Source organism: Pituophis catenifer, unplaced genomic scaffold (genome assembly GCF_029215685.1).
Source record: "Pituophis catenifer annectens isolate HBS135680 unplaced genomic scaffold, rPitCat1.0.hap2 SCAF_2, whole genome shotgun sequence".
NCBI lineage: Eukaryota > Metazoa > Chordata > Lepidosauria > Squamata > Colubridae > Pituophis > Pituophis catenifer.
Genome location: NW_027256882.1, coordinates 195939652 through 196000599, shown reverse-complemented (window position 1 = coordinate 196000599; position 60948 = coordinate 195939652). Strand labels below are relative to the sequence as shown.

Below are 60948 nucleotides of genomic sequence, written 5' to 3'. Positions count from 1 at the left end.
GTGGGAAATAAAATTTAAAAATGCCTAAAATCAACCTTCAGTGGGCCTGCAGGCTACAAAAATAGTTAGAACCTACTTAAATTCTCTGCAAGGTATCATTCAAAAGCATGTGTTTTGATATCCCATTTTAAATAAGGAAAAAAATATCTCCCGATACTAGGAAGTCCGCTTTGAATGCAAAAGTAATGCATGAAGTCCCCGATTTACGAGCACAATGGAGCGCAAAATTTCTGTTGCTAGAGCAAGACAGTTAAGTGAGTTTTGCCCCATTTTAAGACCTTTCTTGCCACTATTGTTAAGTCAGTCACTCCAATTAAGTTAGTAACAGTTAAATGAACCTGGCTTCCTCATTGTCAGGAGGTCACATGATGACATGACTCTGGGACACTGCAACCATTGTAAGTACACAAAAAAGAATGAGCCTTTTAATTTTCATTATGAAAGGTAACCACAGCTGAAAATTTATTTCAACTAATTATCAAGCAATAAATTAAACATGGTCACAATCTAAAAAAAACACACATGCAATTTAGACATTCTATATAAAATATACACAATTGGGCTGGGTGTGGTATCAAAAACTTTGACTGAAGGGTAGGCCAAGTCGTGTTCGAAGGGGTGTGCAAACTTCCCATATTGTGCCCACAGGAGGCAGAACCTACAAGATCCTGCCTGTGAAAACACTTATCATCCATAGGCACCTGACGTGCTACAGTAAAAATAAGCTAATCTTTAAGGAAGTCAAATATGTCTTCAGAGTAAACTCTCCCAAGCTATATAATCATCAAGGAGCAAAACATGAAACATGAAACCATTCTATTCTGAAAGACTAGCTTAAGTGTAGAAGATTCATGTGACTATCTTTGGCATAACGTGATGGGTCCAATTTGGGGTGGGGAGAGCAATGTGGGACTAGAGAAAGACCAGGAGTCTAGCTCAATTTTACAGTGAGGATATACCTCAAAAAGAAATGAGGGCTAAATCCCAGTAGGAATTGTATGTTTTACTCAAAAGTCCTACTTAAAATTGGCTTCAGTAATAAATTGGAGGAGTTTGATCTGAATAAAAGGGTATATCCTTGCTATCTAGAAATCTTACAGGCTGGCATCTCTCTTGAAGAAAAAATATCTCCCTACATGCCCTTTCTCTTAAGGTTGCTGTATAGAACTTAGTTTCCATGTTACGTAGGATTCCTGGGGAGGGAGAGTGCAACACTTGCATCCTCTTTGAGGAGGATTATTTTATAAAGCAGTGTTGCTCAACCATAGTAAATTTATGAAGTGTGGACTTCAATTCCCAGAATTCCCAAGCCAGCATGCCTGGGGAAGATTCAGCCTTTCTTAATCGGATTCTCACCAAATATTCTGATAGCTACTATTATCCTTAAAACTTGGCTATACCGACTGGAGCTTATGAGACTTGAATATCTTGTCACATCACCCTCAGAGGCAAAAGCTGGGAGGACAAGCAAGCATTTCCAGGTTTGCTGGCATTTCCCAAGTTGTCTCAAAAAATAGTATCTTCCCTATGTTCGTAAATCTGAATCCATTATTTTTTTTCATTTTAAATTACTTTCAGACACATGGAAGGAATCTGAAAGTCACTTCACAATGAGCCTTCAATTCTTTTCTCTTTCTTTATGCAAAACCTCAGCTTAGCAAAACGGATGACATTAGGATATGTTATAAACTCCAATCAAGAACTCCAAAAACCAGGCACTTTAATAAAATACGTCTACCCTAGGGGTTGCTGCTGATACAAGGTGATCAGGTGCAGGCACTAGGAGAATGCACATTTCAAAACCAGATTGGACACCTTGTCTAAACCCAAGACTTCTTGCGTGTTTGTTAAAGCAGCCCTTGATTCTGGCTTCAAGCAAGCCTGATCAAAAGATGCAGCTACTTTTAATAGCTGCTTTATTTAATGCAACTATTGCTTATGCAGAAGCCTGAAAAAGACAAGGTGTTTCAATAAAAAAAAGCAGAGAGGGGCTCTGCTCACATAAGAACCAAAACTTTCCTTCCCAATCATTTTTGAAGTGTGCCCTGCCCTAGCAGGCTCTTCACACATACGCAGATACTCCAGCCTGCTCGCCTTCACATAGTTGGAGACTCTAGGTTCATGCTGGCTGAAAATTCTGGAATCTGTAGTCCAAAATATTGGGAGCACTGGCTCAGATTAACACAACTCAGCCTGATGTTCAACCACATTCGAGCCTTTGACTTTCTTTTGTCTTCTCCCTCCCCAACACCCAAAAACATTATCAGGACTTTGAAACTTCAAGCTTTTTATATTTTATATAGTTTTAGAAAATGAGGTAAAACATCTTGCCAAGAAAGGACATGCCGGAACCCACTGCCCCACTAGGTTCCGTTCTAGCTGCAACGTTGACCATAATTGCTCTGTCTTTGGTGCATTCCATTTGGCTGTAGGGGAGGGAGGGGCAGAGTTTTTTTTATTGCCGATAGTGATTGCCAACGGGGCGGTAGGATTGTGTCCTTCGACGTCCCTAGGTGTGACCCCCCAAAGGCTTACTCTAGCAGGTGGGAGAGGTGGTGATAGGGCTATGCAGATAAGGAAGGCTGCTCGAAGTGGAATGCACTGCCACAGAGACGGGGAAACTGAAAACGAACTGGGACGTAGGTGTGGAGGAGCTCTTCCCCCTTTCTCTTAGTGTTCCTGAGGGGCTCACAGCCTCAGCAGCACACGATGTGGTCAGCACTTGGGATTCAAACTGAAGCAGTTGACCCATGAAGCTGAAGTTTGGAGAGATGATGCTCCGACGTTGCTTGACAAACTCAAAGGCCTCCTCAAGCTTGACTCGCTTCTTCATGATTAGATAAGCCAAACAGATGGTAGCTGATCGGGAGATGCCAGCTTGGCAGTGCACAAGCACCCGTCCGTGACAAACCTTAACAGCATCTAGGGGAGCAGAGCAGAAGCATTAGCACATTTCAATCCTTAAAATGCAACTCTGACCCAACTGCATTGCTGTAAGACACAATTCCTCCCAGGCCCTTGGAAATCTCGCCTGCGCCCACTTTATTTATTGGATTACTTTATTCCAAGTGGCCGGCCAATTAGGCGGCTCTGTAAATCGTCTAATAAATAAAAAGAGTATAATTTAATAATGTCTTTTACAGCATGTGAAAGGTGCTCTTCAAAGGAAATATTAATTACACTGTCAATCCTTTCAAAATATGTGAAAAAAATGTCTGGAAGCAGGGAAGACGCCACATATGCCTACCAGTAGTTAAGGATGTACAAATATCCAAAGCCACAGGAATCAGCTTTTCTTATGTGGAAAGGTTTTTTTTTTAAAGGGCAAGGTACATTTAAATCGCATCTCTCTAACTCTCTATCTCGCTATATCTCTATCTAGTCTCCAATATTACAATCTTTAATACCCTTCGGTTGAATGCAAGCAAAACATCCCTCAAAAAGTATTTGTGCAGTTAGGCCAAATATCTACCCGGGACTCCCTCCACGGGAGGTAAGCTGTTTCTAAATGTAGTTCTAGATATCAAGGTGTGATATACGGTATGCACAAAGCAACCTAAATTATGTTGCAATTTTGTGTGGATTATTCATATCACAAGAATGGAAGAATGAATAGTGACTAGGAAGATCTCCCTCATTTGTTTCAAAAAGGAGATCTTTCCAAGAAACTTGGAGAATAGCTTTCTTTATTCAAGCTCAGTTCTGAATTTCCTGCAGAAGTTAAATCTTGGCCTCAAGTGAGGCTCCTGGTAATATGCAAGAATTCTGCTGCGCTTATCAAGTTAACTCCCCCCTGAGTCAATTGGATTGAGATGGGTGGATATTCAAAAATATCTCTCCCCCCTCATAAAGCATATTGTTACAATTGGAAAAAACTCAAAAAACTCTGGAGGGGTGTGTCTAGTAGTCCTATTATCTGATGTTAGAAAGTTGGGGAAACAGCTTTTAGTGCTACTGAAACTCTGTAGCTTCTTCCCTCCTGCCGTGCCCAGAAACAGCACTCTGGGGCTTTTGTTCTGTTTGATACAGCAAAGGAGCAGATGTAATAGGAAGGCAGAAAGACTAGGCTCAAAGAGATCTAACTAACATGCGATAGTAAAAGCTGTTGAGAACATTGCTTTTAAAAAAAGAGCGTCTTCTGTGGTACACAAAGAAAGTGTCACATCCACAAAAAGACACGGCATGGTGTGAGCCAAAATTCTGCATCCTGAACTAGAAAAAGGACAGTCAAATCAGGGATGAAATGTTCCCGGTTCAGACCGGATCGCCCGATCCGGTAGTGATGGCGGCAGGTGGTTTGGAGAACCGGTAGCAAAAATCCCTGCCTCCCCCCCCCCCCAGCTGAGCCGCGTGATCATCAGAGGCTTTTTTTTTTTTTTTACTTTTAAAAGGATTTTTTCTACAACCTCTTCTGACGAAAAAATGCTTTTAAAAGTAAAAAAAAAGCCTCTGATGATCACGCGGCTCAGCTGGGATTGTCAGAGGCTTTTAAAAGCATTTTTTCTACAACCTCTTCGGCCAAAGAGGTTGTAGAAAAATGCTTTTAACAGGTAAAAAAAAGCCTCTGACGATCCCAGCTGAGTTGCCTGATCATCAGAGGCTTTTAGAAGCATTTTTTTCTGTAACCTCTTCAGCCAAAGAGGTTGTAGAAAAAATGCTTTTAAAAGTAAAAAAAAAAAAAAAAAGTTGGCTACGCCCACTGTCACATTACACACACACACACACACACACACACGACCAACCTACGCTGACAGAACCGGTAGTAACAAATTTTACATTTCACCACTGAGTCAAATGCTTTCTGAAGAATACAGTTCTAGGATTAGAAACTTGGGCCCTACAACTTGCATCCAATTGTGGCAGTCCTCATTCAAGTAGAGAGCTTTTTTCCTGCGGCAACACCCCCATTTATCGAATTGCTCCCCAGCAAGACTTGATTGGTGCACACATTAGCACCATTCAGGCAGCAGGTGAGAACCTATTTTCCCAGACTTCTTAATTTGGCTTTTCATTTGTAGGTTTTTAGGTGCAGAAAGAACTGCCTTGCAGCTGCCTAGTTTATTGATGGTTTCTTTGGCTTTGTGTGTTTGTGTGCACATGGACTAACCCATGAGTCAGTCTTGACTCCTGATGACCGCCTGCTCAAGTAGCCCCCGTGTTCTTGGCAAGGTTTTTCAGAAGTTGTTTGCCATTGTATGCTTCCCAAGGCTGAGGGAAAGGGAACAGCCCAAGGGCACCCAGCTGTCTTTGTGTTTAAGTTAAGGCTAGAACTCACAGTCTCCCACTTCTAACCTGATGCCTTAATCACTACTCCAAACATTTTACTTGCTTTTATTGTTTATGTTTTTATTCAATTTTTTAGTATGCTTTGCTGTAAATTGCCCAGGACATTAGCGATTCGGTGGCTTAAATTTAATAAATAAAATAAAATCCAATCATCTCCACCAACATTCCATACTTCACCATTATCTTACCTATGTATTCAATGGCTTCCATGAACCAGGAGCTGATGTCAGTTTTGTGATTATCTTCTACTGGAATGCACTTATATTGAAAGTGTCCTTCGAAGTGGTTGGGGCAGTCCGATGAAACATTTAATAAAGCCGTGATTCCCAAGGCCTCCAACATGTCCCTCCGAGCTGCATGATGAGCACTGCCAAGGAAAAGGAAAGGCAAGATTTCCACTGGGCCACCCTACGTCAGAGGGAAGAAATGAAAAAGAGGGAACAGTGTAAGAAACAAGAAAAGCACTGGACCTCATGAACAAAAAAACAATACACCGGCAGTGGTCTACATCTCGCCAATTCTTTCAAAAAGGACATCACCTGAACTTCTATAGGCTCCTGTCTAGATGCACATCGAGTGTTCTCCACTGGGAAATGTTCTCATCTTGCTAATCTAATTTTTTTAACATTCAATTATGATTTGCTGGTCACACCTGCTCATCTATTTCATATAGTTTTAGCTCTTCATTATTTCATAATTTAATTTAAATAGATTAAATCTGAAATTTGGCAATAAAGGAACTTGCCCACCCTGCTAAGAAAAGATGGAGTCATGAGTCCTGATGCTCTCTGACAACTCAGAAAATATTGTCCCAAACAGCCAACAGTGTTCACCCACTTTATGGCTTCTTTTCACTAACCTCAAGATACTGAATATTACTCCCATAACTACATTGTGCTTTAACTGTACAGGTTGCAACTTGTTCTTTCCACACCTACATTTCAGTCCAAAAACCAGAGACTGTCACCACACAGTCTCTGCTGTTTGCAGTTAAATTACATTTATAGATTGCCAACCATGAACTACAGAAATTTGTCCACGGTTTTGATATTACCCACCATTTTTAATATTCAAAATCCCCCCCTCCTAAACCCAAACTGGGGAATCAATGTTTATATTCTGCACTTTGTACTTAAAATGACAGAACAAAAATGGGTGCTAGCAAAAATGCCTCCCTAAATTTTATTTAGAAGTGCCAGCATGCTGAGTCACCGTGAACATGTAACTCCTAATAGGTTTTTTGAACAGACCCGCTGTGAAACATATACCCAAGGCTCCATATCAGTTGCTGACAGCAAAGGAAAAAAAAAAGCACATTTACTGCCCTTCTCCAAATAAACTTGCGTATCTGCTAGCAAATAACTTTGGAATGCACTTTATCACTTCCTTAATGACAGTACTGTTGTTCTTTGTACGTAACTCTGCACTGCAGGTTTGGTTCAGTGTGCTAAGCTCAGACTAAGCCAATACAGTGGCCTGCTTGCTGTACTAGCAGCTAGAAAGGGTTTCATCAATCATCTCTGGCTTCATCCACTTGAAGTATTTCAGGACTGAGATTGGCAGAAGATAGCAATAGCACTTAGACTTATATACCACTTCACAGTGCTTTACAGCCTTCTCTAAGCGGTTTACAGAGTCAGCATATTGCCCCCAAACAATCTGGGTCCTCATTTTACCAACCTCAGAAGGATGGAAGGCTAAGTCAACCCTGAGTCACTCAGATTCGAACTCCTGGAGTGAGCAGTGAGTTAGCCTGCAATACTGCATTCTAACCACAACGCCACCACGGCTCTTTATCACAAATGAGGGCAAGTCTACTCCACTACAGTATTATCTCTGGATAACCTGGGACCTGACTGCTTCAGCCTATATGCATTCCAAGGAATAAGCTGTTCTTATTGCTTAATTTCTGCTACATATGCAATCACATGACTTGAGGAGTTGTTTCATCGCCTCTTTGTCAGTGTGTGGATTTGTACATTCCTTGATTATAAGCGTATTAATCTCTTCTTGAGGGAAACATATGTGCAACAAACTTAGTGGCAGAGAGTTAACGTTAAAATAATTTTATCTCAAAATATATGGATTTTGGAAATAAATTACCTCCCTTTCCTGTCCCTGAACATGATACGTTACTCAATACATTTTCTTTTTTGGAAAGTATGCAGGTTTATGGCACCTGAACCTTAAAGTACTTGTGGGCTAGAATTTCTAATATTAGGCAGAGAAAGCTCACTAAGTTCCAATTAACCACAAAGATCATTCACCCTAGAAATTACACAAGGAACTCTGTTAGTGAACCAGGGTTTGCCAGAATTAAAGCCATCTTAATCAAAGCAACCTGGTCTTTGTTTTTGTTGATGCTGTTGTAATTAAGATACTTTATGATTAACAGTTAGTACATCTGCATAAATGCACTACATATACACACAAACACACTTTGATGTAAAATAACATACATCTGCTGTATGTGATTTTTGGGTTGCAAGTTATTTTATCTCAGTTTCACAACTGAATGAAATCAGTTGTACCTTTTTCTTTTCAGGTCTTAGCTTCTTTGTATAAATCTCTGGATCTAATTTGACAAGCCAAAAGGCAGTTTGCAACACAACATGAAGAAGAGTCTAGAAGAGGTTAAGGAAAGAGTATCACATAACTTTATAAAATACCCTGCTCAGGAGGCCATGTCTTAATTTTATTGATTCAATCGCTATCCACTGCAGGACAAAACTCTCATACAATCCTTGCTTAATATCCAGCTGCTTATCAACCATTCAAAGTTATCATGAAATCCCCATCCTTCCAAAGTTACAACCCATTCTCAAAGTAAGTGTATCACATACCCCCTGCAGTCAAGTGATGTTCCATAGGGCAGGGTCCACAGCACAAAAGGCCTGCTGCCTACGTCCCACCAGATATATAACTGCTTAGTAGATGAGACCAGTAGCATACCTCTGCTGCTCAACCTGATGAAACGGATAGATGTAACTAGGAAGTGGTACATCCTCAAATAACTTTGTCTCAGGGCATGTAGGGCATTAAAGGTCAAATCCAGCACCTTGGATTGTACCCAGATTGCAAACTGACAACTGGCTGAGCTCATGGAAAAGAGATGTAATTTATACCATACAAAGGCAGACACAACCGTGCAGCCGCATTCTGCACTAGGTAAAGCCTCTAAATACTTTTTAAAGGTATTACAGCGTATCACAATCATTCATTCTAGAGAGGACCATGGCATGAGTAAATGCAACTAGAGCCTCAGGGTGCAAGGAAGGTTGCATCTGGAACACAACAAGAAGTTATGCAGTACAAAGGCCCTGCTAGCTATGACTGCCATCTGCTCCTCCAGCAGGAGTCATGATTCTAGAAGGAACCCCAGATGGCAAACCAGGTCTGTTTGGCCAATACCATCCAACACCAAAGATGGTAAAATACCAGATCCAGAAGGCTTCAAACCCTGTAAACCTCGGAGTCCTTCTTTCTGGGGAGGGCTCTGGTCATCTTAAACAAGACCACTGGGTGACTGCCTGCAGATGCAATAAGGGCAGAGAAATCTCCCAGAACCATTAGTTCGGTTGACTGAATCAAGAACCTCAGGCAGGGAGGTTACTGCTAGGTTCCTGCTACTCGGCAGGAAGGCCTGGGACAGTAGCAATAATCCCAACTGATTCCCAACTTCAAGAACAGGGTCTCACATCATACCCCTTAATCTTGTCTTAATCTGGCTCTAACTCTAGAGCCAACAGCGCTTCCCCAAATAAACCATATCTAGCCTACACATCTTTATTAGGGGGCCAAGACACAAAACATGGGTCCAATCAAGAACATCAATGCATGATACGCAGGTCCTACCCATTTTCTTTGTTGGGCTAAAAAGCACATACAGAGACTTACAGATTTGCATCACTGTGCACCCATCAGAAGCACATCTGAATCTATCTTTTCAAAAAGCAGAAGCAAAGAAAAGAAAAAGTGCAATAAAAACTTTGCCCTGTTTCTCAATTAGATAGATTTGTCTTCCCATTTCACTTCAATTGACAACAAATTACCGAGAGCTTTCTGGTCAACAATGCTGTGCAGAGGGAAAAGAAACTTATGTTGTTTGTGACCACACATCAAGCAAGTTGCTTTGATTTCCCTCTAGTGCTTCACTATACTACTAAATTTATATTGCCCAATATGAACAAAGTCATGATTAAATTTTGGAACAGATGAGAAAACCTAGAGTTACATCCCCACATGACCACGGGACTCACTGCATGGCTTAGGACCAATCTACATCTCAGGTCAATCTATCTCACAAGGTGAGATACAAAAAAAGAGGAGACTCCCCCACCATACTAGAGAAAAGTATAACAACTTGCCTGTATAGATTTGGAGAACCTGAAATTCCAGCCCATGTGTTCCTTCAGTGTCCTTTCTACAGCTACTTGTGCTCAACTCTCATAACTTTATTTGCCAACAGAAGTTCCATCAGTGATTTTGTTTGCTTTGTATTACCAGATCAGAACCTTAACATCTCCGGAAGGATTGCAAAACTTCCTACAGCTGCCATTGCTTTACGCAGAAAAATACTGTCTTGATTTTAGCATTTTATAACTATAAAAAACACATTTTACCTTGGATGCTGCTCTGCATCATATATGACTCACCATCAAGCATGATTAAATTAAACTCAAGAGGAGAACCCCCATGTATATCACCAGAGGGATATGGATGCCATCAATAAATAAAAGGAAGCTTTTTGCCTCAGACAGCAGAGAGTTTTGAAGCATAGAGAAGTCAGCCTACCTGATCATGCTGTGGTGTCCCACAGGAACTGCAACTATGGTCCAGATGCTCCACGGGTGCCAAAGTAGAGGCTGATGTAAGAGATTTTGTCTTTGTGCAGAATTCTGGATATTCTGACTGGAATCTTTCGTAGCCACCTGAAAGTAAAAAAGAAAACATACCAAGTGGTGGTCATCATTTACAAGATGCTACAGATTTATTCAAATATTACCAATGCACAAGTAGACACAGAGGCCGGCCCACCTCCAACATATGCACAACATGCATAAATGTGTATTCAGACTTACATACTAATGTCCATCGCCACAGATGTTTGCTTAAAAGCAGAGGAAGGGATGGTGCCACATGATGGCAATGATATGATTCGTTTTAACAAAAGGGATAGCAAAGGCAAGGATGTTTTGAAGTTTTTAATGACATTGTGTAAAACTGTTTATGAAGTTTTCTTGGCAATAGTATGAAATCTTCTTTTGGAACTTTGACTTTCCACAACTTAGGATTTCCTTGGTGATGACCCATGCCAATTAATCAAGCCTAATCAGGTTCAACCGTGCATGGCTTCCTAGACTGACTAAAACTAGCCAGTTTTAGCAGAAGACTGGAATTGCACTCAAGACTTGGCACAGGTGTTTTCAAAAGATCTCCTGCAAGGTATGTTACTGATACAGATCCCCAATTCCCCTGCCCATTTCTCCTGCTCGTTTCCCATCTGTTATATCAGTGCCTTACAGGAAAAACAAGCTGCTGTTTGTATTTATACAAAGCTGGCTTTGACTTCAAAAATAATTAGCTGATCTTATGGCTGTAGAGACAAATCAAATATCAAATGAAGACATGGGTCACACCACACTGGATGAAATAGAGGACAAAGAAAAAAGGCTGAGATCAACACGCGCTACTTTGTTCGAAACCTTCTGACTGCTGGCTATGGTTAATTGTGGTTTCTATTCAATGAAAGGAATCCTTGGTTAATCTACAGAGGCATTTATGTATAAAGGAAATATTGAAGAGCTGTCAAAGCATAACAGCCAAAGAAATCAAAAGGACCAGAGTCCAAGAGGGCTATCATGAAAGCAATAGCAATCAACTGGCACACCAGGATAGTACAGGATGTAATAAAGTGATATATGGTACCACTATTGGTAATCAAATACAATTTCTAAAAATGTACTTTCAAAAAACTAAGCATCTGAGAGAGTAATAAAAAACTCAGTGCAGAGGAATGAAATGTGATTTACTGTTGACTAAAATTAAAGGTAGAGCTTTATCGAATTATCAAAGATAATTCTTGGTTAGCATCTGGATATGTCCATGTTTGCTTGGCACTATTGCAAATAAGGCTGGCCTCTACATTCTTTCAAATTACTCTCTAACATCACTGACAATCTTAATAAGGGTTCCCAAATGAAGCTTTTAGGTGACCAGTGGCAATTAGTACCAACCTTTGGGAAATTGACTTATAGTACAGGAAATGTGAGAGGAAGGTGCCCACTTTCCCAATTTAATTTTTTAAATTGTTTTTAATAATCTGCCTAATTAATGAATGGTTTTTTGGGAGGACAACAAAAACCACAGCAAAATGTAATCATGTGACATCACGATTCTATAACCTTTTGTAAATGCAAGCCAATTTCCTGCAATGCAATCACATGACTGTGCAGCAGTTAACTTCAAAGATGAGTCATAAGTAACTTTGAGTTTGTCATAATTTTGAATGGTCATTAATCAACCGTTTCTACGTTAAGTACTACCTGTACTCTAAAAATACAATAAAACTGAGTATGTGATCATGAATGTTTGGTTACCAAGGAATTGGTACCGTGTTTCCCTGAAAATAAGACCCTTATATTTTTTTGAACCCTGAAATAAGCGCTTGGCCTTATTGCCATGCGCTCAAAAGCCCAATTGGGCTTATTATCAGGGGATGCCTTATTTTGGGGAAAACAGGGTAATTTCATGAATGTTGGAAGGTTACCAAGGAACCTACCATGACTTACTTTACATCTTCAAGCTTCATTTGAACCATGCCTACTTTTTTGGTGTCTACTTTTCACTACTCACTGCTTTCCCTCCCACTATATGCATATAGCTGTAGCTAAGAATATTATTCATTTATCTGTCAATATTAAGCACCTCCCCCCTCCCCCATTGTTAGTTTCTAAGGTGTCAAAAGTTTTTGTTTTAGCTACCATATAAATTAACATGATTATACTTCTGGAAAGTTTACAGCAAATTTGTTAACACACAGTCCTCTTAGTGCAAAGTCCATTTTTTACTTCTGGAGTCACTCAATAGTGAAATAGGCAGCATATAAATTTAATATATACTTTACAACCATCAAAAATTGCCAAACTAGTAGAACTCCCAACTTCTGGGTCAATTTTATTTATACAATTTAGAGATTGCCTGATCCAGGTAGCAACAAAATAGAAAACCAGGTCATGCATATCCTGTAGCAAATTGGCTCCAGGAGACATGATTACCAAAAATGATGAGTACCAAACAAATTTTTCCCATATGGAATAATGTAGGCAGCCAACATTGACAAGTCCTAGCTTGTATGTTGACTACCAAATGAATGATGAGTACCAGACCAGGACAAAATTTTCGTGTCAAAATGATTAGAGTACCAAATTTGATGAGTTTCAAAGCAGTTGAGTACCAAGACACTACTGTGTATATATAGAGTAAAATAAGGAGCCTACAGCAGCTCAACAAACACCCTTCTCAAGGCCTTGCACAGACAAACCTACATGGGCTGCAAAAGAACACCTGCCATGTTAGGAGCTGGGGCTGGTCAGTAGTATGTCTTTCAAGGTGATGGTGAATTTATTACTTTCTTAAAAACTCTGACAGACGTTTTTTTTTAAAAAAAAAAACCTTCACAAGGATGCTGCTTAGCTGGCTGGCCACACATCAGGCAGCCTTGTCATAGACTTTCAGAAGATTAGGATAGAAGCCATTCTGGGAGCGCCCAGTTCAAGAGGGCAGATCCTGCAATAGAGCAGCCATGCTTCCTAGACTCTAATAGATCATCTTGTTTGATCAGGGGAATTTATTTTTTATTTACTTTATTTTATTTCGAATTTATATACCGCACCTTCTCCCGAGGGACTCAGGGCGGTGTACAGCCAGCTAAAAACATACAATACAAACATTAAAAACAATTAAAAGGATATATATTAATTTGGCCCCAATTTAAAATGACAAACCAGTTAAAAATGTTTTTTTAAAAAATGTTATGTTAAGCCAGCCCGGCTTGCTGGAAAAAGAAAGTTTTAAGAGCACGGCGGAAGGCACCAAGGTCTTGAATTCTCCTTATCTCTGGAGGCAGCTGATTCCAGAGGGTAGGTGCCCCCACAGAGAAGGCCCTCCCCCTGGGGGTCACCAGCCTACATTGTTTGGCTGATGGCACCCCGAGGAGGCCCTCTCTGTGGGAGCGCACGGGTCGGTGGGAGGTCATCGGTAGCAGCAGGCGGTCTCGAAGATAACTAGGTCCTATGCCATGGAGCGCTTTAAAGGTGGTGACCAACACCTTGAAGCGCACCCGGAAGACCACTGGGAGCCAGTGCAGCTCACGCAGGAGCGGTGTTATGTGGGAGCGCCAGGCAGCTCCCGTAATTACCCGCGCGGCCGCATTCTCGACCAGTTGGAGCCTCCGGGTGCTCCTCAAGGGGAGCCCCATGTAGAGAGCGTTGCAGTAGTCCAGGCGCGAGGTGACGAGGGCATGAGTGACTGTGCACAGGGAATCCCGATCAAGAAAGGGCCGCAACTGGCGGATCAGGCGAACTTGACAAAACGTCCCCCTGGCTACCGCCGTCAGATGTTCCTCTAAAGGCAGCTGCGTATCCAGGAGGACATCCAAATTGCGCGCCCTCTCCGCGGGGGCCAAAGACTCGCCCCCAATAGTCAGTGATGGAGTCAACTGACTATATCGGGATGCCGGGAACCACAGCCACTCAGTCTTGGAAGGATTGAGCCTGAGCCTGTTCCTCCCCAGCCAGATCCGCACAGCCTCCAGGCACTGGGACATCACTTCAAGGGCAGCATTGGGGTGCCTGGGGTGGAGATGTACAGCTGGGTGTCTGGTGGGCCGAAACCATCAGAGAAGGATAGTCCCTCTAATAACCAGGCTCTATGTCAGGAAAGGATTTATAGGTGATAGCCAAGACTTCATAATGCACTTGGAAGTCAACACGCAACCAGTGCTATTTGCAAAGCAGTGGTACCCTATGGGCATGATATGGCATGCCATCGCTGCTCACACCTCCGCATTCTGGACCAGGTGTAACTTTTGGGTGGTATTCAAGGGCAGTCCAATATAGACTGCACTGCAAGTGTCCATCTTTGGAGTGGTTACGGCATGAATGACCATAAGGCATCCTGAATTAGAAATGGGCACTACAGACACACTAAATCGGTGATGGCTAACCTTTTTGCCATTGCGTGCCAAAAGCGGGGGGGGGGGCGCGGGAGGAGACGCACGCGTGTGTGCCAACACCTATAATTCAATGCGCCCTAACCCCGCACATGCATGTGCAACTCCCCTGCGTGACCCCCGCTTTTGGCACGCGATGGCACAGTCGGCCTACCAATGGTAGGCCCGTTTTTCATCCTCCCCAGGCTCCAGAGGCTTTCTTGGGGCGGGACTGGAAGTTAGGAAACAAGTTAAGCTAGGGCAACGCTCGCATGCCCACTAATATGGCTCCACGTGCTACCTGTGGCATGTGTGCCATAGGTTCGCCATCCCTAGATGAATCTTTTCAAAGGCCTTCTTGGGTAAAGTTGCCTCCTGGTTCCAAAGTACACACCAGTGTCAAATGGGAAAGTCCTACTCCATCCAAAACTAAAGATGGAAAATTCTGGGAACTGAGGAACCCAAGTATCCACAAGTACTAGGTCTTATAAGGATTGAGACCAAGTCTGATTTGAACAACCTCTCCTCCAGACAGGACATGGACCATATCACATGCATGGCTCTGTATCAAGACATATCATTAGGTATCATTACCATGCTGGTCATATTGAACTCCCAAATGATAGATGACCTCACCCAGAAGTATCATGCAGATGTTAAATACAAAAGTGACTTTCAAACCCTGAGACATTCTGCAAATGACAGGCTGTGCTTATGACCTCTTCCTTCCATCAATACCCATTGCAACCAACAAATCAGGAAGAACCATCATAATATGGTGCCCATCATTCCCAGCTGGACCATGATTAATGCTAGTGAAAGCTGCTGAGAAATCATGGAGCACTACACATCACCCTCATTTGAGTTCAGCCAAATGTCATTAACAAACACCCCCCAAATTGTGATTTTATCTTCCCAGGGACAGCAAGTTCTACCATTCATACAGAAATGCAATGCTCTTCTCCACCACATTAATTTTTAGTGTGAGTAATTTCACCTTGTCCTACAGAAATGCCCACACTGAGAAGGCTTTTAAGTACAAGGCCGTCATCCTTCCCCTTCCTCCATTATTTTATTTATTGATTTATTAAATTATATCAACTAACCCAAGGATCGTAATGGATCAAGGTTTCTTGGTCCATAAGCCACAGGAGGAGATGTTATAATAAAAGTGGCTAAAATGCACATAACACTAGGGTATTCTATGAAGAAGGCTGATCCAGCAAAATACCTTGCATTCTCTAGGTCAGATCTCAATTACAACAAGCAAGTTTTTCCCCCAAAAACCTATTGGAGGAAGCTAGAAAAGTAACAGGAAAGAGACCCCTCCTCCCCAGTTCTGAAGTGTCTGTAAAAGTATGGTAAGATAAATGTAGCAATTCCTCTAAAAATTTTGAAAGATTAAGCATTAGCAAATATTTTCTATCAACCTCAGAGTTTGTAGGAACTCTGCCACTGACAAGATCTTTGAACAGTACTATTGCAAAAATGCTCTATTCCCAGAGCAGTAAGCTAAAAATAAATTGCATTTAATTGTTCAATAGAATTGACTCCCAGTATAAAAAAAATCTTGAATTTAATTGGATAAATAAAAACAGGACTGTATACATTACAAGGCTACATGCAAAATGATCTTTCCAGTAAGGTTCATATTCTACATATACCCAATCCAAACATGGAACACCAAGTTAGGTAAATTAGTCAAATGTTCATAATTAATTCTAGCTTTGTTTAGCATGGCCCAGGAGAAACCAAGGCCATCATGAAAAAACTAAATTCTAAAGAGAATTCAATTTTTGATCCTCTAAAATTGGCTGAGGTTTGTCCCTATAAAGAGCCTAAGGAGAGCCCTCCACTTTCCAAGGCCTTCCCCAACCAGTTCCAACTTTAGCAGACATTTTTTTCAGCAAAACTGCATTGCAACATCAAGCATTTCCTGGAATCAGAAGGACAGGAGGTTTCTATAAAGGTTGGGAATTAGCTACAAGAATTCCAACAATGGCAATTGGGTAATTAGATAACAAAGGTTACAACTTAAAGCCCCAATCTTGCTAATCATCCACGATTTCAACTGAAGTGAAACACAAAGGAAGCAAAGATGCAAAAAGAACTAATCAGTTGTCAAATGAGTACAAATGCCTTTTGAAATTGATCAATGGAATTGGTTTATTTTGACTTTTTGTCTGCTATAAACATGGCATTAAAAGCCATAGAGAATTGTTCCGTGAATCATTTCTATTTTAAAGAGAGCCTCCCTTATATTAGAGATTATAACCACTTATCTCAAGACTCAAGTTTCATTTTTTTTCATCATCACTGTTAGTTTCAGTAATTAGCAAATCTATTGATTAAAGTGTAGGCCGTAGGGCTTTCTGTTCATCTATAACACAAGGTTTTGAAAATGTTTAAATTATATTTGAGGGGACTTATGACCACTGTCTTTCCAATGTCCCTTAGAAGAAGGAAACCATAAAATAAATCCTATTCTGAGCTGGAAAATTTTGGCTAGGGCTATTTAAGGACTCAGCGTTGCAAAGAGGGGAGGGACTTTTCCACAGAAGCTCATAAGAACTTCCTTCCAGAGGACACAAATACAATCCCTGGAGACATGGCACTACCCCTACAGATAGAACTGTAGGGCTACTTCCCACCACTACCACCCTTATTCTCATGCATTCCTAAGGGGAGAGGCCATTAGGGGAACAATAAAACAGGATCTCTCACCCTTTTCCCTTCCACCCACCCAAAGCTTTTGTAATTCAAAAGGTCACCAGCTGCCTTCATGCACACAACCAGCTAATAAGTCAGATGGGCAGGAAATACCCCCCTCCCCTCCAATACTGCCTGGTTTCCTTGGGCCACACCCAAGCAAGAAATGGGAACTAGCTGAGGGGCAAAGATTACAAGGGAAACCATTATTAATCAAAGCATGGATTTTTGCTAACTCCCCCCCCCAACACCTTAGATAACCCAATTCCACAACTGAATGGTTTTTCTCGCTCTGGTCAGTTTCCCAGCAGCTTTTCTCACATACAGCTGTATAAAGGCCACATCCTGTTGACTGCTGGACTATTTACTTTATTTTGAGGGCAATTTGACTGCCTGGCAAGCTCTGAGTTGATAAACAGTGGGACCCTCCCAAGCCATTTTCTTCCAAAAGTTGATCAAATGCCTTTTAGAAAAGGCTCCCTTTGGGGATTAGGAACACAATCCTACCCTTCTTTCCAGAAGTCTTTCCTGACTTCTTTGCCAAACCAGGGGGCAGAGAGAAAAATCTGAGAAATTAGGTTGAAAACCTCTAAGTGAAATGAGTCTGCAGGAACCTGCACTCGGTCCTTCCTTTTTTGGTCGGTCTGAGAAATTCTCTCTAGGAGCCGAAGGAAGGTTTCCTATCGTCCTGATTTCTGCTGCTGGTTTTCTAATAACGGGCGTCTTACACTTTGCCCCGAAGCCCGAGTCAGGTGGCGGACGGAGGGGCGCAAAGCCAAGCGAGAGAACAGCCGCGGGGCCCCTTGGCGTCATCGCTGCTCAAACCACGCCAGAGCAGAGCGCTCCCCCACCGTCCCCCGCCCGCCAGACGGAAGTGAAGAAGGGCGTGAGAGGGGACTGACACGCGGCTCACACGTTGTGCCCTTCGAATGGGTGGGATTTAGACCTCCTCCTCCTCCTCCTCCCTTCATTCCGCCCCCGGTAGCGCTCACTGCCGAGTCCCCACATCCTTTGCAAGAGAGCAGATAAGACAAACGGCGACTTAGCAGGGACGGATAGGAGAAGGGCCCGACTCGAAGACTTGTCTCCGAATCGGGCCCTTTTCTCTCTCCGACCCGGCTAAGTCGCCCTTTCAATCCTCCTCCTTCAGTCCGACCACGCTAAGTCGACTTGTCTCCGTCCAACTCCAGCAAAGCAGGCACGGCGGGGTCCTTCCAGAGGAACCTGAATTATAAACCTCCAGCCTTTGAGAGTCCCGCGTCTTCCAAATCGCGAGGGGCGAGAGGCACAAGCTTCAGCGGCATTGTCCTTCCCAGGCTGTACTAGGGATTTAAACCCCGGGGGCTCCGCTCATTCCAACCGGCCCTTTTAAACCCATAATCCGCTGGATGGTCTGGCTCAAACCGGGTCCAGCGGACGGGAAGTGAGTCTTAAGGGCCACAGTGCAAACGCCTGACCCCACTTCCCAGCTAACACCGGTATTCGTGCGCACCCCCCACTCCCTTACCTTTCAGCAAGCAGATGTTGGTGTGCTCCGTGTCCTTGCGCAGCGCCCGCACCACCAGCGACACGGTGCTATCCTCCCGCAGAGACTCAGCCCGCGGGCTCCGCTCGTCGTACACGACCACGGCCGAGTAGAGACCCGAACGCAGGCGGGAGCGCACCTCGTCTTCCGCCGGGAGGATTTGCTCCAGGCTGATCGACCCTTTGGTCCGCCGTCGGACGATGGTGTTGCACCTCACGTTGAGAGCGCCGCGGATGTAGCCGGCGCTGTGAGCGAGGAAGGGCCTGCAGTCCAAGAGGAGACACTTCCCGCCAGCGGGAGGAGAGGAGGAACTGGTGGTGGTGGTGCCGCCGCCGTTTTGGTTGTAGCTCCCGCCGTTGCGGTCCCCCCGATGCAGGAGGTGCCGAAGCACGTTGCAGTCCATCTCCCGTAGCTCCACCATGGCTGCGGGCTCTGCGCAGGCTCCTTCCTGGCCCGGGAAACGGCTAAGGCCTTAGAACATTTTGCTTCCGCGCCGTATCAGGCTCAAGTCATTAATAACGGAGCTGCTGGTAGTGGCAATGCTCCCCGCACGCTGGCTCGAGTGCGGGGGAGGATTCCTTTTACTACCTCGCTCCGCCCCCCACATCCTCTCCTCTCTCCTTTCCCTTCTCTCCGGCCTCGAGCCTCATTCTTGCTTCGGTCGCTGTGAATGGAACGCAGCCGGGTCTGCCGACGTCACAATGAGAGGGGGAAAGAAAAAGTAAACGGCGCTTCGGTTCGCCTTCATTCATTAGAAAGCTTACGGCAGGGCGGGGTTTATGGCCGTTTCTTCCTCAGAGGGAACGTTATTTACTTTAGGCAGCCGCCGGCTTTAAAGGAAAACGCGGAGAGTTGGATTGGGTCACTGGTGAAAGGAGGAACGGTTCATCGACAAGCATGCGAGGTTCGTGGCGGCCCCGAACCTCTCCCAACAGGCTATTGACTAGCATTGTGTATGCTGGCGTGTGACGGTAATAAACATTGGTTTGCAGATTTTCATAAACCATTATATAATTCTAGTAAAAAAAAAATCAAAACAAGCCCCTGGAATAATAATTTTACAGGGACTCGCTATAATATATATAAAACTTGCAGCCACTTCTCTTGCTTTCCCTCAGTCTTTTTTTTTTTCTTTTCTTTCAGTTGCCAGGTTTGGTGATTAAATGAACCTGAGTAATCTGGTTTCTGTAAAAAAAAATTTTAAAAAAACGGGGGAAAAAATCCTCAGGGGTGCATGGATTTAGCTCACCATTACTAATTTAACTGATCTTCCTGGGACCCTTTCTGGATACCTTTCGTTTGATTTCAAACGCACCAGCATTTGTAGAGTGGACCTCTTGTGAATCACATAAGATTGAATCACATAATTCACATTCAGTACTGGGAGGAAAGGAGGGTGACGGAGGAAAATAGTGACCTTGTCATCTTGACCGGCTGTGGTTTCCTGTTGTACTTCTGATTTGTCATCTCTTTTTGTAGCAATATTTTATCATGGGTGTAACTATTATAAGGGCATCATTAAAATAGGAAATCTCTCAATTAAAATCAGTGGGCCATCAAAGGTCTTAAGAGCCGAGTTGGATTTTCTCCCAGGTTGAGTTCAGTAACAAAATGATTTAGGCTTCTCTATTTTTTTTTTTAATCTATTGTAATTGAAACTAATTTTATGTGTGTGGGGGGGTAGTGGTCCAGGGCAATATTCTCTTCTGTCCCTGTCCAAGGCTCTGAATTCTAAAAAGACATATCTGACCATTTATTTAATGATCTCCTATTTCTACTCAAAAAGTGTTGAACAAAACTAGAGGATCCCAGATCTTCCAAAATAGCTAAGAAAGGTGTTCTTTGATTAAATCTTTCTAATGGCCAGCACCAAGAATATAAGGGTGCTTTCAACACCAGTTTCATAACATCTGTCAGATTCTCTCTCTCTCTCTCTCTCTCTCTCTCTCTCTCTCTCTTTCTCTCAGAGAGAGAACACGTATGTGTGTTTCCTGAGGGTGTAACTTTAACTCTGTTGAGGCAATTGAAAAGTTCATGTGGATATGTAATAGTTGCATATTAGGAAGTCATATGAATTGCCAAAGCAATATGTTACTCTCTCTCTTATACAACATAAATAGTAATTACCTTGGGGATTTGTATTGCCTTTTCAAAGTGAGGAGTTTCCATTCCACACCTAGTAATTATAATGTGTAAGGCACTCTCAGCAGTCTCTCAGGGAAAGTAAGAAAGGTGTGTGTGGGAAAGGAGGTGAACTTCTCTCTCAAACATGAAAATGAACTTATTTCAGTTGCCAATTTGAACTAGTTTTCCTTTTTTTAATGTGTCTGGTTAACACACACGTGATGGGATGTGCCTTCCTATTACACCTGGGTCATCCAGTGAACCTTAACTCCCCTAATTTTAAAAGAGGAAATAAGTGTGCATCTAATTGAAGTAAAGATATATTCATGTTTCTTTGGCTAAATTAGCTTAACCCTGATCTGGTGGCTTCCAAATATGTTGAACAACATAGACATTATAAATGATTAATGGAAGCACCAGATTGAAAAAGATTGGTTTAGGAAGCCCCCAGATTTCTACTATACAATATATGTCTTTATTTTTTAAAGCTTATTTTTGAATTTCAGTCTGCTGTTTTCTGCAGCCATCTTCCAGAGATAATCCTTCATGCTATGCAAGATGAGATCCAATAATATGCATTTCAGCATTCACAATTTAACTACACAGATGAATGCGTTCAGCTTGATCCAGCTAGTTATATATTAATATTCCAGGTATAGTACGATAGGTCTGCTCTTAATTCTATGCATATTGGGGTGAAAGTAAATCCAGCTGAATTAAATAAGAGTTCACTATATGAAATCAGTGTCTGAATCATGTCCATTGTCTAGCACTTGATATTAATTTGTCATTGTTCTTCCTAAAATGTGGTTTTCATAATGGGATTCAGTATTCTAGGTGTTGTCTGAGAAATGCAAAATATAAGAAAAGGATGATTTGTCTAGATTTTGATTTTTGTTTATGTAGGCTAGGATTGTATTTGCTTTTTGTAGCAGCAGCATCTTGTTGGCTCATGTTCAACAAAGGATCCACCAGGTCCTTTTTTTGCACTTCTCTTGTTTCTGTCTCTGACCAAGAAGGGTGCCACCACACATTATTTTTATCATACAACCAGAAAAAATATATGTTCTGGCAATTATCAATTCATTGGGATCCTGAGACTCATAGACTTGAGAGCAAATCCTATTCTGAAGTCAAAGGCTCATGTGATCCTCTGAACTACAGCCATAATCCATGCAGTCTGACCTCCTTTCATTTTTGGGCTGGCCATGTGTTTTGACCTTGCCCTTTGCATATCTCTCAACTCCCAGCAATTGGGTCAATCTTTTTGAAAATCAAATGTTTATCTTAGAGGGCATTCTGAGACTTGTACCCACATGAGTTTGAGTCCCAGGATGTCACACCAAGGAAAGAAAAAAAGCTATTTTACTAAGTCATGGGAACCATGATTTCAGCTTGACATTTTTTAAAATGTAAGGATATATTCAGTGCTCATTAACTAAGGAATCCTTAAAGGATTTGGAAGTTACCACAGCATCCTAATCACATTGACCGAAGTTCCTAATACTTGAGCATTGGGAAAAATGACTTTGTTTGCAGCAGAAACTAGTTCTGCACATTATTACAGTGATGAAATATAGTTTGGAATAGTATTAAAAAGAATAACAGCAGCAGTAACATCAAATATTTCAAAGCTGTTTTTAAGAAATAAGGCCAGGCAAGAAGAACATTTGGAGTGTTTGAATAGATAAAGTATTTTAAAAGTATTTTAATAATATAAATGTTAGAATGAATATTTCTGAGCAATTTCCTTTTCCAATAGATTTTGACTCCACTGTGCCATCACCTTGTCACATTGTCCTTGTGCTGGCTTATCCAAAGGCTGGTTTTGTTTTTTTTTTGGACTGTCAAGAACCTTGCTTTGAGCAGTTCATTCTGTCTCAAGCCAAGTAAATAGCTAACCAACCATGACTGATCTAAACAAGCTTAGCACATTTGAGCCTGTTTGTGGTTGTATGAGAATCCCAGGACTGTAGGCTAGTCTGAATAGCTGAAAAATCCTTATGGTTGCCAAGAAAACAATATGAAGTACAATGAAGTCACAAAGAATTGGCTTCATTTGAAAGGGTTGTTGCAAACCAAGCAACAAAATCGAACTTGATAAGTTTCAGGTTCTGATAGATCTTTGCAAATGATCAGTTTTGTGAAGAACAGATTCATCTATATGGATGAGTCTGAGCTCAAGCTGCTATTCCTCTCCTCCATTCTTGAAGCATTTACCAAGGCTGGCCTTTTTATCTTGGTATCTAATCATGATGACCCATAGAAACCCCAGTTGATTAAATAGGTCTGCTTCTTTTTTTAATCTGCTTAACTGATTTGATGGAGAATCCAGAATGGCATGTTATTTAATATGCCAATTGCAGTAACTGCTGCCTGTCCAAGTTGCAAGTATTTCCCAAGTGTTTCCTAATATGGTTGGAAATATTGCTATAATTTCTTGGGTAATCTGGAGCTTGGGTGATCAAGAAGAAAAGGCATGAAGATGACAACTTGCTGAATACTAAAGGAGCAAATCAGGACATCTCTTTACCCTGCCAAACTATATATCATCAATTCTCACAAGATTTGTGAATTCTCACTTGCCAGGTTTAGGAGAATTCAAATGAGAACGACAAAATCTTGCATGATTTCACAGTGCCAAGATTCGGGCCAATTTCATTTTTTTTCTCAAATGACACTGCTCATGGCTCGAATCACCTACAATCTTCTCAGGGACCACCAATACTCTCCAATCTACACAAAAATGATTTTATGCCAATGTTGTTTTACAGTGGTGTATATTTTATATTTGCCACTAGAAATAGTCTAATAAAACTTCTACAGCAGGCATAAATCAATAAAATGTTGAAGTGCTACGAATTCTTGATTGATTCTCACCAGAACATGTTTCAAGTATCCTCTTAAATATTCACCAGTTTGCTGCCTCTGACCTTGGGAACCATATTTAAATTGTTACCACCACTGTTGACCTTCCATCAATCTCAGCAATTCAATTTCTCCTCACATCAACCCATTCTTACTTTTAACTATTTGTTCCACAAAAACTCATGCTGATACAATCACTTTTAATCAATTCTCCATTAGTTGGGTTGCCCTGGAACTTGCAAATACACATATGGATGTGTGTGAGACTTCAAAGTTCCATCTTGCAAATACTGTACTATAACTCTTACGATGCTATGTGAATGCCTGCAAAACGGAATGCTCCCTTCAGACACATTGCATCATGAATTGCACCGTACTCATAAATGATTTATTTGTGTTTATACAACTTGGTACCAGAGCTGATCAATCTGAAATACGTTTACACATTCCTGAGTAATAGTCCTATGACGTCAGCAGAACTCAGTCACAAATTCTTCTAAAAGGATATCAACCAGAGCTCATGTAATTCTTGGGCAAGTACTTAATAAGTTTGAGAGAAGCCACTCCAGAAAAACTCTCAATTGTGTCTTTACCTTAAGTCCCTCAAGAATTTCTATCCAGAAAAAAAAAACCCAGCTTGATTCTTCAATGCAGGAAAGACTTTCAAAGAATCATCCGCTTCATAAGGCTGTAAAAGCCTGAAAAGTAACAGAAACAGAAAGTTGATTGGTTCCTTTCTTCTCTTCTCCAGAGTCCGGCTGGCCATTACAATGGTGGAAGTGGTCTGCAAAACGCTTTGGCTGAAGATCCAGGAGGAATTTGAGCAATAGAAAGTGTTGAACTGCCCTACTGGCCCCTCCCTAAATAGTCTTCCTGAGTTTCTCTGTCCTTTATTTGCCCAAAGGGGAAGATTTTAGTCCTGAAAAGCAATTCTAAAGCACCATTCATTTCCTTTGCTGCAAACCTAAAGGCCTGGCTTTTATCCTGCAGCTGCCAGGAAGGAAATCAAGGAAGGAATCCAGGGGAAATGAATTGTTACTGGCAACAAAGTTATATGATGGAATCTCAATAGATCTCTTGAATTAAAGCAGGAAGATGTATGCAGTTGGGAACTGTCAAACTGACACATCTTCAAGGACTCGGTATTGCAAATTGGCACTCTCAGCCTCATCACATTTACTTGGATTCAGGCAACCTTGATTTTAGTACTATTTATTTCTAAGTATTAGAAATGCAGTTTCAGTTTTAGTGCCAAGGGATAAATCAAACTCTAGTTGTAAATTTTAGAACTGCTTTAAAATTGAGAGCCATCTTCCTTTCCCCTCAATGCTAAATTTGAAGTGAGATCTAATGTGATATTAGCATGCCTAGTTGGAAAGCCCTAACACAACCTTGGCAAACTCTAGTTGCAATGTGAAAAGTAAGATCGGCATATCTAAGGAGGCTGTTGTACTGTAAGGCCATCTAACAAATGCTCAGATTCACATATCATTCTTACTCCTTTTTTGGAGGATGGGTAATCACAGGACCATGCTGAAGAAAATACTAGATTATGAAGTCACAAAATGTGTGAATACATCTACAGCAATAGGAAATTGTTTAAAATATACCATAGCAGAACCTCTTCACCTACAGCAATATTAGAAGTATATGTAAAAATGTGGATGAGATTACCTGAAAGTATGGGAATCTTGTTTATCAAAGGGAAGTAGGTCATGGCTTCCTGTGAGCAAACTTGAGTTTGTTGCTATGTGAAATGGTCTCAAACATCCCAGAGCTTTGGTCCAAGAGCACAAAATGGGTTTTTAACACCTTGGCATTTGCGCTCACAGGCAAATGCAAAAAGTCAGCTGTTGAATATTCACAGGAATTGTGGATAGTTTACTTGTTCGCATGTTATGGGTCATCCGTATAGAGCAAAAAGCAAGGATCACACAATATGGAAGGAAGTTTTACAGCTGCTTATACTACAGAAAGACATCCTGAATTGGTTTCATTCTGACATTACCTTGCTTCCCTTCCAGAATTTTACAAAAGGGTCCAGATTTTACTAGCCTCTTCTGGAAAGCAGGCTGTTTCCCTACAAGACATTGAATTGTCTTTTTAAAATAAATTGATATAGACTGTTTGCAGTGGTGGATTTCAAATTTTTTTACTACCGGTTCTGTGGATGTGGCTTGGTGGGTGTGGCATGGCTTGGTGGGCGTGGCAGGGGAAGGATACTGTAAAATCTCCATTCCCACCCCACTCCAGGGGAAGGAAACTGCAAAATCGTCATTTCCTCCGGATCAACTGGGGCTTGAGAGGCAGAGAATAGATGGGGGTGGGGCCAGTCAGAGGGGGTATTTACTGGTTCTCCGAACTACTCAAAATTTCTGCTACCGGTTCTCCAGAACTGGTCAGAACCTGCTGAAACCCACCTCGGACTATTTGAGTTTAGATCTTTTTATTGGAATATGTGTTTTTGTACACTTTTTCTTAGTTTTGCTCTTCAATTTTCCTTTAGAAAACATGAACAATTAACATTTTTACTCTTATGAGCCTCTTTTAAATTTGCCACTTTTTCAGATTTTTTTCGTTATTTTTTCCAAGAAAATATGGTTCCCATATGGTAGTGGTTCATTTGAATGTTCCCCAGCTCAGGAAGAAAGTCATCCTATCAGGGAGATGGTTGGCATATACATCCAATCATTCATTCAATCAATCCATCCATCCATATATACATACATACATACATATAAATTCAACTCTTGCCATTGGTATTATTCTGACAACAATTACACTGGTAATACGGTGCTTCGAAATGCAGATGTAGCCTGAAACAAACACAAGCACACCTAAAGCACCACAGGAAAGGGAAAGGGAGGACAAAGATAACAAGCGGAAGGACTTTGTAAACATCAACCGAAGAAGGAACCTGTTAGTAAGTGTTAAATTCAGGGAAAATGAAACAGATCCTCTCTTTAAAGGATATCTTCTTGCATGGAAAAATATGCGCTCCTCTTGCCAGACTGACCTTCTCCGTTAAGAGAAGTAGTCTTTTAAGCAGAAGAGTGCAAAATGCAGCAGTAAATGTAATCTTGGGAGCTTGCTCCATTGCAATTAATTTTGTGCAAATTCTGAATTTGCTAAAACCTGGTATGTTAGGTAAGTCATAGTTAGGTGTGTTCACAGACTGTACTAAGCTGAAAAGGCTGACTATATTATGGTTTAATACATTATGTAAAGGCAAGTTCTACTATCTGGGCAGAAGGGATATGCCTTGATGTAATAATATCTTTTTATAGTATTTAAATCATGAGGACTCTTTCCTATAGTTGTATGATGGTCATGTCTGTACAATTACAGGTAGTGCTCGACTTATAACAGTTCATTTGGTGACCATTTGAAGTTAACAACAGCACCAAAAGATAACTTCTGACCATTTTTCACACAACCATTGCAGCATCCCCATGGTCACATGATCAAAATTCAGATGCTTCGCAACTGACTCATAGTGGCAGTGTCCTAGGGTCATGTGATCTCCTCTGGTTTCCGTATTGGCTTTGCTTGTCAGAAGGTTTTGTAACCTTCTGACAAGCAAAGCCAATGCGGAAATCAGATTCACTTAACAATCTTCTTACTAACTTAATAACTTCAGTGATTCACTTAACAAATGCGGCAAGAAAGGTCATAGAATGGGGCAAAACTCAGTTAAAAAATGTGTAATTTGGCAACAGAAATTTTGGGCTCAATTGTGGTCGTAAGTCGAGGACTACCTGTAGTATCTGGGGAAAACAAATGATTTTTTTAGATCATTTTGCTTGTCCTCTGACCAAATTCATGAATTACAGAACTAAGTAATAGGCTCATTTCTGACTCTGTCCTTTGCACTCCAAGAGAAGGGCTCCAAGAGAAGGCCTACCAGATCTGGATTTCAAAAATCCAGAGGACTATTACGTGACAGATAGCAAAGAGACAGACTCTGACTCTTCAATGCCTAGTGTTTATGCCATCTAGTGTTTATCAGGATTTGTACAACTCCAATATGGAAACTTGATCCCAAAGATTTGTTCCAATAACCTGCTCTGGACTTTATCTGCCTGTCTTGTCAACTGCATACACTTACACTCAAAACTTCTCGGAGTCCTTCAGTAGCTCAGGCAAACTCTTAAAACTCGGATCTCCAAAGAAATTAGTGTTAATTGCATCCCCCCAGGTGCACTGGTTTAGTAATTGAGGAAGATGTATGTTAATGACATTTGTCTCTGAAATCCTCTGAAGAGAGGATTTTGGGGAAGGATAAAGTTAAAAGAGAAGGGGGGAAGGGAGAATAAAAGTGTGTTTTGCTACTTTTCAGTGCCCAACTAAACACCAACACTGAAAAGTAGCAAAACACATTGCTCTCATAAGATTTGTGCAAGCTTTTAGAGTGGTAAATTCAGGACCAACAGAGGGAGGCAGGAAGGTCATTCAAACAGCCTCAGGTTTGCTAACTTTTTAATCTTTAAAATATCTATGTTATTACTATAATGGGGATGCCTTGGTTTATTTTCATAGGTCATACTTACATAATTATTTTGCAATATAATGGCTGAGGGATCAAATCTCTGGACCTGCTAAAATTATATCTTAATCTTATATTTTATAGATCTCTGTAAATCTTTACAATAGCAATATCACTTAGACTTATATACCGCTTTGTAGTGCCTTACAGCCCCCTCTAAGCAGTTTGTTATGTGAAGATAGGACAATTAAAAGAGCCTGGGGCACAGTTTATTCACATGACAGATAGTGAGGACCAGGTCATCTAAAGTTAGAGGTTTGTTTCTAGATTACAAAATGGCAACATTTTGCAATCTATTCTAAACAATGATGAGTCTATGGTACTTAAAAATGTAATCATTTTTATAATTGCAGAGGTTGCTAGATATTCCAGTCAATATAATCAAATACAGGATTATTTATTCATTTAGCTTTTTATTGTGCCTTCTAGACACTTGCTAATTTTAAAGTTAGTTAGTCCACCTCAGCACCAAATCTCTTAGTGTTTTAACTGAACTAAATCACCTTTCCCTCAAAGATTGTGTTTAGAACAGATGTTGCTTCCACTGCAAAAGTGTCCTTAATTATAGAAGTATATTTTTCTCCACATTCACTTTGATAACAAAAAAGTGATATATTCATAAAGAAAATAAATCTTGGGGGCTGGATAAACTATTATATTGTCATGCTTGTGTTCTTCTTGCTTTCTAGCCTGAGACTTAAAAAGAGACAGATAAATATTGTTTCAACAGTAAGTCAAACTTTAGTGACCAAAAGGAGATCTAGGGACACCTTATTCCTCTCTACTCAGCACTGAGTTTACACTTGGAGTAATGTGTACTGTTGTGAGCATTTCATTTCCAAGAGGATATTGAAATGTTAAGAATAGTCAGAAGAGACAACAAAGATGACACAGGAACAGCATGAAGGAACCTTTGATAGTTAATCTAGAGAAAAAAAGACTGAGGGAAGAAATAATAACATGATAGACATGTCCAGCTGTATAAAAGGAAACTACAGGAAAGAAAGTCATGACTGGACTGGGCTGGGCTGGGCTGGGCTGGACTAGAACAGAATAGAACAGAACAGAATACCTTATTGGCCATGTGTGATTAGACATGCAAGAAATTTGTCTCTTGTCTGCATAAGCTCTCAGTGTACATACTGAGTGTACATGAGTGCATGTACTGAGTGTATGTACAGTGTACATACAAACAAGTGTACAAACAAAACAAAACAAAACAAAAACAAAAGTATACATACAAAAAGCAAGTGTACATTATAAACCAATATTTCTCAGACTTGGCAATTTTAAGATATGTGGACTTGACTCCAGAATTCCCAATTCAACCCTGTGATGCCTGATGTTTACATCTGTTTATATTTCAGGATCAATATCACAAGTGCTAATAAGCTTGTTTTTCAATTCTGCCACTGTAGAATACAGGCATGTATACAACTCAACATTTCTAAAGCAAAACAAAACATGCCTAATTGAAAATTTGTTGTCAATAAGGTATAAAATATGACAAGTAAAACAAATTATTTCTAAGAGTACTTTTTTCTTCATCATGGAATTTCTTCTTAGGGAAACCAAGTCTTCAAGGAAGGCTTTTGCACTTGCGAATTTTCTTTTAAAAAAAGAAACCACAGAGACTGTTTTATAATTGGCTGCTGTGATACTTTGTGTAAGCATTTGATTTTTTTTTTTAAACAAAATATTTTTAAAAATATCTTCTTATTTAGAAAAGGAGGTAGAGTTAAAACAATGAAGAAATTAGTGATCATGCATTAGCATTAATGTGACTGAACTTCAGGTTTGTTAATACAGCTTTGATTGGAACTATTTTTTTTACAATTAGGTAGTCTAAAAAGAACAAAAGTTAAATCAATGAAGAGAAAGCATGAGCTGGACTTCTCTTGAACCAAACAGCTTTCCCAGTCATAAAATTCATGTACTTTTAAGTGCCTGCCTGAGCTTTTCTTTTAACACCTTTAGGAGAAGAAAGGCAACACCCAAAAATAAACAAATCTGAGCATCTATAATAGCCAAAGGACCATAACAATAAACACTTTCAGATTAACAAAGGAAATCTAAAAAATAATTTTTTTTAGAAAGGCCCCCAGTTAAAATTATTTGAGTAAAAAAAAAAAAGACTGTAAAATGTCCAGAGAAATGTTTAAAATATAAGACAATGGTTCTCAATCTTTTTAGGATACTGAGCTCATTCAGATTTTTCAAAGGCTCTTAAAAGTACACCCACAAAATTACAAACACAGCTGATTCTGATGCAGATCCTTGTGTGTGTATGTGGGGTGTGTGTGTGTGTGATGTGGATAAGTGCTTTGTTTTATATCACCCATTTTGACAACTGTTAACGGTCATTTATTCCCATGTTTTCTGTCTTCTTTTTTTCGTTTTTAATCAAGAATATCAAAAAGTCTTGTGTAACAAATTTATTATGCCATAAGCGTCTTCAGATATAATGTGTGGGACAAAACAGGCAGCATGGCTCAGAGCTCTCCTTTTTGGAATTTGCAACTTGGACAACTGACTTGCTATTTTAGGCAGGTCTAGTTTTTTGGTTTTTATTTTATAAGACTTGCATGCTTAGCAGATTCCTTGGCAAAAACCAGCCAACCATGTCACAAAATTGTATAAAAGGCTATCTTAGGCATGCTGAATAGAAGTACATATAAATGCATACATAAATATGCCCCAAATTCATAAAAGCAGTACTTTCATTAGGTTAACAACAATTCTATCAAACCACCACAAAATTCAGTACAGTTGCATGTCTGTTTTTCTAAATACTCTGGATATGAAAAAAAGGAGTTGGTAGATGGTCAGCTTTCTGATATGAACATTAGGTCTTTCAAGTGTAGAGAGTAAATTAGTTTGCAAATATTTTTAATTCTTCATATGGGGAAGTATAATTTCTTTCTAGTTGTTAAGGTCAGAATTCTTTTCCACAAAATTATAGCTACCAAGAATTATAAGAAAGGTAAAGGATGCTCAGTCGTGTCTGACTCTATAGGGAGGTGCTCATCTCCATTTCCTAGCTGAGGGAGCCAGCATTGTCTGAAGACACTTCCATGGTCATGTGGCTGACATGACTATATGCTGCAGTGCACAGAACAGTTGTTACCTTCTCACTGGAGTGGTATCTATTTATCTACTTCCATTTGCATGCTTTTGAACTGCTAGGTTAACAGAAGCTGGGGCAGGAGTGGGAGTTCACCCCTTCATGTGGTACTTGGGTCTCGAACTGCTAAACTTTAGGACAACAAGAATTATAGCTTCCCATAAATGAGAAGTTTATTCTTTTAGCTATCATGGATTTAACTGAAAAATCAAAATAGTGCTGTATCGGTAGGGAGTGTCATCTCTGATATCTTAGCTACATATGCAGACACAAAAATTTGAAAACACAGAGACAGGGGTGAAATGCTACCAGTTTGGGCTGGTTCGCCCAAACCGGTAGTAAAAAATGTGCGCGTCACTCACCTGATCATCAGAACTTTTTTTTTTTAATTTTTAGGTATTTTTTTACTGCCAGTTTGGGTGAATAGGTAGTAAAAAATGCTTTAAAAAAGTTAAAAAAAAGAGGCTCCGACGATCACAGCTTTGATCCACGATTGTCAAACCTTTTTTTTACTTTTTTAAAGCATTTTTTACTACCTATTCGCCCAAACTGGCAGTAAAAAAATACCTAAAAATTAAAAAAAAAGTTCTGATGATCAGGTGAGTGATGCGCACATTTTTTACTACCTATTCGCCCGAGCTGGTAGTAAAAAACGTTTTTAAAAAGTTTTTAAAAAACAATCACACGCCACAGCTGATCACCCCCCGCGCTGTTCTACTTACCTTCCCAAGCCTCCTTTTGGCGCGCACTGTTGCATGCACATGCATATCTTGCGTTTGGTGCGCACTGTGCATGCACGTGACCAACATGGGTTTGGCGCGCGGCGCGCATGCGTAACCAGCGAACCGTTAGTAAATCGGTTCAGATTTCACCACTGGACAGAGATATTAATGCAGATAATTACATATTGCAAATGAATGATTAGGGAAGTTTTCTGCTTTTATAGCTTTAGGATATTGGACAGAATGATTTCCAAAAGTTATACCTTCCATTTTTTTCAGGCCAGGAGACCAGATTTTAGAAAGTAGTAGGCAAGCCTGAATTTTCCTTAAGCGGCAATAAATAAAAGAGCAAACAGATTTCTTCACCCTGTAGTTGCATAGATTTCATGAAAGATTGAATAGAATCTGAGTCTCTTAGGAAACACGACCCCATCTTTTAAAATAATCCTGCCCTTCTGGTTTGGGAGATAATATACATTATTTTGTGTCAAAACAAAAAATTCTTGTTTGTTTAAATTATTTTGAGGAATCTGTGATGGATGACATCACACCATCAGTTTATTATTCTATTATTGCCTATTTTTCTTTTTAATTTTTAATTTCATATTAAAAATTATGTATTTTCATTGGAGTTTATTGTCTTGTTGAGTGTTAGGTGGCTATTGCTAACCATTAAGTGTCTTTGGACAACTGTGAGTATCAATCCCAACAAATCCATCAATAATAAATATAATGGATTCCATTTCTTAAATTCAACTTTTGCTGAGAGAAATATTTTTTATGAGATTTCACTTCTTGATGTTAAGGACAATTTCATTAGAATTAAACCAAATAAGTTAATACCAATTAATTACTTGTTTGGTCTAGAACAGGAGTGAAAACTATGGCTCTTTTATGCTTTGTACTGACTCAGGAATTCTGGGAGTTGAAGTCCACAAATCATAAAAAGGCCATAGTCCCCCACATCTGGCCTAGAAATATAGAAACATTCTATTTTTGTGGTGAAGATTCTGAATTGTACTCAGCAGCAAACATAGGAGAGTTTATGTCATTATGATTTTTAAATCGATTAAAATTTTGTTTTTGAATTGTTTTCCTAGATTGGGAGGCCCTTCAGGCAGTCTTTCATGCCCTAGTCACTTCACAGCAAAACTACAACACACACAACATAGGACTGTCCTTGAAGACTACCCAGAAGCTCCAACTGGACCAGAATGCATTAACACAGGAATGGTAGGCATCCCTCAATATGTCCATGTAACACACTTGCTTTAGAGGTGCATTGGTTGCCAGTTTGCTTCCAAGTGCAATTCAAGATGCTGATCATGACTTATAAAACATCGGTCTTGATTATTATTTTTTTTGGGGGGGAGCACCCATGGTGCTTGTCCAGTCAGCACAAACTGGCAGGCTTGGCACATTGTGGGTTCCATTGTCATCTATGGGGACCCAGGAAGTGTGTCTTCTCTGTCATGGTGTCTATTTTCTGGAATGAGGTTCCCCTTCACATGTGGGGAGCTGCCATCCTGTTCGTATTCCAGAAGGCCTTAAAGAACGGAATCTTTTCTCCCAAGGATTGTTAGAGACCTTTGAGGATGTGAAATGTTTGCTTTGTTGGCATTGCTGCCATCTGCTTAAATATTTGTTATATATTAGTCATTTGTTTTATGTTGGAAGCTGCCCAGAGTCAGCTAGAGTTGGGTGGTATCTAAGTTGAATAAGATAAATTATCATGCATCCTGTGTATTGGAGGCATATAGTAGTAGAGTGGTGGGATGCTCCCGGTTCTGTCCAGTTCTTTAGAACTGGTAATAAAAGCGGCGGGAGGCTCCACCCACCCGCCCTGATGTCATAATTGACGATCTACGCATGCACAAAAGCTTCTGCGCATGCATAGAAGTGTGCGTGCTCCCGTTACAAACCGGTAGTAAAGATAGATAGAACCCACCCCTGGTATAGTACCAATGTTTACATTAAATAAGCCATAAATAGCATTTACAAATGACAGCTCCATTTGAAATTGAGGAGGATTATTTTGGCTTTCTGTGGTTATTTTGTATTTTTTCACCCCTCCTGATTTTGCAATTTATTATTATGCTTATATTTTTCTTCTTGTTTGACACTATATGCCATCCTGAGTCTTTTAGGATAGAGGTAGCTGCATGAGCACTGTAAAATAAATGTAAAGATAAATAAATAAGTACATTTCTGCAGGAGTCCCACTAGATTTCTCCAAAGAATTAAGTACACGTAAAGTTGATTGAAAGGCCAGCATCTAAACAAGATGAAGAGGGGGAAGATTAAAGGCAGGCTTTGTTGCCAGGGTGACAGACAGGGGAGATCTTCAACCCACCAGGCCTGGCTGTTTGTGGGCCCTAAACTGGAGCCTGGAGTATGATAAAAAGACGACTGGGTCTGTCTGCACACTGAGCTTATCATAAAGATCCAGAATACAATTTGACACATCCGACTTTATAGGAAATACCCTCTCAAGAATATGAGGGGAGCAGTTCCTACTTCTCATGGTGTGAATTTGCTGGTGGGAGAATGTGCTCCAATTAGATGTATGAGTTGTATAGCGAAAGAGCAATTTTCTGCTTCAGAAGCAGTTTCTTCCTATAGTGCTTGTCATAGTCATTTTTTCTTGTCTCATTTCATGGGAAAGGTCAATTGTCTTCTGCCTGGAGCTCTTGATGGATCACAGAGACACTGTGGAAGGATCACGCTAGGCCTCAAGATTTTAAAACCTGATTTATTATTAGTGGTGTTGTTAATTAGTTTTATGGCAAGGGCTGGAAATGAACGTTTGCTGTAATGCTTACTGTTAACCTTCTTTTGCCCTGCTTTTTATAAAGCCAATAATTCTCCACTGTGTCTAAATGGCTTCATTCCTTGAAACTTCCTGAGCTTGTCAATTCTTTTTTGAAAAATGCAAGGGCACAATCCAATGAAACACTCTTGTCTGATCATAATGATTAATCATAATGATTAAGCACATTTTCACCATCTCTGAAAGCAATGAGATCTAAAAGTGCTTCGATGGTTATTCCCCACATTTATTGTAAACCTCAAAATACTTTTTTTTAAAAATTCCCTTTAAAAATATGGAGCAGCTCTGATATACTGTATGATGACACCCTCTTATCTTCTTTAAGTGTAGTCTTCTCCCCTTTTTAAGCTAACAATACTAGAAATGGGAAAAGAAAATTCTTGATTCAAGTATACATCAATATGAAGCACGAGGCATCCAAAGGAGCAAGGCAAACAAACTAGTAAACAAACTAGAAAGATATGATCAAGACAGACTCCAAGATAACTGATAAAACTCTTTCAATTCAGTGTATTTAAGAATGCTTTGGTATGCATACACACTTGAAACTCTGGGAAGAATGAAAAATAGAGCAACAAAAATGATTTGGGGGCTGGAGGCTAAAACATGAAGAATGGTTGCAGGAATTGGGTATGCCTAGTCTAGTGAAAAGAAGGACTAGGGGTCACATGATAGCTGTGTTCCAATATCTAAGGGACTGCCATAAAGAAGAATGGGTCAACATATTCTCCAAAGCACCAAAAGGCAAGACAGAAAACAATGGATGGGAACTAATCCAGGAGGGAAGCAACCTAGAACTCAGGAAACATTTCCTAACAGTGAGAACAATTAACCAGTGGAATGGCTTGCTTTCAGAAGCTGTGGATGCTTCATCACTGGAGACTTTTAAGAAGACACTGGACAGCCACTTGTCTGGAATGGTATAGGGTCTTCTGCTTGAGCAGGGGGTTAGATTAGAAGACCTCCAAGGTCCCTTCCAACTCTATTATTCTGCTTCTTCATAAACTTAGTAGGACTTGCTCTGGCAATATTCTTAACCTTTTTAAAGTGGCAAATAACAAATAGTTTTGAACAAGGATGTCAGTAAAAGATGGGTGCATAGTCCAAGACTGAACTATTATTGAACAAAATAAGGTTAGTGTCCAGGTGTCACATGCTGGGGAATGAACACTAGCTTTACCTCTTCTAAATTAGCCTATTGCCCTTATGCTCCATTACTAGGGCTGAAGAAAAATATAATTTCCAGGAGCATGTGGCACCCACACGTATTGTCCTTTTCATGTTTTACCATAGGATGCAGACATTATATTTTTTTTCTGGGCCTTCCTGTGAGTCAACTGTGTTCCAGTTGCCAAAGGATGGTCTCAGAGAAGAGTGAAAAATACCCCAGTGTTCGTGCTGTTTATAATGTTATTTTATTGCTCTCATTTCCTTGAGGTTATTGTATGCTACAAAACACCAAAGGCCAATTAAATAAAGAGCTTGCAAAACGGAGGTAAGCCTTCTTCCCCAATAAAGCCCCACCTGCCCTAAATTTAATTTAATGGGATTATGTGCTTGGAGATAGCTTAAGAAATAGTACTTAACATTGTAAATGAATCACTGTGCCTAGATTTCTCCACCAATTCCAAAGTATATAATGAAATAAAATATAAATAAATAGCAAAACATAGGTGTTACTTTTCACATGAACTAATGTGAAACTGGTTAATGATGATTTATTGTTTCATTAATAGTTTCAGGAATTAGAACTAGCTAATGTTATAATAGTTGTGGGAGTTTGTAGTCTAATACGAATGGGTTGTTATTCCTGCTCATGAAGAATGAGTTCACAATTTAAGCTAAGGCTAAGCCAGAGGTGGGTTTCAGCAGGTTCTGACCAGTTCTGGAGAACCGGTAGTGGAAATTTTGAGTAGTTTGGAGAACCTGTAGTAAAAATTCTGATTGGCCCCGCCCCCATCTATTCTCTGCCTCCCAAGTCCCAGCTGATCGGGAGGAAATGGGGATTTTACAGTAACCTTCCCCTGGATTGGGATGGGATTGGAGATTTTACAGTATCCTTCCCCTACCATGCCCACCAAGCCACGCCCACCAAGCCATACCCACAGAACCGGTAGTAAAAAATTTTGAAACCCACCAGTGGGCTAACCCATAATCGTGTCAGTTTAGCATGTTGTATAAAACTAGACATTGTACAGACAGTCCTCCACTTATAAAGAAATTATGTTCCAAAAGACTGTTCGTAAATGCATTTTGTTCGTAAATCCAACCAAGTATTAAAAACACAGTACAATTCTTACCTCTCATAAGTAGCACTTACACTTAATTTCAGACATACTGAAATTCACAGTCATGATACAAAGGAAGAACACCACAAACTAACATCATGCATGCAATCAGCAAATACACAGGACATCTTAGTGTCCAAGACAGCATACACTCAGCCTCCCAACATTTGACTATGCTGAGCATACATATCCAGCACGCTGCAAACTAACACTTTCCTACTTTTTCCCACCTTCCAGAATCTTCTAGGCTGGAGTTGCAGTCAGGTATGTTTCTATCAGTGAAAGTTTGTGACGTAACTCAAAAGTTTGTAAGTAAAGGACTGTCTGTAATTTGTTATCTAAACTGTGGGCAAACAAAGCATGCTTTACTTCATTACGTAAACACAGTTTGAAAGTAAACCACTCTTGAATATATAAGTGAAATATTTTTCCAGTTATTCACCAACGGAAAAAATGCACCTCAGTGTAAATAGTCTGTAATGATGCAGAAAGCCTCCAGTTTAAATTTTATCTTTTCCATGAATCCACTTGTTGGTTTAAGATGTACAGGTAGACCTCAACTTACAACAGTTTGTTTAGTGATCGTTCAAAGTTTTTTTAGGAGCCTTGGTAGTACAGTGGTCTAAAGCACCCTGTTATTAACACAGCTGCCTGCAATTACTGCAGGTTCGAATCTCGCCAGGCTCAAGGTTGACTCAGCCTTCCATCCTTTCTAAGGTAGGTAAATTGAGGACCCAGTTGTGGGGGCAATAAACTGACTTTGTATAAATATACAAAAAGGATGAAGGCTATTGCTTAGCACATTGTAAGCCGCCCTGAGTCTCCGGAGAAGGGCGGCATATAAATCAAATGAAAAAAAAAAAAAAGTTACAACGGCACTGAAAAAAGTGACTTATGACTGTTTTTCACAGTTATGACCTTTGCAGCATCCCGATGATCATGTGATCAAAATTCAGATGCTTGGCAACTGGTTCATACTTATGACCGTTGCTGTGTCCCATGGGATCACCTTTTGTGACCTGACAAGCAAAGTCAGTGGGGAAACCAGATTCACTTAACAACCAGGTTAGTAACTTATCAACTGTAGTGATTCAATTAACAACTGAGGCAAGAAAGGTCATAAAATGGGACAAAACTCACTTAATAAATATCTCACTTAATAACAGAAATTTCAGGTTCAATTGTGGTTGTAAGTCAAAGACTACCTGTACTGTAAGCCTCAGAGCATCTTTACTCTTCTGGCAATATAGGAATAATACTTACAGGACTCTTGTAAGAACGTCATGTGAAGCATTTCATATTGGTTGGAAATGTTTTTTAAAAACTTGGAATAATATTAATATAAATGGTTATTATTAAAAGCAGCAGTTAAAATGTATTTTTAGATAGTACTGTATTCAGAACCAACTAAGAGAAATTGTTGTTCTATATGACTGATTACATTGATATGATAGAAATACTGTTTGTTATGGTTCATTCTAATTTAAAAGATCAGTTGATTTATAGTTTTTTAAAAAATCTATATTGAAGAAAGTCAGACGTTTCTTTTTTCCTATAGCTGTTTTTTGTTATTGTTGCTTGAGTTACTTAATTTTTATTTTTGTTGTCCCTGTCCCCTTTTTTTAAACTCCCTTTCTTTGATTTTCTTGTATTTTTTTTTAATATATCATAGATCAGACTGCAGATAAGAATTGCCAGGGAAATGTCAGTTATGCATATAAAAATAAGTAAACATCCCCAGCCACATCTCAATATCAGCTTTCTTTCTCACTTCTGTAATTTTTCAGTTTCATTACCCACATAATGTCAAACATTTACATCCATATTGGATAAAAATATTATTTTCTAATTTTGCATTCAGTATATTTTGCATAAGCAGAGCTATTTTGGTGTCACGGTTAAGGCACCCGGCTAGAAACCAGGAGGCCATGAGTTCTAATCCTGCCTTAGGCATGAAAGCCACTGGGTGACATTGGGCGGGTCACTTTCTGTCAGCCCAACCTACCTCATACAGTTATTGTGGGGAAAATAGGAGGAGGAAGGAATATTAGGTATGTTTGCCAAGTTATTTATAAAATAAATACTTAATAAACTAATTAATTGACTAGAGTCCTGATTATCCATTGCCCCAACCAGTAGCTTAACCTGGAGATCAATTTCAAAACCTAGTTCTACACCTATCTTTTTGCAGATGGTAATCTGACATGTTTAAATGGATTTGGATTAACTCCTGGCCCTTCTCCAGGAATTGATTTTCACCTCCCTCAGAGCTGTAATCTAACAGAGATCACAGCTGCAATACACATCATGTACACACCAATTGTGGCAACTAAGTGGAATGTAACCCCCAAGCTGCATTAACTGGTTTCGTAGTGCAGTACAAATTGCGTTAAGCAATCTTTTCTGTTGCATGTTTTTGTGACCTTTAAACTGTGGAAGGAACAAGGAAAGCCTATAGTTTGCGGGGTGGTAGTGAGGGGGTGAGGAATTCATTGAGCAGTGGTCTAATTTTGGCACTTTAAGTCCTTCCTGTTTCTTTACCATAACTGATGTAATTGCAAGAGCCAATGTGTATTATGAGTGTGTTCCTGGGAAACCCCAACTACCATTCTAAATCCAGTTGCTGTAAATTGGATGGTGTTAATTAACTTTTGTTCTCTTATTCATTCCTCAGTCATGATTCTTTTATGTTTGCAACTTAACATTTGGTTATATTTTCCTGTTTATCTGGATTTTTCTTGTTGTTTTTAAAATTTAACAATATAATCACTGTCACTATAGAAGCAATTTTTAGAAGGCAAAAATTATATGCGTACAAAGGAATCTACAAAGATTTTTGGCTCCAAAGAGAATTCATATTACTCTTTGCTTAGAAAGAAAACATCTCTTTCATGTTTTACAATGCTCTTTTTAGCTGTTGCTTGCTGCTCCTGGACTGATATTTGTGATGGTTCCTCTGTTTATTTATGCCTTGTTTTATTCTTTTTATTAGATTCTAAAGAGCACCACAATTAGGAGTTTGTGTTGTGGCCCGTCAGCAGCCTGTGCAGTTAGTAGCTGATTCCAACAGCGAAGAGGCTGGTGTGGTGCTGCGCCAGCAGCTGTGCAGCAGGCGCTCGAGTCAGTCAATGAGGAGGCTGGAGAAGATGTGGTGCCAGAGGCGGAGATTCAGCCAGGGCCTTCAGAACCTCCAGAAGCTCCCATAAGTGAAGAGGAAGAAGAGGAGGAGCCTCTTCTTGATGCACGAGCGCGCAGAGTTGTTAAAAGGCAGGAGTGGCTCCTCAGGAGGAGGTCTCCTCGAGAGTAAGGCTTGAGGCTAATTGGCCACTCCCCTAGCCTATTTAAGGAAGGACAATGACTGATGCAATTTGCAGGAAACAACTTCGTTCATATTCCTTCTCGTCTTGATTCCAGAAACGTTTGCTTCGGCTCTTGTCACTTTTCCTGCAAATTGCTTCTGGCATTCTGCCAACCACAGTAAGATTACGGTTATCTGAAATACTGTACCTCAGAATTGAGTTATTATTCTTTGGATTCTTGTTGGTTGTTAATTAAGTTAAATTAACAGCCCTTGTTCAGAAAAGACTGATTTAAACTGTATTTGTGTTCGAACAACTACTAAGAAAGCTCATTAGTAGTCTTTAATTAATAAACTAAGGTTTGTATGGACTTTGTATGTGCTGCGTTCTTTGGGGTCCGTAACTGGGGCAGAACAGTTTGCTATTTATTTAAGTAGCACGGTTCCTGGGATGAAGGAATGAGTAGAGCTGGAATTAACTCACACCTGGTTGCCTTCCACTATTCTTCCCTTTGGACCGAATTTTGATCTTAAATACATTAGCTCATTCTCAGACTTAGAAATCCATCAATTGTCCAAGAGGGCACTTTTCAGACTGAGGATCCAGGCTCATATTTGCATAGAAAGTATGCTAAATTACATATATATAAGCAAATTTTGGCCAACAAAAAGATGCCAATGATATTTATTTTAGGCTGACAAATTGTGGGATGCTCACAAGATTTTTTGAGACACTGCGCTTGTGCTTGGTCATCACAATTACTCTGATGAATGAGTTCACTCATTTACTGGTTCACACAATACATTGAGATATTTAAGCAAAGGAAAAAGCCATGATGACAGACACAATCACATGAGCCCTGCCTCTTTTTTTACACGTAGGTGACGTGTCAAATAATTAAAAAGAGATGGACTTCAATTACATGGTCCCACACATCACCTTGACTCTTTTGATCTCCCCTTTGGATATCCCTAGAGATTGAACATCCTACCCTGCAGAAACCCTAATAATATTAAGATTAACCAAGGTTGCATCTTTTAGCTTTAAATGAGCATGTTATGTTACATGGTGCGAATATAACCAATATGTCCCTGTGAAAATAACTGTTTTGCAAGACTAGTGAAAGAATTAATAAAGTAAGGTACATGAAGCACATGGGACAATTATGTCCTACATAAATACTAATTCAGGTTTTATTATGCATTAAGGTCTGCAAAATTTAAGGATCCAAAATAAACTTTATTGATCAATCTATTAATTTGTAAGACTAAAAACTTTTTTTAAAAAGTATCTGCAGACTTTTGTAGAATTCTGATGTAACTTCAAATATTATTTAAACTTTCCATATTAGTAAGATTAGTAGTTTTCTAAACTTGAAACTGGAAAAGTGGATTTTTCAAAAAGAAATGGAATTTGCTCATTTCTAAAATGAGTATAAGCATTATAATACACCATTTGATACTTTGACAACTTTGTAAAGATGGTGAATTAGCTGTAACTTTTGAATTTAGTTGCATTTCAAGAATAGAAAACCTGGTGCTTTGGGTACACCTGTATAGTATGGTTATCTTATCATTAAGTAATAAAACTAAATTGTACTTTGTGGGTAACTATGTCATTGGTATAAGTTTAAAGTTAGAAATTAATGGTGGGATCCTAATGAAAGAATCAAGAAAGATTGAAAGTTATTTCTATTTGCAACTGCTCAAAGTCAATCTTGATTTATATTGACAGTTCATAGGATTAAAATCCAGTTTCACTCAGTAATTCTATCATGCATCAGGAATGACTTTTGCCCAAGTGGCAGCATCTGCCTCTAGCAGCCTCTTGGCCAATGGATGGGATTTGGTAATGCTCAAAGTCTTGCCAGTTAGGACACAGATTGCATACATTTGCTTTGCTTAAGGACAAAAACTAATTCTCAGATGATTTGGTTGCTAAAGTTTATTTTGGTCATAATGAAACCCATGCCTATAACTTGATTTAAAATAAGAAGGATGAAGAACATGGAATCCGTGTAATTAAAAATGTAATGACTAAGAATAATTTTTAGGACCATCCATATATTTGAATTATATTCTTGAGCAACATACAGAGGGAACAGGGATCCTGTAGAGACTGACTTTTTCTCCTTGTTGCTTCATCCCAAAGAGCTTTTCCATATAAAAATTGGACTTAGTGATTAAGAGCTTGGACCCATGTTCCAAGTCTAGTCTCTAAGATCCTTGGATCTTAGTTGCTTCCTCTCAGCCCATCTTATCCAACAGAGTTGTTGTGGTGTAGAACAAGTTGGGGGGTGGGTGTGGAAGAGCTCTTAAGGACAGTACTTTCAGCTTCTAAAGGAAAAATAGGATAGAAATTATGTAGAAATATACAGAATTACTTTTTCAAGCTTACTGAGTTTCCATCAAAGATTAACATGAGCATTGGAAAGGAAGGTGACATTTTAAGAATTTGGAAGTATTAAAAATAGAGTTGGAAGAGCAAAGGTAATCCACAAGTGGAAAAAAAGTTACTAATTTGGACCTCCTTAGTATCTCACATATTTTTTCTTCTATTAAAGCTAAATAATTTCTACTGATAATTATCAGGCTTGTCTTATAGATGCTTATGTACCAAATCAGCATAGCCTATAACATATGTAAAAACAATTTATTTTCATCATTCTCTCAGCAAACAATGACTAATTGAGCAATTAGTCATCTTTGGATGAATTCATCTGATCTCTATTAAATAACAGTATTCATTGGGTTATGGTTAGAGACATCATGATTCAACCAAGCATTGAAAAAACATTGAATTGGTTCCTGGTATTTCTTTGAATTAGTTTGGATAAAAATATAATTTTCATGCATCACCATGAAAATTTACTTCTGTGATATCCTATGAACCTTCCTGAACAAAGGAACCAGCCTGGTTTGGTATTAACTCTGGGTGAATTATTTAAATTTGAAAGAAACAAAAGTCAATTTTGGATAAATAGGCAAGCTGGAGGCCAGAAAAGCAGGTCACCTTTAGTGTAAGTCTCTTTTCAAGTTTGCATGAAGCTAAGAACTGGCCTCAGCACTAAAAAACATCTAGCAGACTATCTACAGGTAGTCCTTGACTTCGTTTAGTGACTGTTCAAAGCCTTTGCAGCATCCCCATGATCATGTGATCAAAATTCAGATGCTTCGCAACTGGTTCATATTTATGACCATTGCTGTGTCCCAAGGTCATGTGATCGCCTTTTTGTAAACTTCTGGCAAGCAAAGTCAATGGGGAAGCCAGATTCACTTAACAACTGGGTTTCTAACTTATCAACTGCAGTGATTCACTTGACCACTATGGCAAGAAAAGTCGTAAAATGGGGCAAAACTCACTTAACAACAGAGATTTTGGGTTTAATTGTGGTTGTAAGTCGATGACTATCTGTACAGTGAAACAGAGGTTAGCCCTATGTTTCTTTTTAGTTGATGTTGTTGTATGGGCAACATTTGTTGTGATACCTAAATTGCTTTAAAAATACATTTTTGGAGTTGTTATTTTGTTGTTGTTGTTTTCTGATGTATAATTGCCCACCAAAGGAATTCTTCTAGAGACAGGGTTACTCCAATCCAGATAACTAGAAAGTACAGCAAAGAATCACTCTCTGCTGCCCTCTGATGATTGTCTGATAGTTTGCAAGGCAGATACTGTATAGCAGCCCTGCCAGAGAAGGCTTGCTGCAGGCTCTTTGTGAAAGTATGTTGTTACTTTCTTTGGAACTTAAATCTGGACAGTTGTAGATGGAATCTAGTTTAGTCAACTTCTGAGAATTGTTTGCCTTTAATGCGCAAGGGCCCTTTCAGCAAAGAAAGGATGTGCAACATTTTATGTAAGAATTGGCTGACAGTAGGAAATCTTTGATGAGGTATCGTTGACCCAATATAATTACTGGAAGAATGACCTTCAGCCTTGTATTGGTCAACTGAGAGATAGTTATTTCATGCTTTGCTTGAAATTCAGGGACTTCACTTAAGTACACAGAGTATTTCATTGTTTATTTATGTGGTGAGTAGATATTTTCCAATCTTTGGTCAACTAATATCTCCCAGGCGTGATTCACATATATTGAATACATAAGTGAGAGAGATCTGGTCCTCCAGTTTATTAAGTTATAAGAGAGGGGAAACAGGTGGAAAAAGAAGATTCTTGAAGGTGAGAACAACTAGATGAACTACAAATGAGAATTCGGCTTCAGTTTAGGACTAGCTGATTTCTCTCTGTTGTTGATCTTGTAGTGAAGGAAAATAAGTGATCCTCATTCTTTGGTCAAGGGATGAGGGTCAGGGCAGGGGTGAAATGGTACCAATTTGCTTCGGTTCAGGTGAACCAGTAGTGATAAAAACTACTGGTTCAGGCGAACTGGTAGTAAAAAAATGCTTTAAAAAAGTTGTTTAAAAGGTTCCGATGATCGCGTGGAATTTTGCATTTCACCACTGTGTCAGGGGTGTTGTCAATGCTGCCATCCAGGTCAACAGGCAATGAACTAAGGGTTATTTTTGTAGTCAGGAAGTTAACTTTTAGAAAACCAGGACACTGGGCTCATATACTTCCTTTTCTAATCACTTGCAGAAATCACTTTTTAACTTCTTTTCAGCTATTAGAAGCCTTTGGATGGACAGCTTTTACAGGGCCAGCAGGTTTCCATCAATCCTTAATGAAATACGTTTTAAATACACATTTAAGGACTTTTAAAAATGCTTTAGCATTTTTAGCAAAAGAGCAATTAGAACTTTGATTTTGGAAAGTTACAAATGGACTGAGTCCAGATGGATTTGGAATAAGATTTTGGAATTAATTATAAGAATCTTTCCCATGGGAAAGTGTTTTTATTTTGAATTCTCTTAGAGGGTGAGACTTTGAATTTAGATATTAGAGGGTAACAGAACAAAGTAAATATTAAAATTACATTAATATCACAATTAATGGAGAAGAATACTTAAATTAGACTTATTAATACAGCATGGAGCAAAATATTTTAACATTGAATATATTGAAGATATTTTTGAACGATAGACACAGAACTACCTGCTTCTATAGGTAGACTTTTATTTAAAATATGTAAGAGCAACAAGTTTTACTGGACAAGACTGAGATTGATGTGAAAGTGGATTTAAAAATGACAAGCTTCAAGAATGATGTGAAAAAATATATTATACTGGATGTGCAAATGAAACTGGCTGATATTTTAATAATTAAAAGAATATACAGATAACATAACAAAAAGAATGACCTAGATCTGTGATGACAAATCTATGGCACGTGTACCATAGGTGGCACACTTAGCCATATCACTGGGCACATGAGCTCAGCTCTGGCAAACGTGCATGTGCCGCCCAGCTGATTTTCGGGCCTTCTGGACCCACCAGAAATAGGGAAAGAGGCTGTTTCCTGCCTCCAGAGGGCTTCAGGGTGGTGGTGGGGAAGGCCCATTTTTTGCTGTCCCCAGCCTTTAGAACCTCTCTAGGAGTCTGGTGAGGGTGAAAAAGCCCTTCCCCCCCCCCCACAGAGGCCCTCCAGAGTCCAGAAACGGCCCGTTTGCCAACTTCGGGCCTTCTGGGCCCACCAGAAGTTGGCAAACAGGTGGTTTTTGGCCTCCGGAGGACCTCGGGGGGGGGGAGGCCATTTTCGCCCTCCCCAGACTCCTAGAGAGGCTCTGGAGGCTGGGGACAGCAAAAAATGGGCCTTCCAGTCCCACCGGAAGTTGGGAAACGGACCGTTTCTGGCCTCTGGAGGACCTCCGGGGCGGGGGGGGGGAGTAAGGAAGGCCATTTTCACCCTCCCCAGACTGCTAGAAACGCTCTGGGGCCAGGTAAGAGAGAAAAACGGGCTTACCGGTCCATCGCATGCCAGGAGCGGGGTGAGGGGTCGCGCACGCATGTGTGGGGGGCGGAGTGTATAGAATTATAGGTGTGGGCATGTGTGTGTGCGACCCCCTGCCCCCTCTTCCTGGCACATGATGGCAAAAAGGTTAACCATCACTGACCTAGATCAGTGGAGAGCCCTCTCTATGGGCATGCGAGCTGTCACACAGCTCAGCTCTGTTGTGCATGCGTGCATGCCTCCAGCCGGCCAGCTTTCTTCGGGTCTCTGTCACGCATGCATGGGAGCCAGGGCGCATGCACAGGGTGCATGCAGGGTGTGCTTGCCTGCACGGAGGGAGTGGCGCATGCAGGGCATGCGTACATGCACGGGGCAGGGTGCATGCGGGGACTGTTTGCGCATGCGTGGGGGGCAGGGGGCATCTGGGGGGCACACACGTATTGAATTTTGGGGGTTCATGTGCACTTTGGGCACTCAGTCTGGAAAAGGTTAGCTATCAATTAAGTAATAATTTTAATTAGCAATTTTATGATGTTTGTGTGTCTATATTTTTCTTGACTGTACACCGCCTTGAGTCCTACGGGAGAAAGGCGGTATAGAAATATAATAAATAAATAAATAATAAATAAATATCACTGACCTAGATAATTTTCCTATATTAGATTTACAAAGTTAAAGCTTTGAAGGATTTTGAGAGAAGGGGGGGGGGAAGTTCTAGAATATTATTTGAAGGAACTAAATATTTTATTTATTTATTTGTGTCCTGCCATTATCGTTTTTACAAATAAGGTGGTGAACATATCCAACACACCTCCCTCTCCTAATTTTTCCAACAATAACGGTCCTGGGAAATAGTTGGGCTGAGAAGGAGTAACTGGCCCAAGGTCACCCACTTGGTTTTCATGGCTAAGATGGGACTTGAGCTCATGGTCCCTTCCTTTCTAGCCTGGTGCTTTAACCACTCGGGCAAAAAAAGACCAAGATGGTTAAAAGTAAAAGAAAGCAATATAAAGTTGTTTTATTTGATCAAGGTTAAATAGATATGTTGCTAGCTCTAATAATCCTTCCTACATTCTTACTGATCAGGATTGAAACAATGAAGACTTTGTTTATAGATGCCAAATGTGATCTGGGAAGAAAAGATCATTTGTTGTGTTTTAAAAGAAAGTGATAAATTATTAAAATAATTTATACTTGTGAGGATACAGAAAAGTCCTTTTCATATACAGTGGGGCAAAAAAGTATTTAGTCAGCCACCAATTGTGCAAGTTCTCCCACTTAAAAAGATGAGAGAGGCCTGTAATTGACATCATAGGTAGACCTCAACTATGAGAGACAAAATGAGAAAACAAATCCAGACAATCACATTGTCTGATTTGGACAGAATTTATTTGCAAATTGTGGTGGAAAATAAGTATTTGGTCAATATCAAAAGTTCATCTCAATACTTTGTTACGTATCCTTTGTTGGCAATGACAGAGATCAAACGTTTTCTGTAAGTCTTCACAAGGTTGGCACACACTGTTGCTGATATGTTGGCCCATTCCTCCATGCAGATCTCCTCTAGAGCAGTGATGTTTTGGGGCTGTCGCTGGGCAACACGGACTTTCAACTCCCTCCAAAGGTTTTCTGTGGGACTGGCTAGGCCACTCCAGGACCTTGAAATGCTTCTTACGAAGCCACTCCTTCATTGTCTGGGCGGTGTGTTTGGGATCATTGTCATGCTGAAAGACCCAGCCATGTTTCATCTTCAATGCCCTTGCTGATGGAAGGAGGTTTGCACTCAAAATCTCACGATACATGGCCCCATTCATTCTTTCCTGTACACGGATCAGTCGTTCTGGTCCCTTTGCAGAGAAACAGCCCCAAAGCATGATGTTGCCACCCCCATGCTTCACAGTAGATATGGTGTTCTTTGGATGCAACTCAGCATTCTCTCTCCTCCAAACATGATGAGTTGTGTTTCTACCAAACAGTTCTACTTTGGTTTCATCTGACCATATGACATTCTCCCAATCCTCTTCTGGATCATCCAAATGCTCTCTAGCAAACTTCAGACAGGCCCGGACATGTAGTGGCTTAAGCAGGGGGACACATCTGGCACTGCAGGATCTGAGTCCCTAGCAGCGTAGTGTGTTACTGATGGTAGCCTTTGTTACATTGATCCCAGCTCTCTGCAGGTCATTCACTAGGTACCCCCATGTGGTTCTGGGATTTTTGCTCACCGTTCTTGTGATCATTTTGACCCCACGGGGTGAGATCTTCCGTGGAGCCCCAGATCGAGGGAGATTATCAGTGGTCTTGTATGTCTTCCATTTTCTAATTATTGCTCCCACAGTTGATTTCTTCACACCAAGCTGCTTGCCTATTGCAGATTCAGTCTTCCCAGCCTGGTGCAGGTCTACAATTTTGTTTCTGGTGTCCTTCGACAGCTCTTTGGTCTTCACCACAGTGGAGTTTGGAGTGTGACTGTTTGAGGTTGTGGACAGGTGTCTTTTATACTGATAACAAGTTCAAACAGGTGCCATTAATACAGGTAATGAGTGGAGGACAGAGGAGCCTCTTAAAGAAGAAGTTACAGGTCTGTGAGAGCCAGAAATCTTGCTTGTTTATAGGTGACCAAATACTTATTTTCCACCATAATTTGCAAATAAATTCTTTCCAAATCAGACAATGTGATTGTCTGGATTTGTTTTCTCATTTTGTCTCTCATAGTTGAGGTCTACCTATGATGACAATTACAGGCCTCTCTCATCTTTTTAAGTGGGAGAACTTGCACAATTGGTGGCTGACTAAATACTTTTTTGCCCCACTGTATTTCTTTTCTTTTTCTTCATTGTATTTTTCTTTTTCTTTCCTTTCTTTTTATTTTCTGCAACATTTTTTCTTTTTTCTCTCTTATTTTTTGAATTTGTATTTTATCTTTTTAATGATATGTACTGTATGTATGTATGTATATAGACACAGAGAGAGAACCAGAGCTCTTTCTAATTCTTATTATCCTGGTCTTCCAAGGCCTATCAAACAACCTAGAATTCAGAGAGTCCTTAGTTAATGACTACTTTTTCAGCAACTGAAGATACAACGGAGCTGAACAAGGAGATTTATGGCTGCTCCTCAAAACTGTGGCTGTCACAATATCATGATTCAGGAATTTGGCAACCAGCTCACAATTTCAATGACTGCAGTGTCCTTGATTGCTATTTGCAACCTGAAATGTGGGCTTTCAACTAGGAGAGTCAATGGTGGAGTCAGCAGAGGCTGACCAATGGCAATTAGGTGACATGGCACCTAACGATCCCATGAAATTCACCAAACAACCACAATTGGAAATTTCAGAACTTGGCGTAAGTTGCTTCATAACCGCATCATGTAGCAACAGAGTTCCTGGTCCAAATTACCATTATTAATTCAGGCCCACCTATTTGTGCTCCTAATAAAGATTCAGGAGCCAATTATGTAAGAAAGTCAGCTGCAAGCTTCTTCAGTATCAATGAGAAGATCCACTCCATGGATCACAGGAAGGCTCTCTCATGTATATGACGAAATAGTACAGATGCTGGAATTCTTGCAACCCCACCCCTTTCTTCTCAATAAATCTTGTTAATGAGAACACTGTGAGAATTGCCCTTGGAAAGAATTATGTTGGGTTTTAAGCAGTTGCTGAAGAGCCTGACAGATATGATCTTAATATACAAAGTGATCAAAACTAGGATTACCATACATCCATATTTTCCCAGAAACAGAAGTTGCAGGGGAGAAGTATTCCCAATGTTAATGACTGAATTCTAATCCCTGATGTTCTGAAATGGGGCAGCAGAGGTGATATGCAGTGATTGGCGGTAATGATGTATGACCTTCGGGAAGAGATATACACTGCTTCCTGAGCAGTAGTTTCTAGGATAGAACAGGATCTTTGCTGCCTCCTGATTGATGCACAAAAACGAGGGAAATTGATCAGCAAGGAAAAAGTGCTGCTCCCCAGGAACTGCTAGAAGATGCTATTCAGGGTTTGGGGCAGTGGTGGGTTGCTCCCGGTTCAGCCCGGTTTGGCCGAACCAGTAGCGGTGACGCTATTACGTCACCGAACCGGTTCTCTTTCTTTGGGAACTGGGCCCTCCCACCCGCCCCCCGCGTTATTCAACCTTATATTTCTTCTTTTTTCGCCCAGCTGAGAGGTGCGGCAGAGCGGATTACCGCACCTCAGCTGGGCAGATTCGCAACACGCTTGCGTAAATTGCGCACACAAAGAGAACCGGTAGTAAAGCCGGTTAGAACCCACCCCTGGTTTGGGGTGGTTTAAGGCTGCTGTTTGGTGTGTGTGTGTGTTTGTGTTTACCAGACGAGAATGAACAAGAAAAAGCTTATTCAAATGCTACTTTATGTTCCCAAGACATGTGATTTCTCATCACAAACATTTATTCTAATGGTTCAGACTTCTGTTCTCAGTCTGCAAACCCTGGTACAGTTTGTAAAAACGTGATTTTATAGTATAAACTCTGGCAGAGATTTTTTGATGACAAAAACTGGCTTAGTCCCACTTGGGAGAAACCAAGGATCTGATCTGCAATTGATTTATTTGGGCATTTGCAGTCCCTATGCTAAAAGTATGTGAATGAATGAATGAATGAATGAATGAATGAATGAATGAATGAATGAGTCAGTCAGTCAGTCAGTCAATCAATCAACCAACAAACCAACAAACCAATCAATCAATCAATCAATTTTCATGTTTCTCTGTTTTCCAGCAGGTCCCGTTTTTCAAATGCAGAGATACACATCAACCCCATCTAAACATTAAAAAAACCTGAATATACTGTAGTGTAAACACACTTCTTTTTGTTTTTGTTTTAATGAAATATTTTTAAAATGTGAGCTATTCAACCTAGTGCTTTCCATTTGTGTTTCAGATCAATATTCATCAGCTACCATTCCAATTCATAACGCTGACTGAGGATCATGGGAATTGGGTTTCAGACATCTAAGCATCATGTTAGAGAAAACATTATTAACTAATCAAATGCCCTTGATTTTCTTGATTTATCTATCAGTATTTTTACAATGTTTTTCAATATGATGCATAGGCAGCAATATTGTGCACTCATTACAGACAGATGTTATTTGCGAAAAACAAAAACCCTTCCACTCAGATTAACTATTGCAAATATATAGAAAGCTCCAATTATAATTTCAATTTTTTTCAAAGGAATTTCACTACTGTCAGAAAAATAAATGTTGCAATGATATTTTGAAATGCATAACAATGACGCTTCCTTAGCCTATCCTATGCTGAGTCAAAAAGCTGGGAGGAAACATTGCTCATCTTCATTAAAAGAGATATCTAGAGATTTGTTTAATTTTACTTTTTTCTTGAACTTCACTAATCAGCCTTGGAAGTATTATTCCATTTGTATCAAGTCTAATACAACTATGTTTGATTCAGAATGACAAAGCTTATGAGCTGAACAGGTCCTGTGACAGTGCTAGACAACACCCTCAGAATCCTAAATGAAGTAAAACAAAATAATTTTCTGAGAATTAAACGTTGGTGTGAAATTATCACATCTCATGAGATTCAAGCAACAACATGCTTGGCAATGACATCAGCCAAACTTGCAAGATTTGGATTTTTTTTGACACAGGTGCCTTGATCCAGTGAAAGGTTATTGTCCCTTGTGTTGAACCATTGACTGTCCCAAGAGTAAGAGATTATGTCCACTGTTTCCCCAATATATCACAAGACTGCAGTGGACATCATCCCTATCTAAGGGACACTGATGGTGCTGGTTTGGAATCATAGGACTTGTAATTCAACACATTTAAAGGCCAACTCAGACAAGACTGACATTTAATGTTATATGTCAGACAGAATAGGAAAAAAACTACATTTTCTTAGGCTTTTAGAGTCAGTTAGAAAACTCCATGGACAACTGAGTTAAGCACAACTTCAGGGAGATAGTCCTTTTATAAATTGAAACTATAAAAGAGTTAAGATCCTGCAGATTGCAAATATTTGGCTTCATAACCTCTGGCACCTTTATGTCCTGATTGCTTATGATCCCTTTTTACTAACTATTCTATTATTTCCTGTGATTGCTAACATTGATTTCTGCCAATCCTGGTTTTGGTCTGCAGATGGATCTACCGATGAGCAATTGTTGAATCATCTACCCAGAGGCATGGAGGTTCTTCAGGCTAACACTAAAACTATGCCCACATTTTGCTGCACCCTCATACCAAGCACTTTACTCAAGGATCACATACCACATTCCTTCCTGCTGAATTGTTACAAAGTTCCTGTTAATCTTTTTGGATGGGGTTAACGTCTTGCTGAACAATTTTTGTAGGTTTAAGGTTGACTATGGTCAATCTGTGCAATTTGTGGCTCACAGGCAGGAAGGAGAGTTGAAGAAAGAAGCATCTATCTACAAAGGATACTTTGTACATTTAATTCTGAATTAGATTTTTAGGGATAAGCCACTAAATTTAAGGGATCTAAAGCTGGCAAAAGAGTCATCTCAGAAGGTGAAGCAACCGACATCCCAAAGGCAAATAAAGCCCCAAGTCTCCCTTTTTGTAACCTTGTAGCTACCTCTGCAGATAATTGTTGAAAACTGGGGGCACCATTTCTTTCCATTTTGAGGTGGGAAATATAGGAAACAATTTAAGTTTAACTTCTAACGTTGGTTTAACAAACTTTAACCCAGCTCTCCCAAAAATGAAAACATGAAAAGAGAGAGAGAGAGAGAGAGAGAGAGAGAGAGAGAGAGAGGAGAAAAGAGAATCTTGGCCACATCTGTACAGAAGGGCTTACGATTATTTGAGGGAAATAAGGTTAGTAGGTGGGACCATTAGACCTGTTCTGCTACATGATTTTGTTAACTTTGGCTCTCTTTTACCAGCCTAAAAGTCTAAAAGAAAGTTCTTTACAATTTAGATAGGGCAGTGCTTACACCTGGAAATCCTACAGATGTATTGGATGTGCTGGGTGGAAGTTTTAGAAGTTGTGCTCTGAACATATCTGATTTGATAGTGAAGCTCTAAGTGTTGTGGCCCGTCAGACTCAGATGATGAGGAGGTTGGGTAGGAACTTGGGCCAGTTCTGGAGTATGGGGAAAGCTCTGATGGATGCTCTGTGTCGAACCCAGAGATAGAGCTAGGGCTGTCCAACATTTCCCAGCCACTGGAGAGGCAGCTGCCTTTGCAGGCTCAGATGAGTGAGGAGGAAGAACAGCTGGGGCCTGTTCCAGATGCACGTATGTGCAGAAAAGTTAGGAGAGGTGAACACTGGAGGACAAGGACTCGGGAAGCAAGGCACTCGTGGACTCTGAATGGCCCCTCCCTGGCTGGGGAATAAATAGAAGGAAGGGGGAGTGGTTGTCGTAGGAGACAACAGTTCGTATTTCTGAAGATTTGCTCATTGTGTTTCATGCCACAAAGACTGCTTGCCAGAACTTAATTTACAGCCATTCGGCTGGGAGCTCAGGGCCTTGCAATTATCACAAGGAACTGATAAGGTTTGTTACTGCAGTTAACTCCTTGAAGGACTATTGCCTGGACTTTTCGGTGGGTGAATGTAATTAATTCACAAGAAGTAAATAAAGAGGGGGTTTTCATGACAAGGAGTCTGTTTCTTGTTTCGGCTAAGGCTGGGTCAGAACACTAAGAGCATGTAAACTAAATCACATGACTATAGATAACTGGAGCTGATTCATATGTTGATTAAACACTGCATGCATCTTTTTATAGTGGAAAGACAAAGGAAAGGTTTGTACCATCCAAATATTTATTACATGGTATTTTTTTTCCTTTCATTTTTATACTGAGACTTTCCAGTCATTAATTCATGAAACCTATGAATGATTTTTTTAAATTGATATGTCTATAATTGTTCGTCTTAGAGGGAGTGTATCTCTGATCATTGAGTCTATCAGCAACTGAGGAGTTTCATAACAGGATCATTTGCTGGAAATGAACCACTAGACTCGGTGCACATTGATTTGCTTCAACAAATCTTGTGTTCTTTGTTGCATGATGTGATGAATTTTAAGTCTTTAGATAAAAATCATTAAACACCTCAGTAAATACATATTTACCTCACGTTTCCTAGTGGTTTTATTTTATGACTAGGTGAATTAATGGTTTCAAAATGTCGTATTGTTTTATATAGTGCAAATATTCATTTTGGAAGCTGTCTTTGGGAAGTCGAACAGAATTATCTTTAACAAGGTGACTGAAAATATTTTTAAGGAAATACCAACTATAAGTCTGACTTTGCTCTTGTTCACAAAAGATTATGCAAATGACCCCCTGCGAAACTAACTCAGGAGTTAAAGTTGTCAGATGTATGTCTGATACCAAAATAGTCGCTTAAATTTAGCATGTGATGTGACTGTTGCCTTCCCAGATCCTCCCAAACGCCACCACAGCAGCTGCAACTAAAAATAGAAGATGATAAGAGAGAGGGTCAGAAAACAGATCCCGAGTAACTGACAGAATCACAAAGCAGCCATGTACTCACTACGGTTTCTGAGTGCTGAAGTTCTGGTATCCAAGGGGCAGTTGGTAAGACAGAACCTGAGCCATCTTGCCCACAACCTCTTCCCTCTTCTTTTTAAGGCAAGCTACTTACAGGAGCAAGTGGAGGTGATTCATGACCTGGTGGAGAACTGGCCACTGGCCGAATTCAATATTGGAAAGTTACTGGGAAAGACAGCTGATCACCCAGAAGACATCAGTAACCGAGCCTGTTCTCTGTGCCTGGCCAGCTGCCTAGCTGGTTTGAAGGACTATGTTTTGAATTGCTCATCACCCTACGCGAAACGACTCAAAACAGTGGACTTAACAGGCATAAAGGATGTTGAAGTTCAGCTCTGCCCTTGTAGAAAAGCAATGGGACGGTGGGCCCGGACAGAGCTGCTCTCAAGGACCTGCTATGATCTGCTGGTGAACATGCAAAACTTGCCCTTCCTTCCGGATGTGTTTGAGGTCTCAGTGGATGTCTTTGCCGACATCTTTGTTACTGAACGAAGCTATGAGGTAGTTGTCCAGGCCTTGCTAATGAGGTGTCACTGCCCACTCAAAATCCGCTGCAAAGCCTTCCGAGTGGACAATCTGGCTCTAAGGAAGCTCTTCTACATCATAAAGCTTACAGAGCCTTCTTCCCTGGGCAAGTTTGAAGTAGTTCACAATGTTAGGCTCCATATGGAACATTTGCAAGTGCTTTTTAATAACGTCCAGTTTCCTAAATTGGCATCGTTCACACTGCCAGCTGGGACCTTTGATGTGAGAAGGTTCACACCAGACGATGAAGCCATTCTTTCAGGAATTGGGGAAAAGATGAGCCAAATGACTCAGCTGACAGAGCTGAGCCTGGCATTTTCCATCCTCACCGGACGGCTCCGTAAACTGCTCAGGTAATGCGTTCCAGATTGCTTTTGCTGGTGAGTCAAAGTGCCCAGCAGTTGGAAATGCATGAAGAAAGGATGAGGTATCACTGCAACTACTGTTGCTGGGAGGAAGGCATGGTGATGGAGAACAGCAATTGCATGTTGCTTTTTAATTGATAATAAGTCACTTACTCACCAGGATGGTTCCATTTTATTCCTTTCCTTTCCTTTACTTTTATTAGACTTCTATACCGCCCTTCTCCCGAGGGACTCAGGGCGGTGTTCAGCCATATTAAAACACATAAAATTTACAAAATTTAAAAACCATTAAAATCAAATATACAAAAATTTGGCCCACAAATTAAAAACTAACATACACCCATTAAAATTCATATTCATATTAGGCCAGCCCGGCTTGTTGAATCAAGAGGGTCTTCAGGGCGCGGCGAAAGGTGTGCAGGTCGGGGATCATTCCAGTCTTTCTTGGAAAGGAATTGAATCTGACAGAAACCAGCTGGCTCAAATTGTCTCCTAGACATTCTAGCTAAGAGAAATGAACTCAGATTTTCAGTGGCTCAAGCCAATGTTTAATAAGAGACCAATGAAATGCTCCCATGGGGATTTCTGGATAAAATATTTTGCTGAAAGGTTTTCAACCTGCAATATATGAGACATTTTATACTTTGGGGTTAATAGTTAATAGTTCTGAGCAGTAAGTATCCAGTGGGTACAGATTACACTACTATGAGCAACAGTGCCTTTTCCAATTCTCTGATTGTTTTACCCTTTCCTTTGGTTTACAGAACATATTTATATAACTTTACTGAAAAGTAAATGAAAAATGTGTGTAAGACTGATCTGTAATCATGATTTTAAAAATGTAGCAGTTTGGGGGAAAATTTTATTGGGATCTGATCAAGTCCTAAATGATAAACCAAAGGAAAGTCTCTTTCTATACAAAGTATTTATATTTCACATATGAAAATAATATCTCAATTGTAATTTGCTATAAAAACAGGTTTCTACTACTGTAGAAGATCTAATTTTTTTATCCCAAAACTATATTGGGGGCATTTTCTGAGCCAACAATCAATAATATTTATAATTAAAAAAATATATGGGAACCTCATGTCTGTGGCTTGATAGGCATTGCTAGATTTTGGGGAAGGGAAAGTATCTGTGTTCAGTAAATGTTATATTATTAGAGCTTTGTGTCAGCTCATTGACTGTTAGACATCTTCATTTGGTCATGAAGAACCCTGAATCAATATTTTGATCAATTTTGTGGGCACTCTAAATAATTTGGTATATCATATCCTGGTTCGACCTCTCCACTGTTCAGCCCTACTCTTTCTGGAATACTTGAAAATAAAGTGTCTCAGCCTCAATACAAATGTTCTGTTTACATCTCGACTCTGTGTGAATGGAAACTAATTTATTTCTACTTTCTTCTTCCTGTACTTCAATCAGCCACCAATCTATATGAGGACTTTTCCTCTTATCCCATGGCTGCTAAATTTGCTCAGAGTCTTTGATGAGGAACTTTATTAAAAGCCTCTTGAAATGCCAAATAAACAAGGTCTGGCAAATGAATCGCATCCACTTACTTGATGAAACTTTCAAATGTCTCTAAAAAATTAGTGAGGCAGAAATTACCATTGCATAAACCATAGTAAAGAATTAGCAAGATGTTGCCATATGCCCAGATGACCATTCTATTTTTTAATACCACTTTTCCACCAATTTACTTAGCTAGGTGATCTATACTTTCCTGGACCCCTTTAAAAAAATTGACGTTAGAGCCATTTGCCATTCTTATGTTACAGAGGCTAGTTATGCATGTTTATTTATCTTGTTTTTAAAAGCTGTAGAATGGATTAGTACAATTATTGGATTTGTGATTTTATTGAACTTTCCAGTCCTTTGAAGACACCGCTGAAAATGCTGGATGTTTCTAACTGTTTGCTGAACCATCTTGACATGGCTTATTTAGCCAATAGCCTGCATTCTGAGAACCTAGAAGCTCTTGATATCAGTGGACACGATGTGGCTGATTTGTACCCATCAACCTTCTTCAAACTCCTGAACCATTCCTCTTATACACTGAAAAGTCTCACGCTTGAGGAATGCAACATTCAGGACATTCATATCAACATGCTGATTTTAGGATTGGTTCCTTGTCGGAAATTAGAGGAGCTGAAGTTCCTTGGAAATCCTCTATCTTCTCGAGCCTTGAAATGCCTTTTTAATATTTTCATTGATTTTCCAAGGCTGAAATATATTGAATTTCCAGTTCCGAGAGATTGCTATGCAAACAACATCAGTTACCCAATTGGTGAAAGTGATCTTTCGAAATTTGACCACCAGAAATATGAGAGAATAGTCGAAGAACTTCACATGATTTTATTGCAAGCAAAACGAGAAGACATCAAGGCTTCTACTCCCCTCTATGGAGGGTATGATGCTGCAATACAGGAAACAGGAAACGAACTGGGAATTTCTTTGTTAAAGTCATTCCAAGATGCCCTACAAAATTTCACCGTGGCCCTTAAGGAAATGAGTTGAAGTTTGAAGCTGAACAAGTACATGCAAACGAAATATGAGCACATATGGAGAATTGAAAATCTCCAAATCTTGTGGTACCCTCAAACTGATATCTCCCATGGCTGTTCTATAATCATCCCCTTTGATACTGGTTTGATCTTCCAACATCTTCATTTCTTGAGAAAATTAAGACATACATACTAAAAATAAGATAAATCACAAATCTATAAAAAAGTAGACATGCACATAGTGACACTTATCTATTCCCTATTACACAATCCAATGTTGCACTCCTGTTAGGGAATTACAGAGTAAGCCCCAATGCAGTAAATGCAAAACTGCAACCCACATTGCATCCTTCCACATTTATTTTTATAGATATTTTGGCAAGAAATTGAAGCCCTCACTGGCAATAAAATATTTGATATGGATGCTAAATAGATGGTTGTTTCAGAATGCTTCGATATATGGTACTTACTATTTTAAGATCATGAGCCAACCTGAGATTTCACTCACAAGAACCGGTTGTAAAAATTTGTAGTAGTTCCGAGAACCAGTAATAACATTGGCTGGCCACACCCCTGAACCGGTCCCCGGCCCGGTCACCACTCACTTACTCCGCCCACCTCATCAGAGGCTTTTTTTTTTAAACTTTTAAAAGCATTTTTTCTGCAACCTCTCCAGCTGAAGAGGTGGTAAAAAAATGCTTTGAAAAGCCTCTGACGATCCCAGATGAGTTGCCTGATCGGCAGAGGCTTTTCAAAGCATTTTTTTCTGCAACCTCTTAAGGTTTTAAAAGTAAAAAAAAAAAAAAAAAAAGTTGGCCACGCCCACCCAGTCACATTACCCTCCACCAAGCCACACCCACAAAATAAGCCACGCCCACAGAACCGGTACTAAAAAAATTTAGAACTCACCCCTAATTATGGAGAATTAACAAGTATATTAATTCTTAATATTTAAATATAAATAAATAAATATTGAAATGAGTTTTTCTCTTAGAATTCTTATTTTTCTACTTACCGGTAGCTTCTTATTCGCTAGCACTTTATCTGCCAGATTCTGAACCAAAAAGGGAAATACAGGCAGTTGTCAAATTACAACAATTCATTTAGTGACCCTTCAAAGTTACAATGGCACTGAAAAAAGAGACTTATGACCGTTCTTAACACTTACGACCTTTGCAGCATCCCCATGGTCACATGATCAAAATTCAGATGCTTGGCAACTGACTCATATTTATGACCGTTGCTGTGTTCCAGGGTCATGTGATCCCCTTTTGTGACCTTCTGATGAGCAAAGTCAATGGGGAATCCAGATTCACTTAACAACCATGTTACTAATTTAACAAATGAAATGATTTACTTAACAACTTTGGCAGGAAAAGTCATAAAATGATTTTTTATGACTCTGGGCAAACTCACTTAACAAATGTCTCACTTAGCAACATAAATTTTGGGCTCAACTGTGGTCGTAACTTGAGGACTACCTGTACAATCGATGGATTTTCCTCATCCACTGGGAAAAACCTTACTCCTGAACTGTAACAACAGGTGGGCCTTGAGAACGTAAAAATGAGGTACTCCCATTCTCCCTCCTCATCTTTGGGAAGGAGGAATGGAAAGTACAGGTAGTCCTTGACTTACAACAATTCGTTTAGTGAAAGTTACAATGGCACCTCAAAAAACTGATGACCCTTTGTCACACATATGACCGTTGCAGTAGCCCCAGGGTCAAAATTTGGCCCCTTGATAACTCATAATTGTATATTTATGACGGTTGCAGTGTCCCAGGACCATGTGTTCATATTTTGCGACCTTCTGACAAGCAAAGTCAATGGGGAAGGCAGGTTTACTTAACAACCGTGTTACTAATTAACCCACTGCAGTGATTCATTTAACAACTCTCACAAGAAAGGTTGTAAAATAGGACAAAACTCATTTAACAACTCTCTTGGTTAGTAATGCAAATTTTGGGCTCAGGTTCTGGTGGTAATTCGAGGACTATCTGTCATCCCATCAGGGGAAGGAGGAACAGAAAGGGAGAGAGACCCTACACAAAACACAGAAAGAGCAAAATTTGCTGATCAGGGGAAAGAGTTTGTCAAGGGTGACTTCAGTATCACTCCTCTTCCTTTTCCTCCCTGCCTGTCTGGGGATTATAGGTTAGCTTCACTCGCAGCACTCTAATACACAGTACAAGGTCTGTACAGAGTCCTCACAGAAGCTCTAGCACAGTATTTTCCAAGCCTGACAACTTCAGAAAGTATGAAGAACACTGCTCTGCACCAGAGTGGATAACCTGAAACCCCAGGTCGCTTGAGGTCTCCAATTTGGCTAATGTTTTTTTCCCCCCTGCATTCATCAAGACTCTGTTTAATTTCTGAAAATCAAGTGGAGAATTTCCCACTATTGTGAAAGTAGTAGTCTAATGTAAACCCTGGATAGCATGATATGTGCATTAAAAGACTAAAAAAAAAAAAAAATCCTTTCTAAAGGATTTTAGAAGGGGAAATCCTTCTAAATCCTAGAAATTTTTTTCTAGGAGGGAAAATCTGGTTTAGCCAGCATGTCAGGTACAGATTATAGTGCTGCCTTATTTGACCTTTGACCCTCCCCAAAATATACAGTGGAATG

The 60948-nt window shown here is 39.9% G+C and overlaps 2 protein-coding genes across 2 annotated transcripts; one reads left to right on the top strand and one right to left on the bottom strand.

Annotated features, from left to right (window-relative positions):
* Positions 1–444: 444 nt before the first annotated feature.
* On the bottom strand, positions 445–19345 carry DUSP4 (dual specificity phosphatase 4). The gene is made up of 4 exons (XM_070938477.1): positions 18714–19345; positions 10081–10217; positions 5475–5694; positions 445–2922 (listed from the first exon to the last, which is right to left on the bottom strand). The coding sequence occupies exons 1-4, from the start codon at positions 19150–19152 to the stop codon at positions 2537–2539; spliced, it is 1182 nt and encodes a 393-aa protein (XP_070794578.1). The 5' UTR covers positions 19153–19345; the 3' UTR covers positions 445–2536.
* A 35535-nt stretch (positions 19346–54880) lies between these two features.
* LRRC14B (leucine rich repeat containing 14B) lies at positions 54881–59261 on the top strand. Its single transcript, XM_070938476.1, has 2 exons — positions 54881–55795; positions 57688–59261. Exons 1-2 carry the CDS (start codon positions 54891–54893, stop codon positions 58331–58333), a joined length of 1551 nt encoding a protein of 516 aa, XP_070794577.1. The 5' UTR covers positions 54881–54890; the 3' UTR covers positions 58334–59261.
* The last annotated feature ends 1687 nt before the right edge of the window (positions 59262–60948 follow it).

What these genes read in the sequence shown, in the direction of transcription:
- DUSP4 (XM_070938477.1), bottom strand. Translation starts at nt 19,152, where the DNA reads ATGGTGGAGCTACGGGAGATGGACTGCAACGTGCTTCGGCACCTCCTG. An exon ending in GGACACCACAGCATGATCAG is followed by an intron (nt 5,695 to 10,080) that starts GTAGGCTGACTT and finishes CCTCTGACGTAG; the next exon opens with GGTGGCCCAGTGGAAATCTT. An exon ending in GGAAGCCATTGAATACATAG is followed by an intron (nt 2,923 to 5,474) that starts GTAAGATAATGG and finishes CTGCTCCCCTAG; the next exon opens with ATGCTGTTAAGGTTTGTCAC.
- LRRC14B (XM_070938476.1), top strand. Translation starts at nt 54,891, where the DNA reads ATGTACTCACTACGGTTTCTGAGTGCTGAAGTTCTGGTATCCAAGGGG. An exon ending in CGGCTCCGTAAACTGCTCAG is followed by an intron (nt 55,796 to 57,687) that starts GTAATGCGTTCC and finishes TGAACTTTCCAG; the next exon opens with TCCTTTGAAGACACCGCTGA.